Source organism: Mauremys reevesii, linkage group 6 (assembly GCF_016161935.1).
Source record: "Mauremys reevesii isolate NIE-2019 linkage group 6, ASM1616193v1, whole genome shotgun sequence".
NCBI classification, from domain to species: Eukaryota; Metazoa; Chordata; order Testudines; family Geoemydidae; genus Mauremys; species Mauremys reevesii.
Genome location: NC_052628.1, coordinates 111,725,448 through 111,797,536, shown reverse-complemented (window position 1 = coordinate 111,797,536; position 72,089 = coordinate 111,725,448). Strand labels below are relative to the sequence as shown.

The window sequence follows — 72,089 nt, the reverse complement described above, 5'->3', positions numbered from 1 at the left end:
GGTTACTGAGTGAGTGAGATAGCAGGGTTGCTATTGTTAGGAGTGATACAAGTTGTTCAATATAAATATGGGGCTACACATTTGGTGGGCTGGGATCAGGGGACATAAGGGTTTAATAGTAATAATGACCGAATGATTTTCATAACACATTCCACCCACCATTTTTAATCTTCTTTTCAACAAAACAAATCACACAAACATAATCATCCCAAATCTTCACAGAGGATATGTCTATTGCCTTTTGTATATATGCTATAATAGAGCAAATACATTTTCATAAAGAGAGCTGCGTATAGCTTGATGCTATTTCAATCATGTAAACCTTCTTCACTTGTCTTCATATTCTTAAGGTGGCTCCTTATGTGCTCTTATTTGTAATGGTTTTAAGGAGGTCTAATTTTGAAATATGTCTTTTGGACTGCTCTGTTTTGGAGACATTTTATAATCAATACTTCGCCTTGTTCTTCAGTGATGTTGCATCTGTTTCCTCCATTAAGAACTGGCTTGATTTCTTTTCTGATATCTCTGAATGACCTGGAATGCAAGGTAGTTTTACCTGTCTTCCCAGTTCTGCCTTTTCTCTTTTTTACAGTCTATGTACATCCAGTGTTCCGTCAACAGCAGTTATGCTTTACTTTTGCCTTTGTTTGCTACCGGAAAGTCCCTTGCACATATTTTAATACCTTTCAGACTTTTTTTTAATAAATCCATCTCTTTTTTCATTTGCTAGCTTGAGTCCATTTTCAAGAACTTCCCTTTCAGTGTGCAACTGTGTGAAGATTCTAGTTTCTTTTTTGCTAGCATAAATTCATGTGTATTCATCCTTTCATATGTGCTTATTTCAGATAAATGCTACTGGTATGCTGGAGAAGCATCTTTTTTTAATCTTCCAGCACGGCTTTCAGAACAATAAAGTCTGGCAAGGTCACACTGTCATCCTATCATGTAGATGTTTTTATCTTCCTCAGATTCAGCACGGACTTATCTTCTTTCATAGTGATTGCTTGACCCAATTGGTGTTCTTGCACCCTGACTGGACAACTGTCTTGTCCATACCAGATGGCTGTCCATTGTCTTGACTTTGGTTTTGTTCTGTTCTGTTCAACATAGTTCTTTCACTGCCCTCATCACCCTAGTATCTGAGCCCCATCCAATCATGCATTAAGCAACATGATTAGCATTTGTCACGTGGGGTTCATTCTATCATTCATCCTCTCCCTAGGTGAGCTCTGTGTGCAGTATAGTGGTTTGTTATGGTAGGGTTTTTGTTGTTGTTGGCTTGTTTGTTTGTTTTTAAATGGGTTTGTGTTAAGGAGGGCAAGGTCAAAGAAGTACACTCCGTGCTTGGAGCAGAAGGTGGTGAGGTTGATGATAGTCCTTAATTCCAGGGGGAGTTCATTGCACAGTTTCTAACCAGCCCTTCAAGAAAGCTCTGTCTCCTGCACAGGCAAGCTTCTCCCTTAAGGTAGAGAGTTCAACTGTGCCCAAGGAGTGGAGTTGTCAACCGCGGTACTCATCCCAGAGCTTGAACTCTTTCCTCTCTCATTGTGGTATGAAGTGGTTTTTCCTTCCCCTTGCTAAAGTTACAATTTTCCTTTCCAAAGCTGGCCAAGCTGAGTATCCTGCAGGGTTGGGCTATGCCCCACCCCATCTCTGCACATGTTTTGAGACTCGTTCTGACATCTTGAGACTTCGCCTTGCATGCCTTTAGCCTCCGCACAAGTTGTACATTGTTTTCTGTGCCCGTGCTCAGAGCCTGTGACTCTGCTGCTCATCCAATTTCCCAAAGTCAGTCCAGTGTGACCTTCCTGTGGCCTTGATCCAGCAAAGCACTTTAGCATGTGCTTAACTGTAAGCATGTGAATGGGCCCATTGCAAACATTGGAACTACCCCTGTGCTCAGGCTCTGATCCAGCAAAGCACTTAAGGACCTGAGCCAAAGACAACTGAAGTCAATGGGGTTCTTTCCTTCAGTTTCAGACTTTCTTTCCCTCTGTTTTGACTTTTTCCATTGCAGTTTGTAGGGTCCAACCACTTTGTGTAATGTCTGGGGGAAAGTGACTCCAGAGTGCAGGTGCTGAGTTCTTTATTAGAAAAAAGCTGCAGCAGCCTGCTCTGTGTTCTACTAACTTGTGTGCCAGACTTAGCCATGGCCACACAAGGAGTCTATAGCAGAACGAAGAACTGAACCCAGATGTCATGAGTCCCTGTCTAATAATGTCCTAACCACGAGACCATCTTCCCTCTTTGTACCAAAAAATGGGACTGTCAGACCCCTGAAAGATAAGTGGTTTTAAAAGCAAACAGCCCCATGCCACTCAAACCCCCACCCCTCCATCTCCTTACCTCATTCAGCCCTTCCTGTCCCCTCCTCTTCCTTTCATCACTCTTCTGTCGTTCATCAGCACAGGTCAGCAAATCACTTGTTCCCATAGAGTTTACTATATATTGTACTTCTGTTGTGTTTACTTATTGAAGGAGTTGCAAAGGCTGAAATGCTTCAGTTGTGAACAAATCACTTGAGTATCAGTGTCTGACTATTATTCTGGGGCAAAGAACTTGCTGTGTGATAGGGGAGAAAGGAGGTACAGACCTGGATCCCATGACTGGACCCTGATAGCTACGCAGGCTTGCAATAAAGTGAAGGGGACTCCAGACAGACACAACAGAATGCTTGGGTGGATACAGTTGCAGGATTGGGCCTATCAGAGAAATTGCTCTCAGAGGAGGAGGGAAACAAGTTAAAAGTGTGTGTCTACATTTTTGTAAATAATTTTATATTTAGAAAGCATTTTCTTTGCTTTTTGATGTTTTCCTCCTTGGCTCTTATATGCACTTGGGAGTTTTTTCCATCCTCTCTTGAAAGCCATGAAGGAGCTCTCTTGTCAGTGCTGCACGGCTTCAACATTCTGAGTGCATGGACCCATCAGCGTAGGGAGATCATAGCAGCCACAGTAAATAAAACTGGATACTCCTCCTATGATTGTTTTAAAAAAAACAATAATCTGAGGTATACAAATCTCTCTACTTTCTTTAGCTAACAATTGCTACTGACATATGACAGCACAAGGATATGCATGTTGTACAGTTGCTGAGAAATAAGTGTGCAATGACTATGCAGACCAGACTCTATAACCAATCACAGTTCAGAAGTCTACTGACATGGAGGAAGTCCATTGTTTATTTTGGCAAACTGCACTCTGATTATCTGAGCCTATTCCATGTTACTATATGTAATTATCACATCACACTATTGTATAACAATATCAACTAAATGAAGATGAAGCCTACAAGGAACAGAGAGCATTTTTTTCCCATTTGAAGTGACAGTATTGCCAACCCCAAGCAATCACAAATCATAATATTGGCTTTAAAATAATATTTAAAAAATAATAATTTTGGGGTGATTTTAATTTGCTTTGTAAGTTTTGGGGTGAATTTGGGTTTTGTTTTCAAGCTTTTCTCTGAAACCATGAGAGCTAGAAACTTGCTTTAAAAAAGTAAAGCTGAGATTCCCCTGTAATCACATGAATCCGGGAGCTGGAACATTAAGAAATCCACCAATTGACACAAGAGTCATGATAAAATTGCAAGAGTTGGCAACACGGAAGTAAGTATATCCATGATTTGCAGTACTTTCAGCCATCTTACATGTTCTACAGCAAAACCTGCTGTAAGAAACTAACAAATATCAGATGTGATACATGATCTTGTGGTAAAGGTTTGCCACTGGCTAAGGTTGGCTTTTAAGGTCCTCAAGCCCCAGCTGTGCCTCAGTCCCTCTCTCTCACCCCCATTTACCCATATATTATGTGAATTGAGAAGCAGGTCTCCGGGGAAATGTAACAAGGCCCTCATTGGGAGAGGCAGAGTAGGGTGAGTGAGCTGATAAGATCCACATTGTGCTTGAAGGCTCTTCAGGAATCAGGAAGTTGTGGTGGTGAGTTTTTGATAAGAAGAGGCTGGAGAAGGAGACAATAAATGGCTAGAACAGATGACTAGTTGTGGGTTGCAGAAGGATGCAGGGTAGGGATTTGTGAACTGGCGAACTATAGAAGGGGTTGGGGAGGGGCTGACCAGCAACAGGGACTGTGGGAAGTAATCCTGGAAAACATTAAAGCAGAGACCACTTGAATTAAGTACAGAGTGATGTCTACAATTTAGAATCTGCCTGTGGTGACCCTGGAGAGGTGGTGTGGGTGCCCTTGCACAGAGAAGAGAGAGACTCTGTTGAGCCTTGAGAGGAATGAAATACTGCTTTGTTTTGGGGTTTGTTTGGATGTTTCTTGTTTTTTGTTGTGGCCATAGAACCAAATCCTCTATCCAACCAAGGAGGAAACCGAGTACAAATGACCTGATGCTAGGCAAGGTAAACTGATGCTGTGGAACTGAATTGTACCTGATATGCAGGGGGTGTTTTTAAGAACAGAGACTTCCTAAGAAATGTAATCTCCTGTACAAATTTCACCTGGATATTAATTCATCTTGGAGGTGTGTGCTGTACCTACCATATACTTCCATGAATATGGTGTACTTACTAATATAGGGTTGCCTATTGAATTGTTTGTACACTGGGAATGTGTATGACATGCTTTGTGCCATGCTATAATATTTGAATAGATTAGAAAGACTGTAGGTTCATTGCCAAAAAAGGTGTCTATGCACAAATTCTTGTGACTAGTGAGTGACTTTTGTATTTTTACCACTGGATGTTGTTAGTCAGGGTTTGCTCTCAGAACTCAAGTCGGTGTTACATGAGAACGATGTTTATTGGGCTAAACAATTAAATGTATTGAGTTGAAGGATGAACAGTTGTGCTTAGTAAATGATCACAGATTTTGGGACACTTCTTTGGAATGTTGATCCAGATACACAAATGTTTCCTGTCTACAGCCCTAGTAAATCTTGTTTATTAAATAATCTGTGCATTTACTCAACTATCTGGCATATTACAAGCTAAGCTGGGGCAGTCTGGACCATTAATGGTCGATAAGCTAATACAGAAATTGGTGCTGGTGACTGAGTAGGTGACACACTTTTTTGTTATGGCCCAGTTCAGCTTCCATTAAATTCAACTGAAAAACTTTAATTGATTTCAATGGCAGCTGAATCAGGCCCTTAAACTTTACTGAACCATGGTGGTGGAGGACACTGCTGCTAGGTGTGCAATCTATAAACTGAGACCTGCAGTTTCAACTGGATAAGGTATTCTAGCCTAAAACAGTTGCAAAGTGTCCCCTCCTATCATTGGTTGTATGTCATTGCAGCTTGGAATTAACTTATTTTAAATATATTAAGACTTGTTTTAGATAGAGAGGCATCATACAAAATATTACCTTCTACATGACCTCACAACAGTGTTATTTAAAGTAACAAAACCTTAACTCCATTTACTAGTATTTTAAGACTAACATCTAGCTGGACTATCTACACACATCCACAGTAATGTGAAGTAGTGAGAGGAAACTTGCTTACTTAAACATAGGGGTTTTTTTGTTTGTTTGTTTTTTTGTTGAACTATGCCAGGATCGGGCAGCTACCAAGGGAAAAAACAGTCCTTTAAGTGGCCAGAATTCTATTTTTATTTTCTGATTTCAGCCCAGCCAACTCAAGCCAGAAAGCAGCAACTTTCATTCTGACAGTCAGGGCCGGCGCCCAAGCAAAAGCCCCCCCAAAAAATTCCCCTGCCTGGGCTGCCTCCTGCCCCCCCTGCCCCCCCCCCCCTCTCCCTCCCCTGCCCCCCCCCTCCCCGCCCCCCCCCCCCCACCCGCCCCCCCCCCCCCCCCACCCCCACCCCGCGCCCCCCCGAGCCCTCCCCCCCCCCTCCCCCCCCCCCTCCGCCCCCCCCCCCCAGCCCCCCTCCCCCCCTCTCACCCTCCACACCTCTCCCTGGGTCCCCCACCCCCCCCCCTAACTCCCTTCCTTGGGAATGTCATGGATGCACAAATTGGACAAACACACACAGGGTTACAGAGCTATTACAGAGCAGCAGTAAAGTGGAACGATTTCAGGCTGGTGTGATGGGGTGATTGATTTTTTTCTACAGCATATTACAGTGGAGGAGTAGTTTGATTTTGGGAGGAGAGATTTGAAGCTGCCAAAAAGAGCAGCTTGAGCACTTTTTGATGAGGAGGTGTTTTGATCTGGAAGGCAGGTGCTGGGGTGGGGGGGGGGTGCTGGGGGGGGGGGGGGGGGGCATGGGGGGCAGCAGCAGCAGAGCAGTCTGAGCTGCTCTGAGCACGGCACGCCGAGCCACACAGCACCAGTCTGAGGGGGCAGGGGGGTGGGGGGGGAGGGGGGGGGGGGGGGGGGAAGGGGGGGGGGGTTCGGGGGGGGGGGGGGGGGCGGGGGGGGAGGTTCGGGGGGGCAGTCAGGGGAGGAGAGTTGGGGAGAGGAGGGGTGGTGGAGGGGACAGTAGGGGGGGGGGAGGAGAGGGGGGGGGGGGAGTCTCAGGGGGCAGGGGGGGACAAGGGGGAGAGGGGGATAGGGGGGGGGGGGGGGGGTGGGGGACGGTGGTGGTGGGGGCGGGGGGGGGGGGGGGGGGGGGACAGGGACAAGGACCAGTGGGTGCTTAGGGGGGGGGGGGGGGGGGGGGGGGGGGGGGGCAGGCAGGAGGGGAGGAGGAGGACAGGAGGAGGGGGGGTTGGGGGGGTTTTGGGGGGAGGGGGGGGGGGAGGGGTGGGTGGTGGTGGGGGGGTGGGGGGCTTCCCATCCTCATGGAGTTTTTGTTTTTTGAATGTTAAAATATACCATTCTCACCACTCTCAGCACTACACGCTGATGGTCCCTTCTTCCTCCTTTCCAGTTGGTAGTGGGTAGGTGGAATGGGAAATGAAGTTCTTGTTCTCTCAGGGCTGGGCTCTATTGGCAGGAGCTAAACTAACCAAGGAAGCCAGCTCCCCCCCCCCCCCTGGTTCTCAGCTTCCCTGCCTCCCCTGCAAATGGGCTGCCCCAAGCAGGTGCTTGCTTTGCTGGTGCCTAGAGCCGCACCTGCTGACAGTCCATGTGAAGGAAGGCATCCAGGCTATATTTTTCTGAGATGAGCACCACATTACTTGGGATGTTAAGTCCTGTCTTATTCTGAGATTCACTTCTTATTCTGGGATGAGAAGCCATTGAGATGGCTTTTAGAAAAGATTAAAAAGCCCTGAAAACTTACACTGTTGGAAAGCACACAATGCACCTGCAACATGAGTCACTTGATATTCACCACCTCTATGATGATATAAAAATATCTTATTAAACTAGGTCTAAGTTCTTGAGTGACTTTCTTACCCTCTGCCTTCATCCCACCTAGGTTTTCTCCCTATTTATGTTTGGCAGACTGGTCTCTTTAAACATAGTCTCATTTCAGTGCAACTTCTGTCGTTTTCTGGATACTGTGATGGACACTGAACATATGTATTTGTACATTTTATTTCACAATAAAATTGATAGAACCTCTCTGACAAAATTGAGAAGGGAAATTATGAAGCAGAGTAACGCCCTGATCAGGAAAAGACTTACGTGTGTACTTATCTTTACTTAATGGGTCTCATCCCACTGAAGTTAATTAAGCTGCATTATGTGAATTTAAGCATGTATGAAAGTCTTTGCATGACCATGGCCTAGTAGAGGGTGTGTTACAGTCACAGAAACAAATCCGAACAAGTAGTTCCATGTAGTGGGCCCAGTTCTCAAATATCCTAAGCATGTAATTATTTAATATGTGATAAATCATGTTTCTTACTGAAAATATGTGGTTGTGTTGAAGGAAACGATCAGTTTGAGTATGTGCTGTTCTGCTAATAACGCACGGACATTTAAACACAGACTGGAAAAGCAGTTATATTTCCTCCTGCTAGCTGACAGTGTTAAAACAAAATAATTTTCATTGTCTGTGATAACCATTATGTCTAAATTCCATTAAGAATTCTGATAGCTTACTCTGAGATATAGTCAAGAACAGAACAGAGGTCATGCAGGACAAATATTCGGTGTGCTCTCCAGTATTAGACTGTTAAACTACAAAAACTCTATTTCAGAGTCAAATGCTGCAGAAGCTCTTAAAGGAACTGAACCAGCATGGTGCCACTATGCAGAAGGGTTCCCAGGCCTGGACAGTTTACACACCATGGATTCTGTTTTCAGGGCCTGGTCTAAAGCCCAATTAAGTCAATTGAATTTGAATAGGTTTTGGATCAGGTCCACACAGCATGCAATGGACCAAATTAAGTGTGTTTATTTCTTCTTCCATATTGTTCAAGTTCTTCCTAGTAAAAATGCTTTCATTTGGAAATACACAGTGTTTTCCCCATATTCTTCTTCCTTATCCTCCTCCTCCTGGTTTGATTTCTCCCACTTGCCATCTTATGAAGCTTCTCTTAATTTATTCTCCTTTTCTGTTATGTGCGTGTGTACGTGCATGGCCAGCCTAGTCAATAAAATACTCATCCCATCTACTTTGGGATATAATTGTTCACTCTTCTTATAACTTTTTTTCTCACTGTGGGTCTGAGACAAAGTACTTGGAAGCACAGACTAACACACTAAAATGACTGACTAGACTTATGAGGGCAGAATTTGGTCTATACCGAGACTTAGATGGCTGATGCTCCTCTTAAAAATGATCTATTTTCTCTAAAAAACTCTGCCTCCTGGGTATTTAACTTCTGGGTCAAAGCATTGTATTTAGTAAAGTAAATTTAAAACAAGAGAGTTTGTCTCCACAGCCCCAAGCAAGGAGGAGCAGGAGCTATAGAGGAGCTTTTCTTGCCAAAGCCAAGGAGAAGGGTGTGGAGAACTCTCCTTCTGCTTTTTGCAGACAGTACACTGGACCCGATCCCTACAAAGAGCAACCAGCAGTGAGAAGATGGGGTAAAGCATGACCACCTAGCCCCTCCCCCAACTTCCAAATTAATCATTGCCCTCAATGACGTCATGATTTCAACCCCACAGTAAATAAAAATCAGTGTTTAAAATCTCCCCCCATCTAAATTTGGATTTTTTACTATTTAAATTTATTTTTCATTAAGAATCCACCTGTTTCAAATGAAATTTGAAATGGCCATCCCATGGATAGGGCCTAAAGTCATGTAAATAAGCAAAAAAAATGCTGTCTCAGTGAGTCTTCCAAGTTTTAAAGAATTAAAGGGTGCTATTGTTTTAGTTATTTATTGAATAGGGAGAAAATATTAACATTTGAGGTCAACCCAAACTTTATAAACATTAAGTAACTTTTTAAATCTTTACAGGAGAGCAAAAGCTGGTACTCACATCTGTCCAAATGTCAATACTTTCAGATTTTGTGCCGTAAATCTTTTGCGTTAATTACTTTTCGTTTAAGATTATTTTGCAGGTGCAGCAAGGATATTTTCATCATTCAGAGTTGAGAAACCAACTGAGAATTGAAAAAAACAGGAAAGCTCATTTGCCTCTTCCAATATATATATGAAATCTGTAAGAGAGGATGAGATCTACTAACTTTAAAAACTTGAAGGCCCACAGGCCAAATTTTCAAAGAGCTTTGTGCATCTAAAGGGCACACATACAGCCCTAGAAGGATTTTCAAAAGTGACTGTTTGCATGTTTGCATGCCTAAAGGCCTTTGAAACTCTGGTCTTTGGTGACCAGAAATAATCCCTGAATTCACTACAGTTAATACTTCCTATGTGTTTTTAAACCCAGTTTTAAGTGCAAAGCATGTTTGATAAACATACCACTTTCCTTATCTATCCAGCACATTTAAGCTAGTTTAGTTAATTAATAAATGCTGAGCTTTGTGCATTTATAATTGAATTGCATTTCAAATGCAGCTTGACACAAATTAGAAGCAAAAAATAAATGAATCTAGTAAATAAGTCACTCACCATTTTCTAATATAAAGTAACACTGATTCAGACTTTTAATTTTATGTTGGCTATGTAATTGCTTAAATATACATGTAATGATATAGTGCATCTTCCTAGCTAGCAAAAAGAAATACCCAATTTAGAGTAAAGACTATATTTAGTTGCATGTTTAATAGTTATACCAGCCAATGAGAAGGATCCTCTCTTTCAGAAAATAATTAAAATGAACAAATGCAAAACAAGATTAAAATCAAGTTTTCCTTTTTGCTGATTCAAATCAAGATTAAAATTTATTTCAGTCAAAGATTCAGATCAACTCACTCTGCATTGAATTCAGTGGAAAGAATCCTATTGACTTCAGTGGACTTCGGATGAGGCCCTAATTTTTCAATATCACTTTCATCCATTCCTTGAATATAATTGTGGCAGGGTGGACGAGCCCAGGGGGACTGAGCACAGAACCTGGCCAGGCCAGCGAGGGTACCGAAATGGCTGCGCTGGTCTGGTTGGAGACTGAGTCCAGGGAGGCCTGCTGAAACACCACCAGCAGCAGGTACCAAATATCTTGTTCAACCTTTTCAGTCTTCTCTTTTCCTTTTTTTTATTATTTATAAAGTGCCACTGGTGTCCCTGGTGATGAGTAACATTAGGACGAATGTCATACTGGGGGAGACTATCCAAAGCACAAAGAGGAGTTAAGTACCTTATTCCTACAGAGAGTCTATGGGAGTTAGGTACTGATTCAGTTTTGCAAAGTTCTTCATCCAGTTTCTTTCTGTTAGCACTTCTGATGGGATACAAAGTCTTCTACAGGGGGTCAGGCATCAGGAGACCTTAGTTCTGTAACAAACCCTCACTTTGATCAAATCTGAATGTGCCTCATACTGACACAAAAGATAAATGATTGGTATCAGGGATCATTTATGCTGCTCAGTTCCATTTAGCTCAATTATGCATAAATCAGATAGAGTCTAACGTTATTGATCACAGTTTCCCCACTAAACAATAAATATTGCACTAAGGTCATGGTACAAGAAGGATTTATGCTTCTCTATATTTGCACTTTGTAGTGGTTAATTTACAGTCTTTTCTCTGATTAAGACAAAGTGGCACCTACAGTAAAATATTTATAAAGGCAATATGACTTTTTTAAAAATTAAGGTTTAATCTTGAAACAATTTTTTAAAGAGTGAATTACCAAAGAAAGCAACAGGGGGGATACAGACTATAGTCAGTGTTCAGCAATGCAACATATTAGTGAAGAGTTGTCTACCCCACCCCAAAAGGTGTGGGGTGTGGAACGGGGGAAGATACCAGCATCAGAGACCCCAGGATTGGCTCTCATCAGGTACATGTGTATTTTGGGTGGGTAGCAGCAACTGGACATCTTGGCAGGTACTCTGGTCTGAGACTCTATGAAAAGTGGAGCAACGGAGTATGGTGGCTACTGTAAATGAAAGAAAAGAAATGTGATGTAAAAGAAAGATCATTCTTAGTTGAGGCTTGATGCATTGCCATTTCAAGTTACTGGGAAAGGCTGCTGTTGACACCACTGTGCCTTGAATTAGGCCTGCCGTGATTAAGCTGAGGACAAGAATGTGTGATAAAGGAAGAAAAACAATCAAACAAAAAGTGTTACCTACTACCAAATAATATACTTGTCTCTGATTCAATATTACCTTCAATGATCTCTCTCTAAGAGAGCACAGGTTACAGCTACCAGATCAACTCTCAGTACTCTGCCAAGGAAATGAAAGAAACTTGATCCATTGTAGATAAGACAAGAGCAGCCCCCCAAAATGGTCTTTAAAGTACTTTGTTTTAAAGTAAGAAAATAATGCATTTAAGATGAAATACGGTGGCAGTAGTCCAAAAATAATCCACTGCACATTAGTCCCTTAACCAAGAAGACTTAATCTTGCTGTTGTTGAATTATCTGGTTCCAACTTGGCTGAATCTATTGCTGCCTGTAATATATAATGTATTTCTACATACAAGACTCTAAAGGAAGAGGCTTTCTCTATATGTGATCCTAATTACACTTAATTCATTTACTACTTTGTATTTGGTTAAAAACTTTTCTGATGCAAATTAAAGTCTCCAGTCCTTGCTTATTAGATTTTAATCATTTACATGTTTGCTGGATCTGGAATTTGTGCAAACTCATTATTTAGAAGAAGCTTCTTGTTATTTCTATCCCCTCATTTCAGAGACTTAATTATTTGTCCCTCTCCTCAGTTTATATTGCTGCTTTAGGTTCATTAAGACATTATTTGTCAGAAAGCAAGGCTGTAAGAGTGGAAGTGTACATCACTCAGTTCTAATCAAACATTAGGCCAGATTATATCACCCTTGATCCTATTCAGTGGTGTCTTTTTCTGCAAGCAACCTGTTCATTTACTGAAACTATGTACAGAGTAAGGCACTATTCAGTGGTCACAAGGGCAGGGACAGAATCTGGTCCACTGAAAACATGGGGTTGAAATCATGACGTGGTTGAGGGAAATGCTTAATTTGGAAGTTGGGGGAGGGGCTAGGTGGTCATGCTTTACCCCATCTTCTCACTGCTGGTTGCTCTTTGTAGGGATCGGGTCAGGTGTACTGTCAGCTAAAAGCAGAAGGAGAGCTCTCCACACCCTTCTCCTTGGCTTTGGTAAGAAAAGCTCCTCTATAGCTCCTGCTCCTCCTTGCTTGGGGCTATGGGGACAAACTCTCTTGTTTTAAATTTACTTTACTAAATACAATGCTATGACCCAGAAGTTAAACACCCAGGAGGCAGAGTTTTTTAGAGAAAATAGATCATTCTTAAGAGGAGCATCAGCCATCTAAGTCTCAGTATAGACCAAATTCTGCCCTCATAAATCTAGTCAGTCATTTTAATGTGTTAGTCTCAAATTGATGTCATCCCTTTGTCCTTAAACATGAGTATTTATGCACTGTTTCTCAGATGTGTGATTCTATCGGTCAGTTACCAGAAACTACTTGGTCTTCACAATTTTCTGTAAACAATCATATCTACATACATATATGTGGTGTCTTCTAGAAGTACTGAAGTCATTGAGCACTCATATGAGGTGTTTTTCAGACCATGGGCCATCTTTCACACAAGCTAAACCCTTTCCTGAAATTCAAACTGGTACTCCAAACCATATGATTGCTTTCTATCAGAGGAATAAATACCAGGGAGGGAGAGGAATTATTTAAACTCAGTACCAATGTGGACACAAGAACAAATGGATATAAACTGACCATCAGGAAGTTTAGACTTGAAATTAGAGAGAGGTTTCTAACCATCAGAGGAGTGAAGTTCTGGAACAGCCTTCCAAGGGGAGCAGTGGGGGCAAAAGACATATCTGGCTTCAAGACTAAGCTTGATAAGTTTATGGAGGGGATGGTATGATGTGATAGCCTAATTCTGGCAATTTTTGATCGTTGACTATTAGCGGTAAATATGCCCAATGGCCTGTGATGGGATGTTAGATGGGGTGGGATCTGAATTACTACAGAGAATTCTTTCCTGGGTGCTGGCTGGTGAGTCTTACCCACATGCGCAGGGTTTAGCTGATCGTCATATTTGGGGTTGGGAAGGAATTTTCCTCCAGGGCAGATTGGCAGAGGCCCTGTTTTTTTTTGCCTTCCTCTGCAATGTGGGGCACGGGTCACTTGCTGGAGGATTCTCTGCACCTTGAAGTCTTTAAACCACGATTTGAGGACTTCAATAACTCAGACATAGGTTAGGGGGTTGATACAGGAGTGGATGGGTGAGATTCTGTGGCCTGTGTTGTGCAGGAGGTCAGACTAGACGATCATAATGGTCCCTTCTGACCTTAAAGTCTATGATTCTATGATTCAGCCAGTCACCATAAATTAAGGTGGTGTGTGAGAAGTACAATTACCTATGGTATCTGCAAGTCAGCAAATATGCCTGTCTTCAGGAGTCCCTGAACTCATTCAAACCTGCTTAACCCATTTTTTTTTCTTCTTCATGCAGCAGTGTTCAAACACAAAAGAGGGGTATATTTAGCTTTTTTTCAAAGGAGCATCCAGGGGGGTGTGAAGAAAGAAAAGTAAAGTTTCTGTCCTTGCAAAGAACCTTCACACTACCGTACAAATTAACATGAAAGCAACAGCTCTCACTGAGTCATCAAATCTTTTTCATTCGTTCTCTTGTCTCTAGAGCCTCTCTTCTATTTCTTTCTACAATCCTCTGCCAAGTGATTTCACATCAGAAGAAAACATAAAATTATACTGCAGAAGTGAAACACTGCTATATTACAGGCTGTCGTTGCTTCAAGGTAGACCAAGGTTTTTCTTATAATATGTTAGTATAGCAGGCCTGAGTGGTTTATTCTTATGGAGTTAAGCAGGATTTCATAGTCTTTTTCTTCTCTCCCCACATTCTATCTATGTTATATTTGGGCTGTATTTGTTCAGTGGTTCTTGCTCACTTGCAACTCGTGAATAATTGAATAGGTTTTTCCCTGCATGTGTTAGAAATTATTTTACACCAGAGATTTCCAGTTATTTGACTGCTTTGTTCACACATGCAGTCCTGTGTACAGCAGTAACATCAGAGGGCTTGTGAAATACCAATAGAGGACTAATAAAAAAGGAAACCTTAGCACGAGTCGTGCCATATAAACACACACATGCCATGCTGATTTTGTCAGGCACACTGAGGCAGGAAGTGAGTCACAATCAATCATTCTGACATCAGCCTGGTTTTACATCAGAGGACATGATTTGTTGATCTGCAATTATAAGTTGTGACTTTTCTTAAAACATTCACTCACCAATTGTAGAGGGTTCTGGGAATGATGCTGCAAATGACCCTACTTAATGCACTACTGCAGTAAGTGACTATATTTTCTTTAATTTTATTTGTATAACAATTGTTTTAAGTTCCTAATTGTTTCTAATGCAAGTTGCATCCTGATGAAGCCTAGATATTGGAGGGGGAATAGAGATGAGTCACTTCAGAGCCCCACCCCCAGAAAGCTGCTGCATAAGAACTAACCAGAAACTCTAAGCTGCATGGATAACAAACAGTTGAATCTGGGGATACTATCTTGTAGTTCTTTGGGTCAAGAGAAATAGCCACCTGACATAACTATTCCCTGTGTTGCATGCTGTTATTGACAGTGCCCAGACAAAGGCATTTTCTGTGCCCTGAAACCATGGCATGACTACTTTGCTGCATCATGAAAATACGTTTTTCCTGACCCCAGAAAGTAATCTTCAGTTTTACCTTTTAGCCAGTGAGCAATCATCATTCTAGCCAAATGTCAAGACAAAACACGTGCCAAAATCTGAAATGGTTAACCACTAGATTGCAACTCCCATTTCTTCCCTTAGTAGGCACCAGGTTTAAAACAAATAAAAGGAAGTTCTTCTTCACGCAGCGCACAGTCAACTTGTGGAACTCCTTACCTGAGGAGGTTATGAAGGCTAGGACTATAACAGTGTTTAAAAGAGAACTGGATAAATTCATGGAGGTTGTCCATTAATGGCTATTAGCCAGGATGGGTAAGGAATGGTGTCCCTAGCCTCAGAGGATGGAGATGGATGGCAGGAGAGAGATCACTTATGTTCTTATGTTCCCTACACTACCAGGTCTAAGCATCTATCTCCCAGAAGCTTGCCTAAGGGGGAATGTTGGAGGGGAAGAACTCTGGCTACTGGTGAGAGATTGGAGTCTTCTTAAATAACAGTCACTTGGTGTCTTTATGCAATGCCCAGCAAACTCCTTATGTTCAGAGATTAACATTGCCAGTTAAGGGCCATGAGCATCACGCTAGAGTTATGTGGGAACTGGGTTTTCCCATTTCATGGGGAATTCTGAAGCGCTTTGCCAAACAAACAAAAATTTCCTGTGAAAGAAAATCCTGGAAAAAAATCATTTTGGGTCAATCAAAATGTTTTTCCAGTTTTAACTTTATTATAGTTTAAAATAAAAGTGAAACCAAAAGTCATTTCCAAATAAAAAAAAAATTGAAGCATTCTGTTCCAAAGAAGTCAAGGTTTCAGTCTTCTTGGAATACGCCATTTGGATTAATTCTTCTTAAGCAAAATTTTATTCTGCGAAACATTTCAGTTTCAAAAAAGTGACATTTTCTGAAAACTTTCAACTGGCTCTCCTTCAATCCATGGACCAATCAGACTTTCTTTATCATGCCACAAGGAGTACTTGATAAAAATGCACTCCTACAAGTGGGAGCTTGCATTGCTGGAGCTTTTCTACTGTGCACTGTGGATCATCGATAATGTGGGGTAAATGGACTGCTTACTTATCGTACATAAATTTCAATACATAGATGCATTTAAATAAATATTATTGTAGTAAGAGTTGCATATTTTATGGTAAGAAGATGTAAATATTACTCTGCTACATTTTTTTTTAGACTAGCTCTTCGAATATAAATGTGCAGAGTGTGTAGGGGTGTACGTTGTCTGTGTATAGTTGCCCCATGCTCAACTGGAGTAGGTGTCTGGGAGCCTTAGAGGTAGATCTGTTGGAGAAAAACGAGCAGTGCAGAGTCGGAGTATATTAATGTAACTAATTTTACACCCATCTGCTAGTCCTAGAACAGAGGTGGTTACCAATAGCACAGAAGCAATCAATCCCCTTTTTCAGGAATCTCTGCCAGAACAACAACATCTGGTTCCAAAGAAGACACCCTGCTTCAAGAATTAACACTAATTAGAGATATTAAAGAAGTGAACAAATTCTCCTGTTTCTTGCCACATATCCCCCCAAAACAAATGGCACCACAAGAGTAGCAATGTGGCATTTCTTCAGACTGAACACTGCACTCTAAGAAAAAGAACTTGTCAGACTCTATAGAACAGCACTGCCTGGTGCCTTTCCCCATAACAAAGATTAAAATTGTATAGTTACTGATGAATCCCAGATTGTTTCACCATGACAACAAAACAAAGGGGCAGACGGTTCCAACATTACTCCTACTGAGTAGTACCTTGCTCAGCAAAGGTGCTGGCAGTATTTGCAGAATAAAGAACTGCTCAGTGTAAGGGGAAGCACAATATATCCTAACCAGTCAATTCTCCCATTTCAGGAGGGTTTGTACTCTGCCCAGCTCAGCCATGCCCCTCTGCCAAGACCTCTATTACTGCAGCTGTGGTCTAGTTATTACATAGTCCTGCCTTGAGTGAAGGGGTGTGGACTACATGACCTCTCGAGGTCCCTTCCAGGCCTACACTTCTATGAATCTATTTATACTTGAGTTAGCTCGATGAACGCGAGTGTAAGTGTGTGTACACAAGTAGGAGAATCACACCCCTAGTTAATAATGAAGATGAAGCCTGATTCTATTCATGGAGCTATTAACGTTAGAGTATCCTGTATCCGACACTGGGGGCTAAATTTCCAAGCATTGCACAGGACAGGTTTATATCAAGCTATTTCTTTTTATCATAAGGGAATACTAATGAGGCTTATAATCTCCCAACAGCAGCAAGTCTGGATGGAAGATTATTCTAAGTATAAATATCCAGACAGGTGGAAAGCTTTTATGTGAGACGCCCCAGAAATTTCCATGTTCCACATATGGCTACCAGCACCGTGATCAATCACTGATCTTGGTTCACATTGCAATGATACAGCACTAAACCCTGAGGTATACTTACATCTAGCAGCTGATGTGCATAATTAGCAATTGGGTTTCGTGTAGGCATACAGAAAATTAACTGAGATTCAGAAACTTCATTTATTCTCTGATTATTTTTTTTGAGGTCACAAACTTGTCTCCTAAGTTTTATGAGCGAGGTCAGCTGCTCCATGCTCTTGTGCATTGAAAGTTTAGATAGAACAAAGTATTATCCCAGTGGTTTCCAAACTCTGTGACAGATCTGTACTGGGGAGCCCATAGTCCCTCACACTGTACGTCCTGACATTTGCCACAGATCTCCCAGGTGTTGTAAAGACTTTCCCATTCTCTTTATTTGCTTGTTTCCTCCTTTTTTCCTTTTGTTTCTCATTGGCAGAAATTCAAGAGGCCTTCAAGGACCTGAGTGGGCTTTCAGTTACAGAGGAAATTCTAGGCATGTTGTTTCTATTACAATTGATAGTTGAAATAATCATCCAAGCCCCCAAACCATGCAGTTATGGTAGATTCATGAACCGCTTGAACATCTGCTAGCCAACCTGAGTATTCGGTCCAAGATGTCCACCCATTTTATGAATCCTAATACTATATGGGCCTGATCACGAGTTTGGCTATGCACTAGGTGAAGCAGTGTGGTCACAAGGTAAGGCACTAGATTGGGACTTGATATATGTTGTAGTGCCAGTTCTGCCACTCACCTGCTGCATGATCTTAGATGTGTCACTTTACTGCTCAGTACCTGGGCTTTCCCTCCCACCTGTTGTCTTTTCTGTTTAGATTCTCTGCTTTTTGAGGGTAGCGCCTAGCATAATAGGACCCCCGTCTTGCCTGGGGCATCCAGGTGCTACTATAATGCAAGTAATACAAGGAACCATCAGAAACTGGAATTACATGCATTTGAGGAGCACACAACCGTGTGAGGGCAAAATATATGTAATCTGTGAAATCCTATCATCCTAAAAACAGTGTTTGGTGCATCAATGACTGAATATCTGCCAAATAGGGTGTAGGCTCAACCTTATGCATCATATATTCATTTCTTGAGGAAAAAATTATTCCATACACGTAGTGGGGGTGAACACTGCCCTTGAGCCCTCACTGGTGCCTAGTTAATATACAGCTGACTGGCTGCATGAGTGTCTACATGCCTTTCAGCTACATCAGAGATCCAAAAGCAGCAGCCAAACCCAGTACTCATGGCCGCGTGGATTTCTGGCCCTCACAGAGGGATATTGAGCTATGTAAGCTAGTGCGTGGATTAGTCTGTGATGGTTCTAATGCAAGATATTTTCCATAAGAACTAGGAATGTAATCAGAACCTGATACGGGTGTATTTTTAAAACATTCTTCATTTGACCATTTCATGACAAATCATAGAGGGGTGGGGAATACAACACATTGGCAATTGTTTACATAAAATGGAGGCGGGAATTGCAGCATCACTCTGCCTGAAGCATGAGTGTTAATGAAGAGGAAGATATTTGCATATACACGTTTAAGTGATGTGGCATAGCATTGCTGGCTATGGCATTCCTTTCATTACACTGACATTCACGCGACCTCTCTGCTGCTCTCTCTCTCTCCTTTTGGAACCTAATTTTGGTTGTGCCTTCTGGCATCTGGCCATAAGAAGCAAACAAGCATTAAAATGTCAACCTTTGCCATTGGATACCAGTCACTCTAAGTATAATGGCAGAGTTGGTTGAAATGTGCAATGTCATAATGTAATATTTTGCACTTAAAGTGGGAGTTCAACCTGTTTTTTAATAGGAAAGCCATAGTGTTTCAGCTCCAAATTTGCATTACATAATCCCAGTAAGGTTGATGGGGCAGGGGGGTCGGAGGTGGTAAGTGAGTCTGAAGATAACTGTTTAATTAGTTTGACTCGCTTAAAAATTGGCACAAAAAAGCTCGCTATTATTCATATGACTTTTTTTTCAGGCTCCTCTAGCTTAAACTACAAACGAGCGTAACCAATGTGAATGTAGTGAGAAATAGGGGCTGCCAGAGTTTATGTAAAGTTTCTAATTAACAAAAAGAATTTTAAAAAATAGTTCTTTATCATAACTGATTTATTAGTACACCGAGCCAAAGAAGAGCAAGACTTATAGCAAGCAGGGTCCCCTACAAAGTAGTAGTTTCTGGCTTGTCAAAGCCCAGGAGCTTCATGAAGCTTTTCTACTAAACAATCTTACTGAGAACAGCATCTTCAACAAAGCAACAGCTACAGTGTTAGGAACATCCTATTCTTTGTGAAACCTTCCAATCACCTCTGGAGCTCGCGGTCTCTGATTGTGTAGTCAGTTCAGGAGCGGCACAGTTGAACCGGTTAAAGAGTTTCATGAAGAATAGGATCTGCGGCAAAGCAAGGGCTATTTTGACTAATATCATGGTCTTCATTAAGTCCCCCAGCTCAGTGGTTCTCAAAGCCAGTCTGCCGCTTGTTCAGGGAAAGCCCCTGGTGGGCTGGGCTGGTTTGTTTATCTGCCGTGTCTGCAGGTTTGTCTGATCGCGGCTTCCACTGGCTGCGGTTCGCTGCTCCAGGCCAATGTGGGAGGCGGGAAGCAGCGGCCAGCACATCCCTCGGCCCGCGCCACTTCCCACAGCCCCCATTTGGCCGAACCTGCGGACGCGGCAGGTAAACAAACCAGCCCGGCCCGCCAGGGGCCTTCCCTGAACAAGCGGTGGACTGGCTTTGAGAACCACTGCCCTAGCTGATTCAGAAGCAGATGTAGTTCTTCACAAACAGGAGCCTTTGGGAGGGAGACCCTCTCAATTTTTATTAGTATTGTGTCATGACTGAGTCCTTAGTACGCCCAATGGCCGTCTCATGGAGAACGTGGGCATGGGAAGCTAGTTGTTGCACAATATAGCTCGTTAGAGAGCAGTACACTACTGCTGATTGTCTTGTGCCCCCACTACATATTTTTTCCCCTCTGTTGATACTCACACCTTCTTCTCAACTGTTGACAATGGGCCACATCCACCATGATTGAATTGGCCTCATTAGCACTGACCCCCAGTTCGGTAAGGCAACTCCCATCTTTTTCATGTGCTGTGTATTTATACCTGCCTACTGTATTTTCTTTCACTCCATGCATCTGATGAAGTGGGTTAGAGCCCACCAAAGCTTATGCCCAAATAAATTTGTTAGTCTCTAAGTTGCCACAAGGGCTTCCCATTGTTTTTATTCTTTAATATTATAAATCCCTGGAAAATAATAATGATAAAATCATCTGTGAGAGGCAAGGTTGCATACATAACATACCTAACACACCCACACAAGCAAGGAGCTGAGAAGATAAGGCATCTAACTAGTACATACTGTTAGAATATAGATATGCAGGCCTGCCTGTAAAAGCCTATACTTTAAGAACATAGGTGTATTTTTATCACGTAGCTAGTTACAGGGGTATAAAACAAAGAATCAAAATCACAAATCTGCTTGTGTCTGGGCCTTCTCTGACTAGGATAGTCTGAGGCCCTGTTCTTAGGCTAAGGCCTTCGGCCAAGCAGCCGGGGCAGCCATAAACTGGGAAGTGTAGGATCACGTCCTCACATTTCAAACCAGTCACATTGAAATAAGGTGGTATTGGGCTATTAGGAAGATGATCCTGTCCTGATAGTGCCCATCACCACCAGATAAAGAAACAGCTCTTAAAAGGGCTAAAGAAAACTTAGTTTGCATCCTATCTGGCAAGAAATCACTTATCAATGGTTGTGGTTGTGAAGCCCTCATTTCTGTATTGTTTTATCTTTATGGCCCCCACTTTTCTATTGTTAATCTCTCTGGTTCTCTAATTGTTTCTGTCTGCTGGATAATTAGTTTTGTTAGGTGTAACTTAATTAGAGTAGTGGGATATAATCGGTCAGAGAATTATGTTACAATATGTTAGGATTGGTTAGATAGATTTTAGTAAAATGATTGGTTAAGGTATAGCTGAGAATATTACTATATAAACTGGGGTCAAAAAGGAAGGGCTTGCTGGAAATTAACCCCAATAAACATTGCATTGTTTCCACTTTGGACTTATGGTCTTTTGCTGCTTGCTGCCTGCGTGACAAGAACCAGGGAAGTGTGAGGGTGGACGGAAAGCCCTCTAACACGTACCTACTGTTCCTGCCTTGCAGCACCCCTTTTCCCAAGCATAAGTCAGTGCGATTCTCCTGGATGATGCATTAATAATGTAGCGAAGCTGTTTGTAACTTTTCGTTTGTGCATCTTTTTACTCAACAGCTCTTGGGACCGATTTTCAAAACTATTTTAGGTGCCTAAAAGATGCAGAGTATGTCTACGCTACCCGCTGGATCGGCGAGCAGCGATCAATCCAGCGGGGATCGATTTATTGCATTGCGTCTAGTCAATGTAGCTGAAGTTGTGTAACTTAGATCGATCCTCCCTTCCCCACAGTGTAGACCAGGCCACAGACACTTACTCTGACTTTCAAGAGTGATAAACTGCATCTTTAGACACCTACATACCTTTGAAAAGTCTTATTGTTGGTGTTTTATACTTTAGGGCATAAGCCAATGTCTCAATGATGGTTGGAAGGAATCTTCCCATATGGGCTAGTTATATCAGAATTGTGAACTGTGGAGTTTATTCCATCTTCCACTGAGGCCTTTAGTACTGGGCACTGTCAGAATACTCTGTTAGACAGGCAGCTGATCTGCTATGGCAGTTCCTATGTTCCTAGGGCTGAAGAGTGTAATGGGCTATAACAATAACGGGCATATATGTTAAATAAGTAGTAAATACCCACCGTATTTTCACTAGATACTTTTATTTCACAGAAGGAAGTTATACACATGTACTAATAAACTCTAAACACTATACACTTTAAATAGAAGAATATTCTCTTTGTTGAAGCCATATATTTTTAAAGGCAGGTTTTTGAAAGTTGACTGGATTAAATAAAGTGATGCTGTCTTTTGAGCTAGAAGGCAGTCATATGTATGTGCCTATCCTCTGTCTACTGCTTGACCACATATCACACACAGGGCTGTAAGGCTTAAGCAAATATCTACACAGAAATCATCTGTGCAGGGTGGGGGCAGGAGGGAACTCAGCTTAAGTGGAACCATAGGGCAATTTATTCACACAAATAGTCCTCTATGCTTATAGGATCTGATGCAAGTGAACTGGAAGAGCAAAAATATTAATGTATTTTTTGAATCAAGATTTTTTTAAAGCTATATTAGCATCCAGTTAGCAAACAGTGCAGAAGTCTGACTGTACCATACATACTCCATCGTAATCATTGTCCATCATGTTGCAGGCCACTAACCTGTTCAGCCTCTTCAGTGAAGCAGCTTTAGTGTTGTGACAGATGCATTTCACTGTGGTAAATCTTTGGCAAAACTGATGATCTGGGGCATTGTAAACGAAGGAGGAAAATCATGAAGCCAGAAAAGGGAGAACGATCTTACGGCAAAGTCACCGCACTGGGACTTGAGATATTTGGGTTCAATTTTCCATCTATGCAACAAACTTCCATTCTGTGTGACTGGTCAAAATCACTGAGGCAGGGGTGAAAGTAACTTACAGGACTTACTGGTACGGCCGGAGTCCTGAGGGGGTGTATGGCCTCGAGGCGGGGCCTCTCAAGATTTAAAGGCCCTGGGGCACGGGCTGTGTCTGGGAGCCCCCAGAGCCTTTAAATGACCCTGGGGCTCCCAGCTCCAGAGGCAGCTGGGAGCCCCCGGGGCTCCGGGGTGACTTAAAGCAGCCGCGGGAGCTCTGGGCCCTTTGAATCCCTGCCCGAGCCCAGCTGCCAGAGCTGCAAGGAGGTTAAAGGGCCCGGGGCTCCCCGCAGTGGCTGGAACACCGGGCCCTTTAAGTCCCCACCACGGAAGCCGGTGCAGTCCAGCACGGCGTACTGGCTCTTGCTGGTATGCTGTACCGGGCCATACCGGCTTACTTTCACCTCTGCACTGAGGGCTAGCTTGCAAGGTACTGAACAGTCTGGCTCTAGGGTGAGCAGACAGCAAGTGTGGAAAAATTAGGATGGGAGTAGGTGGTAATAGGAGCCTATATAAGAAAAAGATCCATAAATTGGGACTGTCCCTATAAAATCGGGACATCTGGTCACCCTATCTGGCCCTGATCCAGCATAGCACCTGAGCAGTGCCCTTGATTTCTATTACACTATTATTAAGAAGATGACAAACAGGACATGCCCACACTATTGCCATTTTCCATTGCATGGAGCATGTTCATTTCATGTCCTGAGTCCCTAGTTATCCAATTTAAATGTTCAGTGACCACATTCCTCCGACTTTGTCGTCCTGAAGTGCCGTGGTGGCATAATGGTTCCCCAAATCTATTAGAGCACTTACCTATCAACAACAAATGTACTGACTCTGTCCCTGCATCTTACATACATTGTGTTAACTTGACATTTGGCAAGTTTTGATTATATGTAAAGTCAGGGACCGATGGTCTATTCCTGCCACAATGCGATTTTCTGTTCAGTTCCACCAGTGGCGCTACTAGTAGCAGTAAAATGAGAAACCAGGTTCAGTGTGGTGGGGCTTAAGTATTCCACAGCTGTTCAAAAGCTTTCTTTAAGCTAGAAAGCAACTACCATATGTAAACAGAGCATGCACCAGCCTGCTTTGCTAGAGGATATACAGTTGAATGCAGTTACATTTCAATAGAAACTGAATGTGATGATTTATTTATGTTGGTCTATCATGCAGTGCTATCCTACAGCTGTTCTCAGAGGCCTCACTACCTTATTGTCCCAGACCATGGTGCAGAAGTATAGTATGTACCTATTGGAGGGGAAAAAACTGCTCCAGGTTTTAGCTGAAGAATAGATGCAGGAGGCTGATACAAATGTTGTTGTTCCTGGTTGATGTGCTTCATTCTGTTTCTGGGTTGGAAAAACATGTTAACAGGAGAAGATCTACAAAACTCTAGTTTAATAGGCAGTATATATTTAAATAAAATATGAAGTTCTTAAATATATCTGCATAGCAGGTTTAGTTCTTCAAAGCCACGTTTTAACCATTGTGCTAAGTAGGAATTAACTACAAGTAAGCCAAAAAAGTAAAATTAGGGTATAACTTCAGAGGGAAATATGAGGATCCTAGCTCACCAAGGACTGTCTATTGTATAGCGAAATGTCATGTTGCTCTATGTTTATAAAAACCACTAGTGCTTATGGTGCAACCTGGAGTTCATATTTGCTTAATCATATTAGTGTTTTCTCTATTATGTCAGACCAGAATTTTAATCTAAACTTGGACTATTCCCTATAGTCAGTGCTGTAAGTCGTTAAAGAATAAACTTGCATCCGACGAAGTGGGTATTCACCCACGAAAGCTCATGCTGCAAAACGTCTGTTAGTCTATAAGGTGCCACAGGATTCTTTGCTGCTTTTAAAGAATAAACTGTTGACCTAAACGCATCATTCAATAAAAGGGTGGGATGATACTTTTAAAATTAGTAACTGCTCATATTCAGTTCTACCTGGCTATTCAAATTTTAGGCAAAATTCTTTTCTGGTAAATGGGCAAAATTCCATTCAAGTCAATGGTACATTTTAACCCAGAGAAAAGATTTGACTCTATGACTTCCTGGTCAACGCATTGATTATATTCAAACTTCAAAAATATTATGGAACAGATTAAAGTTGCTAACAGAATTATTCCCCTTTTCTCACGAGTTTATTCTCTAGTCTTCAATCTGGATAAAACACACCACAAAAATGTTACATCTGTATTAGGATTTGTTTAATATAACAATAGTCCTGGGCTTTACTCGGTGCACCGACTTGAAAAGTCACCAATGGATTTCTCCCCTACTTTTTCGGGTGCCACATTGTCAAAGCATTCATGGGAAGAACAAATCCCCGCTGCCCATTGCCCCGACTTCCCCCGTGCTTTGTGGGCTGCGCTGTCCCAACACTGGGCGAATCCCGCTGTCCATGCCTTGAAAGGCCGCCCCCCTGCTGTTCGCCTTCGGGTCCATGTCGCCAGCTTGAAAGCGCCCCGCGCCTGGAATCTCGCGCCCGCTCCATCCGCGGCGCCAGCGCGCGCTGTCGCTGGTCGCGCGATCATCCGCTGCAGCACAACGCAGTCAGAAAGCGCTGCGCGCATGGCAGGAGGCGCTGCCGGGGCGGGAGAGTCAGGGTGAGAGCAGGGGGAGCAGTCTGGGCCAGAAGCAGGAGTGGCGAGTGGCAGCGGAAGCGGTGCATGGCGTGGGGAGGATGGGCTGGCAGTCTGGGAGAATGCAGGTGTGGGGAGGTGGGACGCATAGTGGGGACACTGGCTGGGGACTGTGCAGACTGCTACGGAGGGCTGGACACGGGACAGGTGGTGAACTGCACACCGTGGCTGGACCGCCCTGAGCGCCAGGACTTCCTTGGCTGCCCTGCACCGCTGAACAAGCCACCAGGAGCTGCAAACAGGAAATGTGCCGTGCCCTGGCCCTGCCCCAGTAGCCTGGCACCAGAGGAGCAGACAGCTACCGGTCAGTGGAAGTGTCGCCACTCAGCGGCTCTGCAATACAAGCAGCCTGTAGTCAAAGCCGACTGTTGTCAATGGGCCACTGGATGGCTGGGCACTGTCATCCTGGGCTGATTCCAGCGGTGGGGAAGCAGATGATCGAGGCAGTGACTGGTGGGGTGCTGTCGCAAACTATGTCATGGAGTACGCACCTTCCCCATTATCAGGCCGTACATTATGGGAGGGCATTAACCGATTGTGGGTGCTGCTTTTCGTGTGGGCAAAGTGTGGTGGCCAGGGGCAGGGCGTGGGTGGGCATTGTTCCGGGTGGTGGGTGTGGGTTCATGACGGTTTCAAGTTCAACAATGACCTGGTGGGCCAGGGCCGGACCAGCAACCTCCTTCAGGAGGGGTGTGCAGATGGGACCACTGGCGAATGCTTCCTTATGCTACCGCCTAAAGCCATCTTGGGGGAAAAGGGACTCTGGCCGGGGGCCTGGCATACCCGAGCCTCTTGTAACTGAAGAGGACTGACATCAGCCATGTGCCACTCTTCAACTTGTGTGGACATCAGCGAAACTGGGATCGGAGCAAGACTGAGAAAAGCTGCTCTGTGCTTGATCTGAGGAAGCGGGTGCCCCCACAATCTCTGTGCTCTTGCTGTGACGAGCACAATCTCTGAGAGAGCAAGCTGTGCGCTTTAGTCCATTGGAGTTTGGCCGGCCATCAGCCCCTGTGGCAGATCAGTGGCTTGGAAGCAGGTTGAGGCAGATCAGATCCCAGTAGCACTTATTCCCAAGAGGTTTCAGAGCAGCTTGAGATAAGAGCCTTTTTTATACGTCCTGATTTTATTGACTTTTGATCATAAATAAAGTTTTTTTGACTAACCAAGGACGTTTTTGGTTTTACATGAGTTTTTGATCTAATTAGTTTGACTGGTTTTTTTTTGTTTTTCCTGTTTTTTCTGGTTGATTTTAGAAACATGTAAATGAAGTTGTGATGGTGTTTGGGGGTTGGGGTGGGTGAGGTGGGGAAGGTGCCCTGGCTGGTGGGCGGTGGGGGGTGGGCTGGGGGTTGGGGCGGGGTGAGGGTGAGGGCTGCATGAGGGGTGTGAAGGGCTTGGGGTGGAAGTCGGGAGGGGTGCAGGGGCACCAAGGCCACAGGATGGAGGGAAGGTCCCAATGCAGCACCAGGAAGCCTGCCTTTTACCAAATGCATGAACAGGCACAGGATACACACAGACTGTCCCTGCCAGCCAGCACATCTGGCCTGCTGTTGACCCTGCCTGACCCTGCCTGCCTGCTGCCCACCAGTGACCCCTGTCTGTGCCCCTTCTAGTAAAAACAAACCCCACAAACTGCACTGTAAACAAAAGGGGTCCCACAAAGTCTTCTGACAAAAAAAGTTAATGAAACAGAGAGAAAACATGGAACCGCTTTAATAATGTTATACGCTTTGGATTGGTCTAAGGGAAGGGTGTTCTGGTGTTTACAGCGAGAGGTGTCTTGTACATTAGCGCCTGGTGTGTTCTGGCGCGAGGTCTGGGCCCAGTGCAGACCTCACGGCCCTTCTTGGGACTTCCTCCTTCTTCTCCCACTCTGGGGGGGTTGCACTTGTTCTGCCTGGGGGCCTGCTCCTGCCTGTAGCCTGGCAGAACCTCTACAGGCTGCCTGTCTACGCTGCTTGTCCCGCAGGCCGGTCGCTCTCTCTCTCCAAGCACTGCATTCCGGCGTTGCTGCGCCTGCTGGTCTTCCCTGCTGTCTGTGCTCTGCCTCCTCCCTGGGCCTCCAGGCTCTGCCTGGGCTCTCTGCTCTGGCTCTCAGCTCTGGCTCTCTCCTCTCTGTCCTGGTCTGGTCTTTCTCTTCTTTTCTTGTGGCGTCTAGCCTCTGCCAGCCTCTGCGAGGGGGATGGCGGGCAGGGCGTGAAGGGTTGTGAAGCGTGTGATGAAGTGAGGCAGGAAAGTGAAACAAATACCTTGAAGTCAACAGTAAAAACACAGTTTTCTCACAACAGGAGAAGATTTTCCAAGAAAGGAAGAAGTCTCAGAGACTTCTCATAGTCCGAGATCTCGGGAGCGCGCATTGACAGCGATTGCACTGGATAGATGCACTGAGAGAGAGGACAGCATCCCTCTTGCTACATGCAGCTGCAGCCTGCTGTGCTGCACTGCTACAGAGATAGTAGTGCAGACTGCTCTGCTGTGCTGGCAATGTGCAAAGCAGAAAAGATGAGCCAAAGTGCAGGTGTCGCCGGCACACCGCCAAAAAGAGACCTGCGCTTTTCCCCTCTGAGGCCCTGCAAATCCTCTCTGGGGCTTATGTTAAATTCTCTAAAACTCTGTAAAATGAGGTCATTCTTAAGCAAAGTTGTAAAAGGTTAATTCTTATGCTCTGTTATGCAAAGTAAATAAAGTACAGCAAAACATGCTAGTACACTACAGTACACAATAAGATGCAGCCACTCCACTACCACTAGCACTTCCACAGGTCAGGCCACAGAGAGAGCTGAGGATGTTAATAGAAGCACAGCAATAGAAGCCCCCCCCCCCATGACCCTAGCGCTGCCGTGCTCTCTGATGCTGAGATGGTATGGGAACCTGAGGTGTGCTTCAACGGAGCACCCACCAAAAGCCTTGCCTAAGCAACTCCAGCTCTGAGAGCTTTTTTGCTGCTGATCCCTTTCTTTTTCTTCCTCTCCCAGATTTTTGCCCATTGCTGTATTGACTAGTGCTCCATTGCTGTTTGTTTCTATATGTATTTTTGTTTATATTATTTTTAAATTTTTATTTATATAATTTTTATTTTGTATCCTGTTCCCTGTTTAAAACTCCCTGATTGTTTGTAGCACTTGTGGCGGGCTGCGTTTCTCTTCCTCTCTGTGAGTTGATGCGGGTGACGTGGCTCTGTGGGGTGATGAAGAGATGAAGAGTGTGAAGAGTGTCGCTGTCTCACCCCCTTTCCCTTCGCCTGCCCTTCCTCCATCTCCCATCTCTTTCCATCCCATCGGAAACAGTCGTCCACTGTCCCGGCACACTATTGCAAGTCCACCGTAGAGAATTGCACCTGCACTGGTGGCATGCCATGGCATGCAGCATGGCATGCTCTGCAGAGCAGCGGGCATGTCTGGCCCCGGAGCGCTTTTTGCCTTGCCGCTTTTTTTTCTTTTGTCCTTCCTGTTCTACCCACGCGCATTTCACGCTCGCCTGCACTTGTCATGGCTGTAGAGACCTTTTAGACCTTTCCTTCTCTTCGCCTTGTTCGAGGGAGCTTACAGAGCAGAGCACAGCCTCTCACTCCAGACCCACACACAGATCAGATCCTGGACTTCCGGTCCTTCTATTCTGGGGACCTTTCAGGACTCTCTTCTCTGCTCTCTCTGCTGAGAGCTCTGCGCTGCGCAAGGTGCCCGTCAGCTCGCCTCCGCCCAGAACAAAAACCACAGACAAAAACCGCCAGAAAATGAAATGAATCGGGTCATTTTCATTGTGGCTGTGGCTGGCCAGAGATCCAAGCTGCAGTCAGCAGCCAGACAGGTGAAGAGTGTGTGATAGGATAGGGAGCAGCCTGAGTCGTTTGACCGCATCCACCCGGCTTCAATTCGAGGAGCCAGCAAGCGCGTTACTCCACCTGCCGGTGGAGTACCAAAAATCAACCAAAGAGCCCTCCTCAGAATTAAATTAAATCTGGTGGTGTGTGGGTGGTTGGTTAGTTAGTCAATTAACGCTGATAAATTCGAATTAAAGTCCTAGTGTAGACCAGGCCCTGGAATAACATTAGATCACATTATAGAACATGGAATGTATTTCAGTTTAACACGAAATCCCTGGGAGCCAGATCCTCTATAGTGAGGCTAATTTATAGCTCTGATGTCAGTGAACCTTTGGTTCTTCTTTGAGTGATGTCCCTGTGGGTGCTCCCCTTTGGGTGTCGATGCGCCCCCGCACTCGTAGCTGGAGATTTATGGTAGCAGTGCCCAGTTGGGTCGCACATGCACAATCCCTGTCTCGTGACACTTCAGGCAGGTAACTGGCACTGTGCGACCACTCCCTCTCAGTTCCTTCTCTACCGCTGTTGGCTTGAGTTGCAGCACTCAGCAGCGCCGCACAGCTTAGAAATAACCTTTCTTCCATTAGTCTTAGTTTATAGTTTTCAGTTAGAATAGATTAGAATACTTAACCTTCCTACTTATCCCCGTCCCTTTAAAAAAAATATTGTAATTCTCCTTGTGACAGGGCAGTGCGGCCCCACACTGGTACCGCAGGGGTTACCCTTCATTCCTAGCAGAAGAAGCCACGCCCCTGGGGCTCTGCTGGGCATGCTCCAACTGGAGAACAAGTATAAAAGCCTGAAGAACTGCATAGTCTGGGCTGACCACCAGAGGGGAAGGAGGCAGGCCACCAGCTCCCGAGGAGTGACAGCCTGCGCTCCAGGATCTGGAAGCCTGCTGAGCCAGGACGCGCCCTGATGTCCAGGCGGAGTATGTCACAGAAGGGGAACAGACCAGAGGACCCCACAAAGTGGAGGACCTGGAGGTTATGGTAGGAAGCGACCCAGGGGAACTTTAGAGGCAAACGGCATTAAAGCCACACAGAGGTTCGGCATGTTTCGGGCAGACCCCCGCCAAGCCAGGGCCACTACGAGGGTCCTGGATCGGGACCCAGTGGAGAGGTCAGGCCCAGGTTCCCCTCCTGTCCAGCACGGGAATCATATGGATCCTGGCTATTGGGCCAGACTGCTCGGACATTTGGGGTGAGTTACCCAGACTCCGGCCACTAGGCCGTACTACCCTGCTTGCGAGGGGGATTGTATGGACTCTGGCCATTAGGCCGCACTGCTCCAATGTGGGGAGTGATTTATATGGACTCTGGCCATTAGGACACACTACCCCAACCAAGGGGTGATTGCGTGGAGGGAGGCTATTAGGTTTCATCGGGTTGCCCACAGAGAGGTGAGCATGCAAACTTGGGAGTGGCGAGGTTCCAACACCCCATCCCCACCCTGCCCCAAAGGGGTGGTGCGGTGCCAGGCCCGCCACACTCCTCATAAGACTAAGTTTCCGTTGTGCTCTATTACAGCAGCACGATAGACCTACCTGTCTTCATCTTAGAGAGAGAGTAGGCTCCCTGAGGGGCATACCTGGCTCTCCAGGGACAGGTTCAAACACTGCACTACCTGCAGGCTCTCAATATCCCTTTCAGACGGGTACTCTCAGTGCATCCAGTGAAGCACATATACCTAAGAAGTGTTCGCACTGTCACAAATTGAAAGCTCACACTAGAAAGGCAAGAGATCTCCAGCTAAAAATTATCCTCGTGGATAAATCTCTTTGCATAGCACCTGAGCCTGAGGTATGCACCACTCCCAGCCAGAAATCGCCGAATGCAGCCTTGGACAAGAAGCCCTCTTCCATGGAAAGGATTCCTGACCAAACTGCTAAGAGGCAGCAAAAAAACAAGGTACCACATCCCCATCTCTGGAGTCAACCAAGAAAAGGCGCTCTGATACCAGTCAAATCTCCCAGTACCGACTCCTTATGCCCCTGAATACATCAGTTTCTTATCTTTTTCTGTTTATCAATATAAATTTAAAATAGTGGGGTTTAAAAGTATAATAATGTTGACAGTAAATAATAAAGTGATTGGACCAAATAGGGCTGCAAACAAATTATCTTAAACAACGCAGGAAAGACTAACATTCATCTTTATGTGCTGCTAATTAGATATGTGGATAGGAAAAAATCTTTCTAACTTGATCACCTAGTGAGTTGTGAAACATACGCACAGAGCTTCAACATGATATCCTCCTTTGGCTTTCTTTATATCAAGCAATCCCATTCTTTTCTAAACTACTGTACTACAAGGAGTCATATCTAATTACCTCTAGTGTACTATCCAAAAGTCAGTATGCATGGAGCTGGGAATTAAATGAATCCCTAGGTTCGTTTTGTTTGAACATAATCATGTGTTCAAAGAGGGGAATCCTGATATTCCCATGTCTGGCACACAGATAATGTTTTATGGCATGTAATTTATCTACCACAGTTTGAAATTCCCTAACCCCTTGCCAGATTAAATGCTTGTCTGAAATTGAATGAATCTGGATTAAATGTAAAAAACTCCTTTTGTAATTTTGTTTTAAAGCTGAACTTCATATTTTTCTATGTCTAATTGAATGCAAACATATTTTGGTCCATGTGGGAAAGTATAAAATCTATAAAAGCAGAGAGGAAGAAGGGGTTGTTACTAGTTGGTGAGATGTGTAATTGTCTTTCACTGAAGACAAATACTCACTTTAAGGCTGGGATTTTCAAAGGTGAATTAGCCATGTAACTCCCAGTAAAAGAGGGAGAGTTTCAAACAGGCTTAACAATTAGGAGCAAGAATTCCATTGGTTTTCAATCCCTTAAATACTTTTGAAAATCTCCCCCATAGGCCATGGAAATTGGGTACTAATTCTTAGTCCTCTTTGCAAATCCCAATATTTATGGGACTTCTGGAACCAAGTGATCTAGATATTTCAGAAAAGTAACTGTTCAGTGCTGAAATGAGCCAGGTTTGGGAGCTGGGATCAGAAACACCAATTTCACTATGCCAAAACCAGTTAACCTTGGCATTGCACATATTCTTCTTAAGGTAAGTCACCGTATTCCTTAATTCTTTATTACAAAACAAATGGAGTGTGAAATTCATTACTGGTGTAAAATAAACCATTAACTAAGAGTAAATTACCAATTTTCCATCACAGTTGTCTTCTAATTAAATCAGGATGTGAAGAATGTCAGTCAGATATGCTACACAATTTTTTCTTCCTGTTACAGTTGTCACTGTTTCAAAGTTGTAGGAAGATGCTGTTGTCCCTGCAACTGGCCATGGTGGTCTCTTTTGACATGAGTCGTCATTGTTACCACAGTCAATGACCAGTTTGCCAGAGATGATTGAACCCTTTTGAACTGCAGCTGAGGAGAATTAACTAACAAACCAATGAACGACTGGTTTTGAAGGCAAATTATTGTTTAAGTGAGCTATATGCTCCCTAGCCAGGGGATAAAAGGTAATAAAGGTAATAATTGGAGATATACCAATCTCCTAGAACTGGAAGGGACCTTGAAAGATCATTGAGTCCAGCCCCCTGCCTTCACTAGCAGGACCAATTTTTGCCCCAGATCCCTAAGTGGCCCCCTCAAGGATTGAACTCACAACCCTGGGTTTAGCAGGCCAATGCTCAAACCACTGAGCTATCCCTCCCCCCAAGGATCTTGCCTTTTACTTCATGCTTGACTACACTGAACAGGAAGGTCATTCATGTAAGCAGGGAGTTCAGTGCTGAACATTCTGTGGAAGTTAGAAGATTTCTAAGTCAAAATAAGGTCCTTTAGAAGGCTTGTTATTAAGTACCACATATTGCTCTGGCTATATTGGGGCTTCTTCCTATAGACTAATCTCAAGTTGACAATAAAACTAGGTTGAGTAAATTAAGTAATGACAGACAAAAGGAGAAGGATAGCTGGAGGAAGACCGTCTCTCATCTGGAAAAAAAAGCTAAGCTCTGAACACTTATACCTAGAAGTTACGCCTAAACATGAAAACAATAGAGACCAGGTGACAACCCATTTTATGCTGGATTTCTCCAACATGAATTTATTGGTAAAGCAGCAACTGACGGAAGATGTAACATGCTCTCTGAAGGACAGAGACTCTGTTTTGTCTTTCATTTAACTGGTGTTTAAAGATCATTCAAGTAAGCTAGCAATAGATTTCTTTTTAAAGGGCAAGTTTTACATGTTTTGAAGAAAGTAAACATGGGATACGGAGAGAAGTGAAATGCAGACTATTAGGAAAAGGTCAAGTATTGACTGTGCACAAACACATCTTGCAAACAAGAAATGCAATCCCAGAGCCTCATGTTTGTGACAAAAATGCTAACAAGAATGACACAGCAAGAAATTACTCCCCCTTGGCAATGAGCATAATGAGAGAGAACTCTGCCATCACAATGATCAAGCTTGGTGCACTGCTTTTTCACTTTGTTAATTACAGCCCCCTTGGTTGCTGGGATTTTACATTATTTCTGAACTGAAAGAGTTCCATGTAGTGTGTCCGTGTATGTGTGTAATACTCTCTTTATATATATTAAAAATATCCGTATTGCCAAGCCCTCACATCATGAGTCAGGTCCCAAAATCTAATGAAATTGTGAGGTTTTACGAATGATATATTCTTTAATTATCTTCTATTTTTCAAATCTTTAGAGTTCATCTTTTTCCAAGTTTTTTTTTCTGCAGTCATAAGGGCTACAAACTTACTATCTTTTAAATGAAAACTAAACTTGTCATGTAATCACATTACTGCATGGGGCTTTTAAGAAAAGCACCAAAGACTGCAAGACTTGAGGTAAAGTTTCAGGTGTTGTCAATAGTACATTTTGGCAGGGCTTTGGAGCTGTGCTCCAGTTCCGCTCCAGCTCCAGGAAAAAAACCTGCAGCTCCAGAGCTGCTCCGCGCTCCAGCTCCCATCTCCAGTCCAAAGCCCTGCATTTTGGACAGGTTTGAAAGAACTGAGTCCTGTCTGTCCTGTGAGGATGCTAAAAACCACATGATGCTTTTTTTATAAGACTTGGTATTTGCCCCTGTGTCCTTACCTTAACTTTTCTTTGCTACTACTGTCGAGCAATTTCCTGAAAGTCTTGCTAATGGTAGTGAAATGTTAGGATGTGTTACCAGAAGGCAGTAAGGGAAATAGTCTTACAATTTTTATTTTAGTATATAGGCAGCTAGATGGTGGTGAAAAAGCTATGATGTTAGCAGTGATGCAGTACTTAGAAATTGTGCATAACACCAGTTTATTCTTTGCCTGAGTTTCTCTAATTAAAATCAATTCTTAAGTTCCAATCTACTGTCTAGAAGGTATATTTATGCAAGTTAACAAAACTCATTGGAGAATCTTACAAGCAAATCTGGCTATTTTGTGGCTTTGCATTGCAGTCATTGAGTGATTCTAGGTTTGACACAAAAGAAAAACTGGGCAGCTTGAGCGTATTTTCTGTGTTTTTATGTGTTGTGCTGTTCATTCACTAAACTCAAAGCAAAATATGATAGAAGAGTGGGATTTGAACACACTGTGCTGACTGTAAGACAAAAATATACAAAGTACAAATCTTTGTGAAATGAAACCAAGCTTCACACAGCTCTTTTGATAGCAGAAATGAGAATTAGGGTTTGGGGAGGGGAGAATTTTTGCTGAGTGATGATTACAGTTGTGACAGGTACAGCTTGGATGACTGACAGATTGTGGGCATAGAACATATCTGTATCTTTAGTGAATGGAACTAGTTGGAAAAAACAGGGAAAGAATCTCACATGCTTTTTAAATATTTTTTTCCATCAAAACCCAAAACTTTGAAATTCAGAATATTTTTCGAGTGGACTTGTATTTAGTGTAAATTGAGGGAAAGCCTTATGTAATTTCCCCCTTGTGAACACTTATGACCATTTTCAGGGATCGTTAGTAAATGTTGAACTGGCAGTGTATTACCAAGAATGAGCTAAATGGTCTGGAAGCTAAAGACATTGGTTCTGTTCCTGTTCTGCCCTTGCCTTATATGTGACCTTGAGAACATAAATGATTTCTTCTTTTGAAAGGCGTTGATTACTTTCAGTGCCCATTGACTTCAGATGGAGTTCTGGGAACTCAGCATTTCTGGAGGTTAGACCCTCAGTCTCTGCATCTCAGTTTCCTCTCTGGTAAAATGGAGAGGTTGATACTTGAAAATGTCTGTAAACAGCCTTTGAGAACTACAGGTGAAAAGTGCTCCTGTAGACACTGAGTATTGCTATTTATTATGTCACAAAGGCATAAAGTCACTCTGTACTGATTAAGCATTCATCAATACCATGGATAGTACAAATAATTTTATTGACTACTCTGAGATTATCACTTGCAACCTTTGGCTACTTCAATAACAAACTGAGAAATAATATTCCCCTCAGGGGAAGTGATACGTTCTCCAGTAGAAAAATATTTTTGCCAACATTGCAGAAAGCTAATGTTGTCTTTAAATTAGACAATAATTCAACGCGAGCCATGACAAGCAGCTGCAAAAGTTCAGCTAAATAAGTAACAGTATATATTTTTTATTCTAGCCCTCTTGCTCATATTTTGCAGACATTTCTCTTACTGATCCTGCAAGTGCACTGTGCTTCTTCTACACTATGACTCTGCTCATATGGAAAGGAAATTAATGATGTCATCCAGAGGGAAAGGCAAACTTTTGAAGGTGAAATTGGTTGACTTATTGCTTTCACCTCCTGCCCATAAGCTGTGGTTTCACTGGCAAAACAAACCATAAAAAAACCATAAAGGAAAATACCAGCTGTCTTCTTTCATTAGAGATGGTGCTCCAAGAGGCAAAGCTAGGATCGGCACTTCCCCACAGTTTGACATTTTTGAGCTAGGGCTTTGCTTTGGCCCATTAGAATTAGGAGCCAGCTGTAAGGTTTTAATCTACTTTTTCAGAGTGTGGGGGTGGTGGTAAATTGGCTCTGAGGTTTTAATTCACATCTTCTTCCAGTCTATCTTAGATAGCAAGTTTTAAAAAAAGTTGGCAGTTCCTGTTATCAGGGGTGGATTTACTATGAAACAATCCATGTAGTGGTATGGGGCCCCCAGTGACAGGGGGCCCCGAAAATGCAGGACAACTATCTGACAACCTGCCCCCAAGTCCCCGCTGGCATTGCAGCAGGGCTCACGCAGGCAGGTTGCCTACAGGCTGTGGCCAGTGGCCCCATGCCACTCCCTGAAGTGGCTGGCTGCTAGCACGTCTCTGCATGCCCCTGGCAGCGCACGGAGACCCACTGCCCCCCTTCCCCCAAGGGGTGCGTAGAGACATGCCAGGAGCAGGGCTAAGGTGGATCTCGGCCCACTCTGCCTCCGTCCCTCTGTGCTACTTTGCTCCCAGAAGTGGCTGGCATGTCCCTGCAGCCCCTGTGGGGGTGGGAGTGTCTCCGCGCGCTGCCCCCGCCCCAAGCGCCAACTCCGCAGCTCCCATTGGCCAGGAACTGTGGCCAATGGGAGCTGTGGGGGCAGCACTTGTAGGCAGTGGCACATGGAGACCCCTTCTCCCCCCCAGCCTAGGAGCTGCTGCCAGAGGATGTGTGTGCCGGTCGCTTTGGGAGCTGTGCCACTTGAGCTAAGTGCCACCCTTTGCCCCCTCCTGTACCCCAATCCCCTGACCCAGCCCAGAGCCTGCATCCCGCACCCAAACTTCCTCCCAGAGCCCACCCCCGCACACCCTCCTGCACCCCAGCCTCCTGCCCCAGCCCAGAGCCCACAACCAAATTTTCTGCTACAGCCCTCACCCCTCCACCCACACCCCAACCCCCTGCCCGAGCCCAGAGCCCGCACCCAGCAGCACCCAAACTCCCTCCCAGAGCCCACCCCCTGCACACCCTTCTGCACCCCAACCGCCTACCCCAATCAAGGTACCTCACTTTATTTTAATTTACTTCCCATTACTTATAGGAGGAGGAGGAAGAAAAATAGAATGAAAAAACCACAGGGAGAAAAGAGAGAATGTTCTTTTTGTTGGCTGGGTTCTATGGGTGGGGGGGGGGGAAGTGAAGATGAAGCTGCACACAAGGCCCCACTGACTCTAAATCCGCCCCTGCCTGTTATACTAATGGCTTTTATTATGAAGAAAGAAATGAAAAAAGGTATAGAACTAGCGCTCTTGCAAATTAAAACAAATCATCAGTATTGTCCCATTAGACACTAACACAGTTCAGTGCCTGCTCTTTTTTTTCTTTTTCCTGTGGCATGTGTTTAGAATTTTTAGAAGACAGACATTATAGCAGTCAAGCTTACAAACAGAGCCATAGAATCATAGAAGATTAGGGTTGGAAGAGATCTCAGGAGGTCATCTAGTCCCACCCCAGGAGGTCATCTAGTCCCACCCCCTGCTCAAAGCAGGACCAACCCCAACTAAATCATCCCAGCCAGGCCTTACAAACGTCTAAGGATGCAAATTCCACCACTTCCCTAGGTAACCCATTCCAGTGCTTCACCACCCACCTAGTGAAATAGTTTTTCCTAATATCCAACCGAGACCTCCCCACTGCAACTAGCTTCTTGCTTCTGGTTCTGTCATCTGCCACCACTCAGAACAGCCTAGCTCCAATCTCTTTGGAACCCCCATGCAGGTAGTTGAAGGTTGCTATCAAATCCACCCTCACTCTTCTCTTCTACAGACTAAACAAGCCCAGTTCCCTCAGCCTCTCCTCGTTAATCATGTGCCCCAGGCCTCTAATCATTTTTGTTGCCCTCCGCTGGACTCTCTCCAATTTGTCCACATCCTTTCTGTAGTGGGGAGCCCAAAACTGGGCACAGTACTCCAGATGTGGCCTCACCAGTGCTGAATAGAGGGGAATAATCACTTCCATTGATCTGCTGCCAATGTTCCTACTAATGCAGCCCAATATGCCATTAGCCTTCTTGGCAACAAGGGCACACTGCTGACTCATATCCAGCTTCTCATCCACTGTAATTCCCAGGTCCTTTTCAGCAGAACTGCTGCTTAGCCAGTCGGTTGCCAGCCTGTAGCAGTGCATGGGATTCTTCCATCCAAGTGCAAGACTCCAATTTGTCTAGGTCACTCTGGACCCTATCCCTACCCTCCTGCAAATCTGTGTCTCCCCCCAGTTTAGTATAATCCGCAAACTTGCTGAGGGTGCAATCCATCCCATCATCCAGATCACTAATGAAAATATTGAACAAAACCAGCCCCAGGAATGGTCCTTGGGGCACTCTGCTTGATAGCGGCTGCCAACTAGATATCGAGCCGTTGATCACTACCCATTGAGCCCAACGATCTAGCCAGCTTTTAATCCACTTTATAGTCCTGCGATGGAATACTTCACAGTGCATACTTTATTCAGTGAATTTCAACACTTTTTTCTGATGGCAAATTAAGGCCCCTGTCCTGACTGGAATCTGCCCAGGCACAACAGTCTGTCCACATAAGCAACAAGCTTGTATTGAGATCCCTCTTGAACAGGTTGGCAAAGAATTTTGTATATATTACTTGTTTTAAATTCTTCAGCTAATAATTCTGGTCATTCATAATGATTCTTAACTCATCATGATTTGCAAACGGTGAATTTTGACATTCACCCGGGGAATTCTGTATTGCAACACTGGCATGTAAAATTCCAGATGAGAAATTTGTTCAACTTGCACCACTGCAAACTAAAGTTCCTTTTAGTATATATTTGAGCAGTTGAAGTAAAACCCCAATGTTTCATAAGTATACACGCTAGTAAAGCTTGAACATTCAAATATTCATGGGATGTCAACATGAAAGCGTCACAGATGCGGTCAAACACATGAATATCTGTTCTGAAAGCTTCAGTTACTTTTTGTGCGATTTTCCCAACTCTCGGTATGAATTAACAAACGGGTTGCCTTTCTTCGCTGGATGATTTTTTTTTTCAGGGGGAGAGCCAGCTTCATAGCTGAGAAGGCTGTCCTCCGAGTAGTGCTTGTGTGGTTTCATTGAGCTAATTGGGCTGTAGCTGAAAGGTAGCATGTGCTATGTGGACTACACAATCGTTTCCATATGGAGCAGTGGGTTGAGTTGGGAAAGGAGTGTGTCCTCTCATGTTCCCTACAGTGTGTTGGGCCACTAGGCACAAGTAACTTCATTCTCGCTTTACTCTTCCAAGGATATACCTACTATTTAGGCTAGGCACTATTACCTTGACTTTGACCATTAGGATGTGAGCCACAGACAATGGGAGTCTTTCCATTAACTTTAATAGGTCATAAGGACCAGATCCAAAGTCCAACCTTCAAATTTGAGTGCCTACATTCAGGTGTCTATATATAAATCTCTTAAGTGTCTAGACACGCTATTAGACACCTAGCTACAACTAAGAACTATACATATTGCCCAAATACATCACATAAAGAATTAAAAACAAAAGCCAGATGTAAAAGTTTAAATGTGAGTTTATATTGAGTTATAGCTTAAGATTTAGTTTGTAATACCCATGTTTAAAAAAACTGGAACTGAATGTTTGTTTTGAGCATTCTGAAGATTAAAGCAGAAATACTTAGGAGCTGCAGAATCATCCTGGAGAGTACTTCAGAACACTTTAATAAAGGCACAGATGGTTTGTACACACAAGTTAAGGGGGAGAACAAAATCATCTTGTAGAGTTAATTAGGGCTAAAAAAAAATCCTACCTTAAAAAAGATGAGATCTTGTCTTTACCGCATAACTGAAGTGATACACAGACTGTGTCAGGCAGGATGAAAATGTAACATACTGGAAAATAGCAAGTAGTCAAAGATGTGTAGATGTCCAAACTAGTTTCCAAATGTAATATAAGTGCGAAGTCTGCATGGGTGGTGATAGGTCCTCCTGACCACCTTTGGGTGAGGAGGAAATTAAGGAATTAATCATGATTGAGCTGAAAAAGTTGCACTGATTTCATACTGTTGTTGCTATGCAAATAAATAGATCATATAACCAGAAACACAACTGACTATAATGTAAATTATTTTTTGATATATATGTTAAGATGGCAAACATGCTTAAGTGCTTTGCTGGATCAAGGGTGTCATTGCTTATGAATGGGAGCCTCTGAATGGTGAGGAAAATAGTTTTTAATTTCTTGTTGCTTTCATTTTTCTCTTGTTGGTTTATTTTCCAGTTATTTCTTATTTGAATTAAGCTCTCAGTAGGGTTATGAACTCACTGGCTGGAGCAATTTTCCATGAGCTCATAGCTTTACAAATAATCTCTCGAAATAATTATGCCTGTTGACTGCACTTTTCTGTGAAGTATATTAGAAGATCTATTGAAAGGCCAAAGAATACCTGATAGCCATTGGCATTCCTTGAATGCTTTTACAGGTTTATCATGCTAAAATACTTTTACTCAGCAGGTACTATCAGTGTATTTAGATACTTAATTTATGGAATGTATTATCTTTAATTTTATAAAATAATGTTTCCTTGGGATGTCAAAACGTTACATGAAAATCTGAGTGATTTGTTTCTTAATCATTGCTAATAATTAAGTGACTACAGCTCTAAAAACTTTAGTATGTTTGCTTATCATATTGTATGGATTACCTGAAACATCTCTCCATAGGCTAGGTGCTCCTTTTAAGGCAGTGTTTGCTCCTTATTAAATCCAAGAGACAGCTGTCATTTAAAAACAAAGTTCTAGCAAATCTGAACTTATGCGTGTGTGCATTTAAAACTGTACAAGCATAAGCCAGGTCTCTGCAGACCCACTTCTGTAGTCTATAAGGAAGTCTGAGCCCATTTAAAAAAAAAGTGGGAATTTTAAATGATCCATGTTCTGAACTAGACTGGATGGCAAAATAGGGAGGAAGGGAAAGTGAAATGTAGAACTGACCCAGTGGCCAATGGGAATTCTTCAGATAATGAGATCTAATGATCCTTTGATTTTTATATTGACAAGTTGGAGGTTTGGGAAAGTGACATCCATATGTCTGAATGTGCTTGCGAAATAGATCTAGTTCTGCAGGTGGTGTAAATTGGCACTCTTGGTTTCATTACTTTTTGAAAGGTGGTGTTCAAGATGGTAGCGTTGCACAGTTCAGAAGTCAGTCTGGTAGAATCTGTGGTGTCTTTAAAAACTATACAGCATAATCAGAGGTACCCAAGGGCAATAGGGGACTGCTTATGCAAGTACATATGGCTCAATAGGCATTAAAGCTTTAGGCCCATAGGGCTCAAATGGGAGTATAATTTAGATCCTTTTTAACTTCCATGCCACTGATCTAACTACTATGAACTTAACCTTGTATCACAGATGGAAATCAGATGAACACTGTTTTGGAACTTTGGGTGCTTCTGTACATGCAAATATTCCATTGCACTTAAATGCAGCATGAATAGATTAAAATTGCAACATGATTATGAATCTGACCATGTGCAACCATAGTATAACTAGCACCAAGATTATTCCTATAGCACCAACAGTGCATAAACAAACACAGAATAGAGGAACGGGACTGAGCAGGGCAATGAAAAGACATTAGAGGAGAGAAGTGATGCCTGAGGACTTGAAGGCAAAGACAAACTGCTTAAATTTGATGCAGAAGGTAATAGCAAGTCAGTGAAGGGCTTGGGAGATGGTCAGAGCCCTGAGCAAAGGCAACAGTTTTTGTGGCTGGGGTTTTGGATGGACCCTGGTGAGGAAGATGAGTTCAGGAGAAGAGAGAAAAAGAGGGTGCAGTTTTCAAAGAGAGAAATAAGCAAGGTTTGGGTGCCCACTCTCAGTAGAAATGAACAGACAGATTTGTAGCATAAGACCTTGCAGGATTTAGCAGCATCAGCCATGTAGAGAGGGAAGATGAGGACTCGTGGTTGACACAAAGGTTGTGTGTTTTAGGTACACGGAGAATAGAGTTGTCACCAGTAGGAGAGTCAGAACAGCATGTGGGAGGAAAGGAGAGGAGTTCAGTTCCTCTGAAATTACATAGGGTACAACTTGGTACAGAATGTAGCCCTTGGTGTTGGCAGAGCTGAGTAAGCAAATAAATGACAACAGGAAAAGCCTGAAAAAGCTTTCCAAGCTTACAGCTTTTCTGAGCAGAGTAGAGCTTTTCCAAGTGAGTGAGAACTGTCAAAGAAAATGTAATTGTAAATGCACCTTAGTTCAATGTTCAGAAAAAAAGATTTAAGATCTTATGATGACTGAGTAAATGGGAGGAATTGAAGCTATGATAAAGTTGATAGAATTGCAGAGATGGCAAGAAAGTGCTTTGTTCACAAGGGAAGATTGGAGGTAAGTAAATGAAAGGAAAGGTGGTTCAGTAGTGTGGCCAGGAGTGACCCACAGAGCAATGGCTATGAATGACTTAAGAATTGACTTATTTAAAGATCTACATGCACAAGACAAACTCTTGAGTAACCGTATCTTTCATAAAAATTGTTGTTCTTTCTGTCAGGTTTAATCCCTGTCCCAGCAAAGCACTTCCACGCGTGCTTAACTTTAAGCATCCCATGGATTATATATGTGCCAAACGTTAAGCATGTGCTAAAATGCTTTGCTGGATCAGGACTTGTCATCTATGTTGAGTTAAATCTAAGTTGAAAAATTAATGAGCCAAATTCATCCGTCGCCCACAAAAATCAGTGGAGTTACGTGAGGGGATGAATTTGGCCCATTAGTTTTAAAACTTGATCTGCCAACTATATTAAGATATTAAATTCCCCAAGAAGACATGCAATAGGCACACTGGTAATATAACTGACTCTAAAATTACTTGTATACAAAAGCAGAGGTGTAAGATCAATAAGATGTGTGCACGGTGCACCATTCAGTAGCATGTGAGGACAACAGAATTTAGGTAAAATCAAATATGTTGGGAACCATGGGCACACAAAAAGGGTTAGAAATGGAGTCTGTTTAACTGGAATACTAGTTTGACTGACTGACTACCCCAAGTAATCAAAATACCACTGAGGCTTTCATCATAAACTCCAGAACCTACATGAATTGATGACAAAGCTCTACATGCTCACAGATATGGATCCTCTGTTCTAGGTGAATGATTTTATGTTTTGCTTTCAAACACAGTTCAGTTCATGCCAACCCAATTGCACTTGCTCAAAAGGCTTTCCTGGTTTTGTTGCCATGGATGGCTGACTGGACCATGCTGAATATGCCTGATGCCTTTTAAAGGAGACAGACCTGACTTGAAGTTACACCTCTTGCTTTTGTATGCTAACTGATGGGCCCCCCAATCGCTCCCCTTTTCTGTGAAGACATATGCTTCCTCAGCATTTCAGTGATCCTTGATACAGTTCTTCACCTCTGCTTCTTCCACCAATATCCCATATTTTCGCAGATACTTTGGTATTTTGCAACTCTTCTGCAGGGGCAGATGGTTTAGTCAGCACCAGCTCTGAAGTAAGCCTGTAGTCTTTCAGGTGTTCTGTAGCTGAAGATCACTATCTCATACTCCCAGGGGCTTATCCCCATGCATTGTGCTGGCTGAATCCACAGCTACCCTATGCTGCTTTAATAGAGCTCTAAAACAGGCAAAAATCACAAAATAAAGCTGGTGGAATTCAGTGGCATGTTAAAATTAGATAAATCATCCAACAAGTAAAACAAAACTTTCCCAATATTCTGGGTGAGAAAACAGTATCAGTGCATAGGATTTAGCTGTCTTAAATCATTTTATCACTGCTTCCTACCCACTCCCCCGCCCCACCCAAAAAAAAAAAATCAAGCATCAGTGTGTGTTGGTGGAATTGCAGATACCATTGCAATCTGATTATTTTGTACCACAACTGAATTTGGGGAATGTTTATTAGAAAAGTTGCTACTCCTTCTCTTGTTTTTATTTATTCATTTTACTTTGTTTTTCTCTATTAGAAACAGAAGAAAATTAGTTCTCTTAAATTGTGTATGGTTTTTAAATATGATTTAAATTCTGTATTTACAGCCTGGCACATCTTAAATCTGCAGTAAAAGTTCAGTCCAAAGCTGTAACTCCCATTATAAGTTGTCCAACAGTGTGTTCGTGAACATCTCCACGATTGATTTTTTAGTTTTGAAACTTAAATATGCTGGCAGCTGTCGATATTGGAATGTTCATTGCACTGATAAGTGGAAGGCTCCTAACTTTAAATCACACCTTTAGGCTGATGAATGAGGAGGGCTCAACAAGGTGACATTTTGAGCTCATGGGGTGGCTACTGACCTCAGTGTACTAAAATATCTTCTAACCAGGCAAAAAATGGCATTGGAATCAGGTGTGCACGCATCCATTTGTGTGCTCTCCTGGGTAGAATAGAAATGCAGCAAACCAGCTGACAGAAAGTGGACAGGCTCAGAGTTGGGTAATACTAGTGGAAGATAGGATGAGGAAAGAATATATAGTAAGTCGAGATGTTTCTTGTGACCGATTAGTGAATGGTATGTTAACAGGAATGGCCAACTATTTGGTGATTTTAAACTATATTAAACGTGACATTGAACTCTCATTTATGGAAACTTTAATTTGATAGTTATTGTGCATTGAGAAAAAGCAATTTTATATATCCATATTACAGTCTGGATGACTTTCATTGTCCCTTTCTTACTTTTTGTTTTTAGCATAGATTACCTTTTCAGTCCAATTTAAATTTGAGAGATCTAAAAAATTGTTGTCACCTCTGCTCGCTCTCTCTCTATATATGTATGCTAGTTGGAATTGGCACGTGCAATTGCAAACCTAATAGCAAGAATTTTTAATGAATCTGTAAACTCGGAGGTCGTGCACTATAGCTGGAGAATTGCTAATGTAGCACCTGTTTGTAAGAAAGGGAGGGGAAATGATCTGAGAAACTACAGGCCTGTTAGTTTGACCTCAATTGTATGCAAGGTCTTGGAAAATTTTTGAAAGCGAAAGTAGGACATAAAGGTAAATGGTAATTGGGATAAAATACAACATGGTTTTGTTGGGAAGGAATTTTCCCCTAGTTCTGATTGGCAGAGACCTTGGGGGGTTTTCGCCTTCCTCCACAACATAGGGTACAGGTCACTTGCAGGTTTAAACTAGAGTAAATTGTGGATTCTCTGTAACTTGAAGTCTTTAAATCATAATTTGAGGACATCAGTAACTCAGCCAGAGTTTATGGGTCCATTACAGGAGTGGGTGCATGAGGTTCTGTGATCTGCCATGTGCAGGAGGTCAGACAAGATGATCATGATGGTTCCTTCTGGCCTTAAAGTCCGAATCTGAGATTGTATAGCAGAAAATGTTGTGCTCAGAGGGCTAGATGGCAAGAACTCTCCTTGAGGAATAAGGGGTAGCCTGCTGCTGTGCTGTCCTTGGAGCAGTATAGAAGGGATGTTGTTAGTCAGCCTCCTTCCTGGTTCCCCTTCTGCTCTGGGGAGGGAGTAAATTATGACATGTCTATAGCTGGCACAATTTTTAATAATTAATTAATAATTTAATAATAATTGGAGATATACTTATCTCCTAGAACTGGAAGGGACCTTGAAAGGTCATTGAGTCCAGCCCCTACCTTCACTTGCAGGACCAAGTACTGATTTTTGCCCCAGATTCCTAAATGGCCCTGTCGAGGATTGAACTCTCAACCCTGGGTTTAGCAGGCTCAAACCACTGAGCTATCCCTGATGCATCTCTGACCCGTCACTCTACAGGTATGCCACCTGGTGCACTGGGGCAGTTGGAGCCAATTCTCTGCTCCATTCCTTGCCCCTTCCTGTGTTGAGAGACAACGTACCAGTTCTGTGGTGCCTGCTTCCCTTCCTGTGCTGAAGTGGAAGGGGTCAATACTCTTTACCTCTACGAACAGACCCTGCAGTAGTGTGGTCTTGCAGCATGCACAAAGTGAACTTGGAATAACTTGTGTAGACTTTTTTGAGGCTTCTCATGGACTTACCTTTCTAGATTCCATGTATTTGATTTTGGCAGGGGTGGGGGATTAATGTAGCTGTATTTGAGTTCTCAGAATGTAGTTTGTGAGGGGGGCTTTTTTTTTTTTAGAAATTGCTTTTCAAGTGTTAATATTTTTCAGACTTTTTTTTATAAACTCAGATTTGAAAAAAAGCTGCATTTTTAGAACTTCCCAAATATAAACTTCACATGATACCACCTATATCTTGCACAGCATTTTCATCAAGAGATCTCAAAACACTTCATGAAGGAGGACAGTATCCTTATCCCTATTTTGCAGATGGGGATAACTGAGGCACAGAGGTGAACTGACTTGCCTGAGGTCACTCAGCAGGCCAGTGACGGAGCTTGGACTGAAGTCCAGGTGTCCTCACTCCCACTCCATTCCTCTAGCCACTAGGCCATGAGGCCTATGTATGTTAAATAATTCATGTGAGCTTTGTTTTCTTTGGGCATCTGAAAATGAAATACATTCATTCTATCCTCTGTTTTTTAAAAGCAAATGCCAATGTGTGAAACTCTAAACACGTCCACTTCCATTCTAAATCTACTATCAGCAGCTTTGCACTTTTATCAAACGTATTCACAGTAATTCTGCTAATGCATAACAAAACCAAGCACCGTATAAATAAGCCAGAACTGAAACACTGCTTGAACTCTGGGGAGTCTGGCATGAGATGATCTGAACTTTTTGATGTGACTCCCCCCAGCTCCACAACAATAACTCCTTGAACTTTTAACCCTTATAAATATTGGCTCCATACTTTTCAACCCAGGCTCATCTCTAAAATAATACTGCAAACATGAATGTTTAACCTGGGCTGAATAAATTGTTTGAGCTATAGGAAGTAGCTGGATTATGGGAAGAGCAGGGCTGCACTGGTCAGACTGTACCTGATTTGGTATGGTTTCCAGAGCTTATGGCCTCCAAATAGGACTGATAATGACAACAAAAAAAGTCCCTTAACTTCCTAGAACCATTGCTTTTAGATTGCTGGTTTCTGGTTCAATTTCTTGCTGGAATCAATTCCTCATAATAGTAAACACAACTTAGATACTTTTCTGTATACCACACTGTTCACATTGGGCTTTTCAATTTTTTATATGTTAATGCCAGAACATGCTTATTCATTAGCTTTATTTTTTATTAAATTTATGTTTGAGATAATATTTCTATTCTCTGTTTCTATTTCCAGTGGCTTATAATTACCTCGGGGACTGGAAAAGTCTCATGCTTGTGGACAGCCTATAGAAAAAAAAAAATTCTGAAAACCTGGAGAAAAATCTATTCAGCTGTTTTTTGGAGGGCTGTTGGAAATCCAATAAATGCAGGTGTGTTTTTGTTGCGATATCTAAAATAATTTGTTTCAGTTTTAATATCTAGACATTTTAAAGGGGAAATTTACATTAGTGAAATGTCAAGGCTGTGAATTTATTTGTAAAGAGTCAAGAAATTGAGATTAACTCTGATCCCTTGTGCAAATAGATGCCAATAGGGTATTACATTGCCAAATGTGTCATAATGCCTAATGTTATGTGTTAGTAATGCAAACAGTGGAATACACTAGAGCTAGCCAAAGATATTTGTCAAGAAACATTTCTGACCAGCTCTATAAAGTAACATAAAGGAATGAAAATGTGCTCTTCCCTTCTCCCCTATACTCCTTTGACTGTACAGCGTGACTCTGGGCCCCAGTCTTGCCCCGGCTGAAGGTAATAGCAAAACTCCCATTGGTTGATTTTTATTAAATAGGAACAAGATTAGGACCTATGTACATAAACTCATATGAACTGTCTTTGGTGAAATTCTTGGCCCATTTCACCTCTTATATCTAAACTGCATCTTTTGTAATCTTAGATACATGTCTCTGTATTGCTGATACGTTGTGAGACAGATTGACTGGGAAGGAGAGGGGCTGTAGGAAAGAGCCTTCTCCATCTACCACGTGTGGTCAATCTAGGGCTGGTTACAACATCAGCCTGTGCTCAATAGAACCGCTCATCCCTTGTTGCCAGTTGCCACCAAATCAGCTGAAAAGCGACAAGAAGAAGGTAAGGTTGTGACTCTGTCCTCACCACCCTCTGCCCTGGCCCGTGTAGCAGCTCCCCACTCTCCGAAAGCAGGGAAAGCAATCTGTGCTACCCTAATGGATGGCTTGGAGTGTGCACCCTCTGTTTGTGCTAAGCAACTGCAAGAGATATTGTTCTTTGGTCAGTGTCCATGCAGGGGGACCTATGTGCTTGTGGGGAGACCTCTTGAGGTCAGTGGGGTTTTGATCAGGGACAGGGGTTACCTGGAGTCAATTGCAGGATCAGGGCCTAACTTAATGCACTCATATTTGAAAATCTAGGCTTAAATTCTTTCTAGATTTATAAGACTTTCTTCTTCCTACCATAGTCCTTAAGGGAGAAATGTCCACTTAAAAAGGAAGAGAGAAAAGTCTTGAGTTTTCTATGCTGCACTCACAGTGGGGTACAATATTTGTATTTCCCCATAGAAGTGTTTCATTATTTTGTTTTTCTTTACTTTTTTGTTTACCTTCCTAGTTGCAAGAATTCACGTCTTCTCAGTCTCTTACGATAGTTTTTACTGGTGGCTTTCTTGTGGGATCTTTCTTTACTATAAAATGCTTTCTTTCCAGTTGGATATGGTGTTTGCTTTTCTTTTAAACAGGCCTTCTTTTTCAGCCAGTTTTGATCCTCTCTTGAAATTTCTTTGCTGTCGTTATGATTTTAGAGTGCTTTTCTTGATCTTCTCCACATCTCCTAGAGAAAGCAAAAAGAGCGTTCAGTGAGGGAAAATGTCACTGAATACAAGAATGAGAACAAAGCAAAATAAGAGGGAATATTGTCCTATTAGCCTTTCATCAAAAGCTAACTCCCTTTGCTACAAAGGATGCTTCTTCAGAAAGTCCTGCATGCTTATTCTACATCTGTTCAATGATACCTAGATAAGAAAATACTGTATATGACACAGTGAATATCAGGGTAATCAAGGAGAGTTTTCACCTCCAGCTCTGCCAAGACTGATTAAAATACACAAAACTCTCTTTTAACAAAAGCAGTGGATGACATAAAGGAAGGATCTCAAATACCCTTAAAGAGCAGCTGATGCCAAATGGAAACAACAATATTTAGGAGCAAATCAGCTCCTAAACAAAGCAAATAGCTATGTTGGTCTGACTTTAACACATCAAAGTTAAGCTATTCAGAGTCCAGGCTTCCATGTCAATTTAAGTTTGCCCCACTTTAAGTTGGGGTAATGCCTCAGGATATTCCAGATATAATTGCATAAAATGTGTCAAGGTGACAGTGTCCCTGGTTGCCTCTGAGGCCATCTTTAAAAAGTGAAATCTGCTTATTTTCCAGCCCTTAAAGTGCTAAATGGGCTAGATTTGGCCAGAGTTGCATGGATAGTGATTAGTGCCATACTGTACAAGTAGCCCAACGGACTTTTTCATAACAAGACTTTTTGTGGAGCCAGGTACTGATCATCATGAGCAAGAGTGGCATACTCTAAGCTTTAAGTGGTAGAGTAAGACCACCTGAAATGTTAGAAGCAGATCTTACCTGTGCAGCTGAGAAATATCTAAGGTCTTGCTTATCTCTCTGAAATGCGTGTGTGTGTGTAGGGGTCCCTCCACGCATGTTTTTCACCTCCTCTGCCTGGATTTTATGATCATCCACATGCCTGGGCCTGAGCAATGCAAGCCACTGCTTCTGAGATCAATACATAGTAATGGAGCATGTGGTGGTGGGCCAGGACACATGGCCGAGTGGAGAATATGAAGAAAAAATAGTGCACCTTGAGATTTTCAGTCATTTTTTCAGTGGAGCTCCCATTATGCTGGGTATTGTGAGGTACTTAGTTACCATGGTAATGTGTTGGATAAATAACAGTCTGAATGGACTGGAATAGGGGAACAGGGGAGTAGTTCACTTCCCAGGTGATTCTAGGATCTGTGGGAGCAGCTCTGCTAGACCAAAGGATTTGGCTATTGAAGTAAATGGAAGTTTATTGCCCTTGACTTATGGCAGCAGTCAGTCTGATAGCTGTGATTCTGATTCTAACTTTCAATGTGGAGGGTATAGCCAGAGCTGTGTTTTAAGTTTCATAATAGTCTCAAATAGGTGAAATGTCCTTGGTTTCTGGGCTTCTTAGAAACCCAAAATATGGGTCATGTTCATGATTTGTGTGAGCACAGGTCCAATTTCAAGAAAGCCTGCACTGAAACATATGTGGAAAACCTATGACATTTGGTAGGTTTGCATGATTACATGTTGCCACCACCATGAAAAAATTGGCAGTTCTGGATAGGTTTCTCTAGATTTCCTCAAACCAAAAATACTGAGGCTAGAAACTCATCTTAGTTAAAAAGAACCTGCAAGGATGGAACTTGCCAAGTTTGACACAACTGTAGTTGTTTTCCCCCAAGAAAGGCTTGAATTCAACTAATATGCTACGATACTGTGTATTGCATTTCTCTCTAGCTCTTGTGTTAAGTGGGTGGTACTTACATTGTGGGTGAAGCTTGGAATGTACCACTTTTTCACCTGGTTCGGTTCCAACCCAAGCCACTATAACACAGATTAAATGTTGTTTGTAGCCCCTTTCTTTGAAGAAAGGAACTCATGGGCTCTGAGGAAAATAAAATATACTGATACTCAGGAATTTGCTAGCACAAATACAGTAGAAGTGCTCATACTGTTAAAGATGTTTAAATGCCACTGGTTGTAATCTTTAAAATGATTAAAATGCAAATTATTCAGTGAGGCAGAACTGCAAGCAGGGGGAGAAAGCTATTTCTCTTTCCTCTCCAATCTTGTGAGCGCAGGTGGTAGGGCATTTTAGCAGTATGTCCTCCCTGTTCCAGAGAGCAAGCAAAGTGAATCTAAAGGAAATGAAATAAAATTACACCATTTATATTGTAAAGTGCGTGCCCATAAAAGTATTTAGCTTATCAAGGAAAAGGTTAAGAGCAACTTGATCGTGGCCTAATTACTAATACAAGAAGATACCTGATATTTAAGGGCTCTTTAATCTAGCAGACAATAGCACAACAAGCTCAATGGCTGGAAGATAAAGTTTGAAAAATTCAAAGTGAAATGAACATGCTGCTTATTAACTATAAGGGCAATTAATTGCTGGCATAGTTTAACAAGAGATGTGATGGATTTTCCATCATCTGAAGACTTTAAATGAAAATGGGCTGTCTTACTAAAAGATATATTATATTTCAGCCAGAACATACTGCGCTCAATTCATGGTTACTACAGCTAAGTGGGTTTTTTTTTTCTCCCAAAACTTTTTTGATGAAAAATGTTTTTCCCCAAAATTAAATATTTTAGAAAAAAGCTGTTTTTATATTTAAAAAATACACCATTGCCCAACCCCCCCATTCTAAATTTTTATATTTTTTTTATAATTTAAGAAGTATTTTGTCATCTCTTCCTTTTCTTCCCCATTTTCCGTTGTTCCTTTTTTTGCTACTCAGTGCAATAGAATGAATTATGTCTTGGGCTTTTTTCACTCTTCTTCCTTTGCTGCTCTGTAACTTCTCAAACTTCAACTTTGTAGGAGTTAGTGGCAAAAGGAAAATAATTTTATTGCACCCAGTGAGGGGGAGGAATTTGAAAAACTGGAAAATCCAAAGTATTCTGTTTTGAATCCCGTGAAAGGGAAACAACTTAACAATTGAGAAAATTTTCAGATGACTTTTCTTTTTCAATATTTCAGCTTGGTCTAATTTTATTAGAGTAGTAGGGGAGAATAGTACCATTGACTGCAGCAATTAGTGGGTGAAGAATAAGGGCAAGGATAGTCAATAGATGGATCACAGGCCAAATCCAGACTGCCAGATGCTTTTGAACAGACAAATTTTTTTTTTGTTTACTACTTATTATTACGGTTGCCAGGTGTCCGGTTTTTGACTGAAACATCTGGTTGAAAAGAGACCCTGGCAGTTCCAGTTAGCATCAGTTGACCGGGCCATTAAAAATGTGCAGCAGGGCTAAGGCAGGCTCCCTGCCAACTGTGACTCTGTATGCCACGCAGCTCCTGGAAGCAGCGGCATGTCCCCGTTCTGGCTCCTAGGTGTAGGGGCCGCCTGGGAGCTCTGTGCACTACCCTCACCCCAAATGCTGGCTCTGCAGTTCCCATTGGCCAGGAACCACGGCCAATGGAAGCTGCAGGGGCAGCGCCTGCAGACAGGCCAGCGCGCGGAGCCATCTGGCCATGGCTATGCGTAGGAGCCGGAGGGGGTACATTCCGCTGCTTCCGGCAACTGCCTGAGGTAAGCGCTGCCAGGATCCTGCACCCCTGACCCGACTCCCATGCCCCAACCCTCTGCCCAGCCCTGATCCCCCTCCCGCCCTCCAAACCCCTCAGGTCCAGCCCGGAGCACCCTCCTGCACCTCAAACCCCTCACCCAAGCCCCACATCAGAGTCGGCACCCCTAGCCAGAGCCCGCACACACCCCTGCACCCCAACCCCCTGCCCAACCCTGATCCCCCTCCTGCCCTCCAAACCCCTTGGCCCCAGCCCAGATCTCCCTCCTGCACCCCAAACCCCCTTATCCCCAGCCGTCCCACATAGTCTGCACCCCCAGCCAGAGCCCTTGCACATCCCCCTACCCCAAGCCCCAGCCCAGCCCGAAGCCCCCTGGTGCACTCCAAACCCCACATCCCTGGCTCCACTCCAGAGCCTGCTCCTGCAGCCAGAACCCTCACCCCCTCCCGCACTCTAACTCCCTGCCCCAGCCCGGTTAAAATGAGTGAGGGTGGGGAGAGTGAGCGCCAGAGGGAGTGGGGATGGAGTGAGCGGGGGCAAAGGGCAGAGTCTCGGAGAAGGGGCGGGGCAAGGGGCAGGGCCTCAGAGAAGGGGCGGGGCAAGGGGCAGCAGTGTTCAGTTTTGTGTGAGCAGAAAGTTGGCAACCCTAATTATTATCGAGTATCAGAGGGGTAGCTGTATTAGTCTGGATCTGTAAAAAGCGACAAAGTCCTGCAGCACCTTATAGACTAACAGATGTATTGGAGCATAAGCTTTCGTGGGTGAATACCCACTTCATCGGATGCATGTGACGAAGTGGGTATTCACCCACGAAAACTTATGCTCCAATACATGGTAGTCTAATTATTTTCATTATTGTTATTTCAGTGGGGAAATGTTCCTCTGGAGTCTGGATGTTGACTATATCTTGACCAAGAAATTTGGACCTTGACAAAAAAGTAATTGCCTACCCCTGATCCTAAGGCTGTATTACTGAGGTTAAGCTTCAGGGATCCATTCTGGACTTAAAATCTGTAAGTGATCTGGAAGTAGGGTACCTCTGCTCTGGCTATTATATATCATGCAACAGAACTCGAACAGTGTAAAGGGCAGTGGTTCTGCCTGGGCGGGGCTTCTCCTGGAGCAGGCACTGTGGATGACCTCCATAAGGTTGTCTCCAGAAGACACCCCCTCTCAAGCCCTGGCTTAGGGACTGGTCTCAGGGCTACAACTCACAGCGCTGTAAAGATTCTGAGCAGCTCTGCTGCCATAGGTCATCCAGGGTGGCTGCTGTAAGTGAAATAGGCAATGTTTACACTTGGCACTGCAGGTGTGATTCCCACCTCCCATAGACATACCCATGCTAGCTCTGCTCAAGCTAACAGGCTAAAAATACCAATATAGCCAGGACAGCATGGGTGGAGTATGTACCCATATGGACCCCCTAGGTACATAAACAGATGGCTAGCCCAAGATGCTATCCTGACTACACTGCTTTTTTTAGCATGCTACCTCTAGCAGAGCTAGCGTGGCTATGTCTGAGCTGGGAATCACACCCTCAGCTCAATGTATGGAGAGAGCCTTAGTTATGCCCCTCTAGCCCCTGGCGCAGCCTGAGATCGAGAGGCTGAAAAGGCCTAAGGTGACCTAAGGGGTTAAGGTACCCCTCCTCTCCCAGGGCTGTGAGTTCTGTGCTGTCTCAGACACAGCACAGAATTTCACTCTATGGAAACATGCAGGATGTGTAATATGGCTGGGTTATCATTTCTCTTTAACCCTTAAGCCAGATCGTCATCTGCTGTAAGTCAATGAAGCTCTGAAGTTAGTGGATGTTGCGTGTCTGAGTTAATGTCTACTCAAGATTGTTGAACAGCGGGCTCAATTGGAATTATGAATCAGATTATCAATCAGAATAGTACAGCACTATACAGAAAGTCTAGATACATCACAACCCTTTTGTAAGATTGAAGGTCAGTGTCTCTTCAGTGTAACTGGAAGGATGCCCAGTTTGATTCCCTAAGTTCCAACAACAGTTTCATTATATTGGGGTTTTTTAAACAAAGAACACCCTCTTTGTCAAAAGAAACATGTTCTGATGTCATGTCTGTACATTCTCAGGTTGCCTGAATTATGTGTGAAGGCATAATTATTTACAGCTGAAAGGTCTAACAGTTCTTCAAGAGAATGTCTTTCAGTGGGTCTTTCTTCCCTATCTGCTGTAACAATCATCTCTTATCAGTTTCACAGGTTTATATATGCTTATGTAAGCATTATATAAAGGGGATGGTTTCTCAGACTATCTGGAGTTAATAGACAGGGGTCTCATTGATTATTAGATAATCTAACACACAGAACTCCTGAGTAGGGGTATTTATCAGTCAAGTGTTCTGAGCCTTAGAATTGAACATGCTCTTTGTTAATATCATAAAGATTCTAAGGAATAGCTAATATATAAATGAATCAAATATACAGAAAGAAAAGGATTAAAAGAGTTAATATTTACTAACATGAAGCTACACCAATGTACACCAGATGAGGATCTGGCTCCTAGACTCTCCATTTCCTCCCCCTCCTATTCTCCACCCAGCTCCCCCAATTTAGTTTCTCTTTGTATTAATATATCTGTCTTGCATTTTAAGCTAGGGGGATTCTTATATCTGTCAAGCCTGTAATAGTGAGCTGTTAAGACACATTAAATATGGTAGTTCCTAAGTGAAAGTTTAATTCAATTGAAATATTGCTTCACGGGAGAACTACCCCCTCTCTAGTCAGGGAGTGAATTTATTAACACTGAGGATATCATTCATGGGTAACTGGGGAAGATTTCTTTCTGATGACCATCAGTTCTCTACTGGAGACAAGTAGAATAATGGCAGTAAATGGACAATTAGATGCGAGTTTAAATACAAAAAACACAAACGAAAAACCCTTCTCACTGGACTTATTTTGAGAATTCTTCCACATACGGCCTTGGTGAAGTAATTTCCTAGCACTCTGTCCCTAACATCTCACAATATAGCTGATGGAAAGTCTCACATTGCTTCTGCCTGTCACTTTCTATATAGCTAAGGCTCTGTCAATATGTCTCCTGTAAATGCCTTTTGAGGGAGTTATAATAACCTACCCATTAAATTTTACTTTAGGAAGAGACTTGTAATATGATTTCCCTGGAGTGAACACAGCCTTTGGTTCCTAGCTTTATTTATATTTTATTGACACTATCTTTGAGATAAACACAACAAAAAATGCTTAGCCAGTTTCAGCATTTCGGTGCTTCATAAAAATAAAATCAAGACAGGTTTAGTTCTAATAGCAATTGTTTCTTATTTTAGAGCCCAATCAGGATTAAAGGCCTATTGTGTTAGGCACTATAAAACTTGCAGTTCCAACTATAAAGAGTTTATAACCTGGCTTTATGCTTCTTGAGTGAATTTAATGTTCAGAAGAATGAGGGATTAATCAATGATCATAGCATGTATGTAAGCTAGACACATGTTACGGAATTTTTCCCACTAAACTCACCTAATGCATTTCAGTCATGACTCCATCACCCCCGATGTTCCAGTCTAACTGGGCTTCTGCTGGAACAGAACTCAGAGTTATGCAAAATGTACTATTTTGCTTTCTAAACTATACATGTACACGTTTGCAAACTTTGCACCAGTAAAAAAGGCAAAATGTTGGCCCTGTGATCACCCCGAATGTTCCTGCTCAGTGATAAAACTTTACTTATTGTGGGCCTTTTCTCTGGTTTGTTTTTAAATGATTTTTTAAACTCTACCTTTCCTATCTTGTAGGTCTCCAGTCCACTGCTGGGTCTTGACATTTCATTGGTTGCTCATGTCCAAGTGTGATGTAGCCAAAAAACCCATCTGCTCTAAAGCATTTTTCCCTAGAGGGAAAAAAAATGTAGAGATCTGAAAAGATCTCAAAGCTCTTTCCTGATGCTAATTTAACCTCACAATACTATATGAGAGAGGAAGTATATTCTCAGGCTTGTTGATGACTGAATGTGATTTGACCAAGGTCACACAATAGAAAAGTAGCATTCTTAATGATCCCAGGAGCTTTGACTTCCAGCCCCTCTGCACCGACCTCTAGATAACACCACTTCCTCAAACAAAAGCATGTTAACTCTTTACAAATGCATAACACTCCACTTTATCCCAGAATCTGGGGTTTGTGTTTGACAACCAGGAATTGCCAGCAATGGATGTACGAGAAGTTACATATTTCAAACATGAATATAAAAACGTTTGCATGAATGAAGAACTTATAAAGTTGCAAAAGTAAAAGTCAAACATAATAGAAAATAACCCATTTTCTATTAATACGTATGCAAAGAATAACTATGGCAAAAATGGTTTGGATTAAAAAAAAAAGTGTATCAACATTAAAATGTAATAGATTTTATAAACTCTTAACCCAAGCCCCAGGAGTTGATATGACAATATTCTGGGGTACTCCGGTGGCATTACTGGAAGCTGGGAATCTGTACAATAACAGTTTTCAATATCTAAAGCTTTTTCTCAGAAGCCGGGTGATAAGAAAGAATGCAGTAAATGTGAAGACTCAAGTTAATAACAGAAAAGGCTGCAGCTTCTCATAGGGGATAAGGGACATCAGAGATTTTAAGAAATAACAAAAAGGTTCAATATACAGTATCTGCAGGTTGTTCAGGGATGGAAAAAATATGCCTGGTTTGACAAGTGACCAGCTACAGATTTAAGAAAAGAATGTCCAAGAGATTGCAGTTTCAGTTATTTTTAAAAACAAAACCAAACACTTCTGCTCCACATGTGAAAGAATATTTAATCAGAAATAAGCTAGAAGCTGAACCCAACTCAATTTGGTCTAATTGAATGGTTTACCTATTGCTTATCCTGTAATTCTGAGAACAAATTGCCATTGTTCCACCTTTGGGTTCCAAATCCCATAATCAAATTGGCTGTTCTCCAGCTTCATACTTAAAAGCACCGACGTGCCAATTCCAAACAAAATTAGTCAACTAAATGTATGTAAGAAAATGTTATCGTCACTATAACCTTCTCAATGGAACAAATGTTTTTACCTGTCTCCAGCCAATGGATTTAGGTGCTCCTGTGATCTTCAACCTTTGCTGAGCTGCTGTCTAACTGTTCAAGTCCTGTGTGCCTAATTTCTGCCAGTGAGCATGTGCATGGCCACCTTACATTTGGTGCTTATGTGCTTGTCTTATGCTCAAGCTCCACCAGGATTCTCAAACTAGGCATTCTGTCTTCCCCAGTCGGTAAGCATTCTCAGACCATACTAACTTCACACAAAATGGCCAAAGGAAAAGCTGTCTCCTCTAACTTTTAGCCCAGTGGTTAGCACACTCACCGGGGACACAGAGGACACGGGTTCAGTTCCCCCCTCTGCCTGATATAGAGTTGGGATTTGACTTTGAGCCTGTAGCAGGGTGGATCCTGCTCCTGCTGAGAAGGGGTTTTAAAAGTGGCCTGACAGGGCTTGAGAGCGGTGGCTCTCAAGGCTGAGCTGATTAGGGAAGTGGCTGCAGCTGGGGGCCACGCCCCAAACAGAGCAACAGGACCTTAGAAGAAGGCAGGGAAGCCAGGAGCCAGACAGTCTCTCTCTGGCTGTAGAGAGAGATGGGCCTGGCTGCTTAGGAGCTTGAGACTGGATACCTGAGTGCAGCAGGGCTGGGGAAGGCTGAGGAGCTGGGGAGCTCCAGCCTAGAAAGCCCCAGGCTGCGGCCTAGCAGTGGGCCAACAGGTACTGTGGGTTGCAGAGGGCAACCTAGGGGTAGGCCAAAGCAGCAGGTCCAAACCCAACTTTGCCTGTGATGAGTAGGCTGATACTGCAGTCTGTCCCAGAGTGTGGGGCTAGACAATGACTGGCAGTAGCCAAATACTGAGGCAAGGTAGGGATAGAGGGTGGGGGTTCCCTGAGACAGAAGGGGAGACCCAGAGAGAAAGGGGTACTGCTATGGGGCAGCACCCCATGTAAAAGGGCACCGGGTCCAGGGAGGGACACGGGGGGCCTAAGAACAGGTGGATCACCAGCCTGCAGAGGGTGCTCCAGGGCTGGACTGAGCTAACTTTGGAGAGCAACCAGTAGGAGGTGCCGCAGGGGTGAGTCGACCCGTTCACAAAGCCTCTCGTCTCCAAGGAGAGTTCCTTAACCCCTGGGTACGTGACATTTGGAGACAGCTTTTTATCAGTCTGTCCTGCTGAAGCTGTGTAAATTAATCAGAGAAGTAGGGGGACTTCACTTGGTTTTCTACAACCCGAGTGTGGGCCTTAATCAATATCTATAGAGTTATGCTCACACCTTCTGCGGTTCAATCCCTATTCAAGTATTTTTATACAAAAATGGAACTGCTTTGACAGGAGAGATGGAGAGAAACTTGTACCAGAATACCAATACTACACAGGTTAGGGCTCACACTTGGGATGGTGAAGACCCAAGTACAAATCTCTTCTCTGCATCAGGCAGAGGGGGAAATTGAACTTGGGTCTTCATTTTGCTAACCACTGGGCTAAAAGTTGGAAACTGAGGACAAATGCTCTATCATCTCTTCCTCTAGTGTTTCTTTTACAAAAATACTTTTGAAGTCTAACTCCAAGAGGAGGTTCATGGCTGAAGACCCCAGGCAGAGAGTGGTTTCTTTCTCCAGCCTGGATTTAGGCACCTACCTCCCTGAAGGACAGGGCTTAGGCCACTCCCTTCTCCTCCATTGGCAAGCTTAAGTGGCTCCCCACGGTTGTGATTGGGTCTACAAATTTACTGTAATTGTAAACTGAAATGTAAAGTATGTTAAAGTTCATAAAGTGTCACAATCTATAAGAAATGTTGACAAGAAAAGGTATAAATGGGAGACTGACTTAATCTAAACAAAAAGGCCTACTGACATAGCTCAAGGACTCTGTTGAAATTGTGCTTGGTGAAATGTGGAACTAGAAATTAATAAACTAAATGAATACATATAAAGCCTATCTACTGGACAAATGATAAGGGGATGTGCTATTCCAGCTATCACTTCCTTTTTGGGTCCTTTCCATCTTTTTTGGGAAAAGATGGAACTGATGGAAGCTACTAAAACAAGCGTCACTATAATGGCTGCCAGCCCATCATTTGCTGGGACTCCAGACCACCTTCATCCTAATCCTAAAAGCTGGCCTGACCAGGCCAGAGACAGCAAACCAGAGGACGTCATCACCACTACCAGTTCCAGATGAATCCCAAACACCACCTGAGATGACCTGGGATCAGACTAACAACAGCTTCAGCCCATCACAAGTAACCTCTTCTCTTTTACCCAAAGGGACCGATATTACCATCTTTGATACCATTTGGGAGACTGACAAACAAGAGTGTTTTTCCTTGTAAAACTCTCTTCAGCTAAAGGGAAAGGGAACAAGAAATGTTGTATTAAGTAAGGCTTTCATTTTTACTTTACTTTTCAAATGTTTTAACTGTTTCCTTCTTTTTATGTATCTTTAATGAAAGTTTTAAAAGGATTGCTCATGGTGTGTTTCCCATAATACTAAGCAGGCTGAGGTCGCTGTATACAAAATGCAAGAGCTTGTTTAATGTTGGATGGTGACTGGGCTTTAACACTTTGGGACTGTTTATTCCATCTAACTTAATACAACACCACTCAATTTGCTTGCTTGTATGAATCCTATTTTTGGTGACTAATTTTTGCCATGCATTGTATAAGGCATCTAGGCAGGTAAATTAAGACTGTGTTTTCCACTCAGCGACATGACACCTGAAATGTAGGTGGTGCAACACTGAATGCTATAATACTAATGTCTCTTGGTGGATCCAGCCCAAGAAGAATGATCTGTAGATGAAAGTGAACAATATGACATGAGAATTATTTGCATGAGTGTAGTGGGGTGGTCACCCACTCCTGTCATAAAGGGTTTAAAACAGCCCAGGAGAGGGCTGTGGCTGGAGGCAAGCAGCCCAGGCTGATTGGGAAAGCAGCCCTAGCTGTGGCCACACCCCAGTCATGGCCCGGCTGGCCCTTATAAGAGGGCAGTGGGCGAGGAGCAGACAGACTCTCTCTCTTTCTTGTGAGGGAGGGGCCTGGCTGCTGGGGAGTGTACCTGAGGTGGAGCAGGGCTGGGGGAAGGCCAGAGGAGCTGGGGAGCTCTGGCCTGGAAACTCCCCAGGCTGCAGGCCTAGTATAAGGCTGAATAGGGGTTTCAGGTGGCAGCCCAAGGGTAAACAGAGGCAGCAGGTCCAAACCCCCCTTGCCTGTGATGAGGGGCTTATATACTGCAGTCTTGCCCAGTGAACGGGGGCTAGATGGGGACTGGGCAGTAGCCATATACTGAGGCGAGGTGGGGATAGGGGGTGGGGGTTTCCCTGGAAGGGGGAGACCTAGAGATTGTGGGGTTACTGCCAGGGGGCAGCACCCCAGTGGAAAGGGGCACCGGGGTCGAGGAGGGACATGGGGGCCCAGCGGTAGTGAGACACCCGCCAACAGAGGGTGCTCTGGAGGCCAGAAGCTAATTCCCTTAGAGACCAGCAGGAGGCACCACAGGGGTGAGTCTCACATCACTACAATAAGTGATAGATGAACTCTTTGTGATTTACACATTTTTTAGCTACTTTTCTAACCTATATCCTAACTGCTGTGAATTCATAATTTGATTTGCTTTCCCTGCCATCTCAGTACATGGGTTAACCAATGACTTCTGTACACCTTTTGTAACGTGTCCAGAAAAACCACACATGAAAATGCAGTGATGATCACCCTAACTTTTGCGTATAATGAGAGAGGATATGGGTTTGTGCCCAGAAGCTGGTTTGGATGTAGAATAACAAATGTTGTTCGTGAAATGCAGCAATGCTCTTGTGAAAAATCCATCTCTCTAAGGAGTGTTGTCTAAGTTCGAGTTGATGATTTCTTTGATAAGTGTTATAAATTTAGATCCCTTTTCTATAGAGTGGTTCATGAGCCAGTCCCAATGTCTTCAAATATATTTGTTCATAATATTCATCCGAACTGATGGACTTCTGCTAATCATTATAGTGCTTTTTAGTGCCTTCACATCTGTGCTAACCTTTCCTTAATGATTTCCTGACCCACATGTTCTATTTATTGTTAGAGGTAGGATTTTAAAATACTTGTATTGGAGAAGGTGTTTGTAGAGATTGACAAAAGGATGTTGGTAATACAGCATGTATCCACTAGCAGAAATCCTATTGATGGTAGCATCTCTCCACTGAATGAAACAAGCACAGAAATAAACACATCTGTCACAATCTCGGACACTACAGTAGAAGCTGCTTGCTTTTCTGATCTCTTCAGCAAGACTAAGGATTTCCCATTAAGATGAAAAATCCTGTTGAGCTAATGTGATGGTCAGCAGGCTGCATGTGTTGAAAGACACACTGATAATGAGCAGTGCTATCATTCAAACAGTTACAGAGGTAAAATGGAGAACAGTCTTGGTAATATAATTGTTATTATATATGATATTGTTCCCTCCCTGCCCCCTAAACAGGCTTGAATCCACAGGGTCTTGAGGACATAGGTTATTGAGCCACTAGCCAGTTAAATAGGATTAATGTGTAGGGGCAGTATGCTGCAGCCACTGAAGGATGTTGCCATGGGCATCCTTCCCCTATACATCAGAGAGGCAAAGGCATTTTACTGTCTCAAATGGAACGGAGCTCTCTTTCTCTAGGCTCTATGCAATGTGAAGTATGTAGGCTTTTAGTTAAGTCCTTGAGGGCAGTAAGGTCCTTGTCTCATCTTAGCACAATTTAATACAAAGCCCACTACTCAGAAAATAATGAACAAAGATAACACTCAAATGTCAAGGAGTAAGAGAGTGGTGAAATTAGATGGGATATCTCTAATGACATAACAATAAATCTAATATAGGACCAAGGATCTACCTTTTTGCGTCATGTCATGAAATAGTTCTCTTTGGTCTTAGATTATGTGGTGTTCGTTGCCTTACTAGCTTTCTCATGTTGGCAGGCAGAACTCATGGTGTGCTGGTTTTCTGTCAGTGTTACTTTCAGGGACACAATTTCAACAGCAGCAGGAACCTATCACATGTGAATGAATGGAAGCCCTGTTCCTTGAGATGGTGGACAAAACCCTGGAATATATACTGTAGGAAACCTTTTGTATTGGCAGGGCAATGGGACTGGGTGACCTAATATTCCTCTTTCATCTCATAATTCTGACTCTACTACAAATAATGGTGTTTGCTGCACAGAATTGTTGCTTGTAGTCTTCCATTTGAGACAAATTCTTAGTTTCACCAATGCACTCAAAGTTGCTAGATTTGACTCTGGTGGAGCAACTTCAGACATGTGTGAATGTAACACAGCAGGATTTGGCCTGGTGAGTTTTATTCTCAAACTACTTTCTGTTCTTCTGTCTGGTTTGGGTATATGAAGAAGCTGAATAAATCTTCAAGGAAGAATAGCATTTGCTGTTCAGACAAAACATTAGGCTGTAGTTCTTCCACACAGCAATAAGTTTGTGAGCTTGATGTTCGGTGCGTTTGGATATTTTTTTTTCCCACCAGAGTCCATGAGTTAAGTGAACAGTTTCCCTTATATCTGCTTGATGTTCAAAGTTAATCAGTAACAAAAGTGTCCTCCTGCATACTGCCCTTGTAACTCCCTATGGTCTGATTAATTCTATCTTACCATTGTTTGTGCACATGGGTATATTTCTCTAGAATATTGGTCTTTTATCACCAATCACTATGCAACCTTTTTCTTATAATTTACAAAATGCAAAGGATTCTTGTTCACATTTTTTTTTAAATAAGCATTTGTATTCGTAACACATTTTCTTATTATATTACTGAAGGCAGGCTTTGGTTTCTTATCGAGTTCCAACTTTTACTTTCACAAAATGAAGAATGAACTCTAACTAAATGAAAAATTAATTTATTATGAGGAACACTTCTGCCATGGTAAGAACAAAAGAATCAGAAAAGATTTCACTAGAAGCAAGCATATTTGCAACAAAAGAACCAATTTAACACAGTGAGTGAAAAAATGTTAGTAAAACATCTAAAGAATTTTAAAAAGGAAGAAGTTATGAATCAACTGCATGAATATGCAAAGGGGAAAAATACATTTTGACGAATATACAGCACAAAATACTAATGAATGATTAGTAAAAATAAAGTAAATGACTCCTCACAATCTTGCATGTTCCATTTGACAAGGAAACACTTCATAACTACTAAATTGTCCATACATATTGAAGCTGATTCATGAAATGTAAAATATTTCAAACACCAGTGCATAGTTTCAGAATGGCATGATACGATAATAAGAGCATGTATGTTAGGTTAGGAATAACATCGGTATCATTTCTTTGTTCAGAAGTATGGCAGCCTTGCAACACTGTGAAGATTATGAACTGAGAAAGCCACTTTGAGAGGCATACTCAACTTACAGCAAATTTAAAGATTCACACCTTGGGCTTTGTCTTTCTGTACATCTTCAAAAGCTAATTAGAAGCATAGAAAAATAGTACTTGCTTGAGATTTGTGACCTGATTTATTATTTTCCATTTTCCAGAGGCGTGTATGAAGGTATGGTTTCTAGGAAGTTTAAAAAGAAATGTAGGATTTCAACACTGGGGAAATACTTTGCTGCATTGTCAAGATCAGTTTCTTTTCAACATTGGAACTAATTTTGGATACCCTATATCAGAGAGTGAAACACTTATGCATAATAAATCTGCTGCTCCCACCTTTAGGTGCACTCCATGTATCTGTCTTCGTGTGGAAATGCTCCGGTAACGGGTGGCTTTAAGGAGAAAATTGGCCAAAACGGTGACTGTTTGAACACACCATCCAACGAATGCAACTTATTCTACTCAAATACGTGAGATGAACTTCAGATCCGGCACAGAAGGTAAATGACCCCTACAGAAGCTCAATTGCATATAAACACTCTAACAGCTTGTTGTGAATGGTGTGTGCCAACCCCTTTGTGGAGGCCCTCTAGTCCTACTACAGCCACTGGAAAGCTGCTAACGTGAGGCTGCATGGAAGCAACCAATCAAGAGCCCAGCAGGCTCAGTTAAAAGGGCCTTAGCAGGTCAGTTCCTGGCTGGGCCCAGAGGATCAAGGAATGGTGCTCCTCTCTGGCCACGGGAGCTTGAGAGATAACTAGAGTTTGGTTCTGTCTGGAGCTGGGGCAGGGGAGAGTCCAAGTGTGCTAGCGCTGAGAACTTTAACTCTGAGGTAAGGAGTGAAGATAAAAGGGGCCAGGTGGGAAGAAGCCCAGGGAAATAGCTGCTGAAGACAAAAGCTGAGTAGTACATGGCGGCTGCTTTTAGGGTCCCTGGGTTGGAACCTGGAGTAGTTTACGGGCAAGTGTTCTCCCACCAGTGAAGTAGTGTAAACCCCAAGAAGAAGTGGAAAGCCCAAGTGAAAAGCTTAAAGAGCCCACAGCCAAGCCTGAAGACCCTGATGAACCCAGAAGACATTAATTTTGATTGTGACCAGAAAGCCACACTACTGAAGACTTCTCCCCACCACCTCACCCCGACCAAGGTTAACAACCTACAGGAGATGCCAGGAGTGGAAAAAGGACTTTAGTACCACACACAGCACCAGGAGGTGCACACGGTGTTAGTCCCCCCCATTACACTCCGTTATAGTGCAGTGATTGTCAATACGTTTGTACCCAGCTGTCGCACTTAAACAAAACATAAAAACAGTTATGGAAAGTCTTTATATGGGTTCCTGCCAGCTCCCAATTCAGACAATATCTCTGATTGCTGGAGTCTTTCAAAATGGAAGAAACTCTGTGACACTTGTATACTTGCTAGTGGAAAAAGCTGAATCCAAACCGTTGCATCAGAGAAACCAGAAGCAGGAAAGGCACACATTTTTTTTTAAATCTTATTAGGTTTATCATTCAAACTTCAGTGGCCAAGGAAGTTTGGTGTTTGATCCATCCTAATTACCTAGTATTCTATATGAACACCTTGCAAGCAGGGTAGTGTCTCACAGAGAGACTGAGTAACTTGCCCAAGGTCTCACAGGAAGCCTGGCAGAGCAGGAAATTGACCTTGTGTTCTCCGGTGCCACAAGCTAGTGCCCTAACCACTGGCACATCTTCCTCTCCTCCTTGAGTAAGACAGAAGGATAGGTTCTGTTGCACTATAACAATGTCATTTGAAGTCTACCCTAGTAGAGTACTCTGAGAACCTTTGCAGTGCTGGATGTTGATGTGGAGTAGGCTCTTGAGGTCTAATTTTTAAAAGCATTAAGCTTGCACCTGTGCACTTGCCAAGATTTACTTCCACAAGACACTGTACCTGGTGGTGAGACTATTGAACCTCCACTGAGAAGGGAAAAACTGAAAGACAACATAAAATGGCATGGAATAAAATATTAAGCAGAAGCACACCACCATAAGAAGCACAACAAATCTGCAGCCAGACAGCACCGTATCATAGAGGAAAAAGTTGCCTCAGCCCACTAGTAGATAAGAGTACTCCATTTCCTTATGTTCACAATTAAAATAGCTCTCTGCATACTGCAACTGCAGAGCTGCAGATGTGGGAGCCTTCCTTGCTGAGGATAATTGTGTGGCAACCATCTGCGATGTGGGCAATTGTATATAGACTCAAACTATTGGAAGCAATTAAAGGGGAACCTCTCAAAAGCCCTGGTAAAACAGGGACATATAACTAAAAGGGGAATGCAGTAAGAGTGAAAGAAAACCATAAAACACAAGTAGGAGAATAATGAGTAATTAAATAGCCAACAATGCAGCATGGTATTTGCATTATGTGCATTCCCAGAGTTTTTTATCCTTGCAGGTGCAGCTGTTGCTTAGTGATGGCCAAAAGAACAAGCAGATCCAGAAATCTGTTTGATGTACTGAGAATCCAAAAAGACAATTTGCACTTTATGACGTTGCAGTGGTAAATGACCTTTATGATTCACTACTAACAAAACACCTGGCCAAGATGGAGATCCTCTTTGTAAAGTCCTGAGTTTTTTGGTGGGCAATATTTTTTTTTAAAAATGTGGTGTATGAAACACTTGCTCAGGCAAGAGAGACAAGAACCAAGTGAGAAACTGACCAATTTTTTGCCTGATTACACCAACTAGCCTTCCCTTGTGAGTTTGTTTGATTTAGATTGTGAAATTGTGCATCATTGCCCATCAAGTGGACTGTGAAAAAGCATTCTTAGCAAACCAGAGTCTATGCTGGATAGACTTTGGATTGTTGGACGAGCTCTGCCAATTCCACGCCTGTAGGCTGAGAGTATGGGGAATGATGTGTGTCCTCTGTTAGCTAAAAGCGTATGAGGCAATGAATTCAGCAGACAAAGTCTCAAGAAGTAAAATTGGGTCTCAAAACACTGGCAGAAGATGCATTAGGTAATACCCACTGCCTGAAGGATATCCTGTTTGCTGCAACATTTGGAAAGAAGCATCAACAATGTGGCAAAAAAAAGTATACATCACAACACCTCCTCCTTAATGACTATTAGTCTCCGCGTGTTTTTGCACATGATTAAGGCATCTCCCTGATAATCAGTTCCTTAACTTCTTTTTTAGCTGTAAAATCTGATTTACAAAACTGCTTGTGCATATTAATCTGTAATAGCTATTGTTTTGTTAAATCTATTGTCCTTTTCAAGGATAGGAGCCATACACTTGATGCACTCTCATTTAGACCCAGATAGAGCTGTGTTTATTACTATTCTGGGTACTTAATAATGGCTCTCAAAATTCTTTATAAATAGCCCCACCTCCGTACTGTGCCAGGCATGAAATTTTGTAAGACTGAAACATTTTGAATAAGGGATCAACTGTATTCTCCTCATCTGTGCAAAGCACCCCAGGCTCCCTTTAACTCTTTGGTCTCAAAGGGCCTCCCCTGCCTTCTCTCACTCAATGACCTCATGTTTGTAATAGAATATGGTACAGTTATTTTTATTAATTTCATTTGCTTGCTTTGACTAGATCTCCTGAATCACTGCCCATGACAGACTGTCTGTGTATGTGTTACTGTCAGTAGGACTCTTACCCTGGAAGTTAGTATGAACTGATAGGACACAGTTTATTACTGAAATCCTTGTATTTCTAATGTCCTTCTACATAAGGACATAAACTCCATGTCCTTCAGCAGCATGCGCAAGATGTGCAAGGTTGTGGCACTGCACCCCAACTATGAACAGAAGCTGCGAGTGGGTATGAGAGGGAGTAGCACTACCCTGCAATCACAGGGGTTGACTGCACTTGGACTTAAGGCACAGCCTAAAGTGCATAAGCAATCTAGCCCTTTTAATTGAGGCAGGAATAGCAAGAACAATCCACTTCCAAATGTGAAAAATTCATTGGGAGTTGCAAAGAACATTAAAGGGTAAGAATATTACTGAATATGGGCCTTATTGTGTGCCACTGAAGTCCATCGTGGTTTGTTTAATTTAATTTTATTTATTTATGGCTATTGAGTTCAATTATACAGGAATGGGCCCTGTAGTTTTTGGAATTATGCCACTTCCCGAGCTTGGAAAATAATGCATTTTTAGTAGCATTAAAATATTGTATATTATAAAACTGTACAGCCATGGTTACAGACACTGCATTAAGGAAACTATTCCTGATGCAATGTTAGTTTTATAGACAGTAAAAGTCATCAGAGAATTTAAAAGGTTTTTAAAGAAACCTAAAAGAGTATAGTGGCTAAAATGCCAGGTTAGAAGAGCTAACGAGTGAAATCAAGGGACCTGTGAAGGTGTGAATAGAGGAACATAATTATTCTGGTCCATATGCATTAGCTGTGTATTCTGTATGTGGTAATGACAAGTACTGAATGCATCAGAGAGAGGTGGCATTTCTTCCCCTGCAACCCCCACTTCATTAATGCACTTACCTGAATGTCCAACACTAAAACAGCAAGAGGAAATACTTGTGGCCTAATCTTGAGGGCCTTATTTCTTAAATTCCAACTGTGTATTTTATGACCTGAAACAAGAAGACTGGTAAATCTTGTACATTTAGTATTACTTATCCTAACTAGTATAATGAAAAGTGCTCTCCTTATACAGGTTTTCAATACATTTCAATTTTCCAATACATAGTCTCTCTCTGTGTGTGCATCTATTTCTGACTGAGCAGTTACCCTTGTGCATAGCTTTTGGCACAAAATTGTGCCAACCGCCTGGATGCAAAATAGACTTTGTATGTACAAATCTCATATCTAATCAAGTGCCAATGGATTTTGCACATTCAAATGCTATCATTTTTTGTGTAGGGATGTGATTGCACGACAAAAGATGCACATGCATATGTACATGGAGGTTTGGTGCAGTCCACTATGAAAATGGCCTTAAAGATCTCATCTTCTGAACCTTTATTAAGCTCAATACCATGTGCAGCTAGTTCCACAATTCATCACTGTGTGCATTAAAATTTCTTTGTATATATTTTAATTTGATAGAATATCTTATGTTGCCAATCAAGGTAAATAGGAATGTCCAAATAGCGTGCAACCTAATCTCTCTTTTTATACACCTCTATTGTCTGTCTCTTTTCCACTTCTATTCAAATAAAATAACTCACTCTCACCCTAAATAGAAGCCCCTACTGATACCTTATAAACTTTGTCCCCTTCTGTGGACTTTAAGTTCTGAAATGTCTTCTGAGATGAGTTAACCAAAACTGAATGCAATATTGAAGGTTGTGACACTGTCAGTCCATATAATGACCCTATATTTTTCATATTTTCTAATAACTTCTTAATACAGCATATTGCCTCTCTTACTACTGATGGGCATTTTGTCAATATCATCTTTAAATATCCCTATGTTGCCATCTCACTTTCCTGAGAGGTTACAACTAATTCAGAACCCATCAGTATGTACAAAACAGTAGTTTTAAATTGCTTCTTTTAGTGTTTGAAACCACCTCCATCCCTCTCTGCTTGAAACTGCCACAATTCTCCATACAAATTAGATCCATACTCTATCAGCTAAAAAGAATCAAAAATCTTCAGAGGAAGGTAAGAGTGAAATTTTTGAGATCTTATTTCTACTTCAACTGAAAGCTCACTGAAGTGGGAGGAGCCATTTTGCCTGGCTCCACCCAGGACAAAAATACAGATTTCCAAACAGCCTATAGACCAATTAAATGAAGGGTCTTTGTGTTTCAAGGAAAGACTTCCAGGTTTTTTTAAGCCCTACTTTTTTCACCACCATTTGAGGAGTAGATGTAGTTTGTTTCTTCAGTTAGTGTAATCTGTGATGCAGGAGAAAACTTTGTTAATATTATGCTCCTCTCAGAATGTTCTACCACATCTTAAATGCTATATCCATTCTAGAGCACCTCCAGGTCCACAGCATATACAATGGAAATGAAAAAAAGTATAAGAGCAGAATAACTTTTGTCTTTAAATTGCAATCAATTCTTTAGGTAATTTAAAAACAAACTCCATTTTTAGGTGCATCCTATGTCATTAAAAAGCTTTCCAGGGACATGGCTTAGTAGGAAGGAAGAGGACATTAACTTGCATTTGCTTTGTATCAGGTCCAATGGAAAGATTCCCTTGGTCAAGCCCATCTTCCTCTCCATCATGGGTTAGATCTATTGTCTGATAAACGTGGAGTTTCTTTCCTGTGACAGAGTACATTTTTAGGCCCAGATTCAGCACAATACTTAAGGATATGCACAACGTTAAGTACATGATAGCCTCACTGACTTCCAATGGAACCTCTCGTGCTTAACGTGTAGCATGTTCTTAAGTACCTTACTGAACCAAGCCGTAGTCCTTCTATTTTTTGTTCAGAATTGTTATCTAACTTGAGTCAGTTTGCCTAGTTTTTTAAACCTCCTGAACTGCTCCTGATCATTAAGTGAAACTAAAGATACGCTGGACACAATGTTGCTGCTTTGTGGTGATTGTTGGGTTTTGTTTTATTTATTCCCAAGAAAATATCAGCGGGAAGACAACAAATAGAATTATACAGTAGATTAAATCAAATGATGTAAATTCCTGTGAACATTAAGAGTTCCTTCTTACTGAATTATGCTGAAAGCCATACATTCAGCATAAAACATACACGAACAAGGGTGTATTTAACCAGAAGAAAGAAAAACTGATGGTATTTTTCTATCTATCCATCAAGTAAAATGGTGTGGTCAATATTAATTAGATCCCTTTAAAGTACATGGAGTGTGAGGAATGGTTTTTTAAGCACATATTGGAAAAGGATGGAACATTGGTTAATAGTACATTGTAAAAGTTACATCAGTAGTAAGACAGTGAGGCCATATGTTCTAGTTAGCAATGTACTTAGCTACAAGTTCCAGCCACAAACCCACAAAGTTCAGGAGTCTGTGAATCTGGAGCTAGTTAGAAAGAATCTAGATGCAAATTTGGCCCTGTATCTGAATCTACACCTCCCCAACATTCAGAGGTGTGCTGATCCAGAATTTTGGTTCTGGTCTCTCTACTGAATATTCCAGGATTCCACAAATCCAATAAGATAAACTTACCTTTTTAATAAATTAAAATGGGTAAAATCCTGGTCAGATGGAAGTTGATGTGAATTTTGCTTTTGACTTCAATGGGGTCAAGATTTTACCCAATGACTTTAACTAAAGCAGAACAACAAGACAAACAAATGAGAGAGAGCACAGTGAGAAGTCCTTATTTTAGAAACTAAATTTAGCCACACTTCAGTCTCCACCCATCTCCAGCTGCTTCCGTCGGACGAATATTTTGACCTCTGTCATGCAGAATGATCTAGAGATCTTAAAGGGTATTTCCATACAGCCCGCAGCAGTGAGCCTCCCACCATGGGTCAATAGATGCAGGCTTGCTGGGCTCATGCTACTGAGCTAAAATTAGCCATGAAGATGTTGAGGATCAGGCTGGAGCTTAGGTGCTGAAGCACCCGGAGAGGGATTGGCTTCAGCACCTGAGCTCCAATCTGACCCACAACTTCAAAGCACCATGTAGGTAGGTATTGTCAGAGTGCTAGCACCAGCCCAAGCCTGGCAATACCAGCCAGCAGGCTTGCTGCCGTAGACTGTATAGATGTACCCAAGGAAACAGGAACCTGATACAGTTGCCACTGTTCTTAAAGCACCATATATGAAAAAAGCAAAGTTAATTTCATCCCCAGGAAACCTGAATAATCTGGCTCTAGGAGAGTGAGTTACAGGGAGACTAAAGCTATCCCTAATCTGGGACCAGAGAACAGGACTAGAGCATGGGCCCTTATGTCTTCTCCTCTCTTGGGCTGGAGTAACAACTGCAGCTGTTTAGTGCTAATTGCATGCTGTGTTGGTGGCACTGCACCCATGCCAATGTAGAGCCAGAGGCTACTCTCCAGTCTTCTCCCTAGCTGGGTCCCATTACTGTGCTTAGGGTTTTCATACAGACTCCTTCTGCTGTATGCAAGGAAGCTAGAGACATCTAGACATCTGCAGCCCCACCTGCACACACC

The 72,089-nt window shown here is 42.7% G+C and overlaps 2 long non-coding RNA genes across 3 annotated transcripts; one reads left to right on the top strand and one right to left on the bottom strand.

Moving 5' to 3' along the window:
• Positions 1–14,600: 14,600 nt before the first annotated feature.
• On the top strand, positions 14,601–66,725 carry LOC120407473. 2 transcript variants are annotated; one of them, XR_005600011.1, is made up of 5 exons: positions 14,601–14,682; positions 47,553–47,688; positions 48,215–48,408; positions 64,365–64,522; positions 66,444–66,725. It is a non-coding gene; the product is annotated as an uncharacterized LOC120407473 (long non-coding RNA). The 2 variants fall into 2 exon arrangements; XR_005600012.1 differs by lacking the exons at positions 64,365–64,522; positions 66,444–66,725 and adding an exon at positions 57,706–57,938.
• On the bottom strand, positions 48,261–50,156 carry LOC120407471. Its single transcript, XR_005600008.1, has 3 exons — positions 49,927–50,156; positions 48,896–49,122; positions 48,261–48,387 (listed from the first exon to the last, which is right to left on the bottom strand). It is a non-coding gene; the product is annotated as an uncharacterized LOC120407471 (long non-coding RNA).
• Positions 66,726–72,089: the final 5,364 nt, after the last annotated feature.